Source organism: Manihot esculenta, chromosome 18 (assembly GCF_001659605.2).
Source record: "Manihot esculenta cultivar AM560-2 chromosome 18, M.esculenta_v8, whole genome shotgun sequence".
Classification (NCBI taxonomy): Eukaryota; Viridiplantae; Streptophyta; class Magnoliopsida; order Malpighiales; family Euphorbiaceae; genus Manihot; species Manihot esculenta.
This window is the reverse complement of record NC_035178.2, coordinates 25840404-25912492: the sequence shown is the minus strand read 5'-3', so window position 1 is coordinate 25912492 and position 72089 is coordinate 25840404. Positions and strand designations below refer to the sequence as shown.

The window sequence follows — 72089 nt, the reverse complement described above, 5'->3', positions numbered from 1 at the left end:
AGAACCTCTACCACTACCACTGCATTCAGTTTTGGACTGAAATGAACTGCCCCATCTCTTAGCTGGTCTCTCTCTGAACCCCTGTGAAACCTACATATGCTTTCTACTCATCTTCTGCTCATACTCTTTCTCTTCTTGCTTAACTTTTTTCAATATTCAAGGTTGCTTTCACCATCTCTCTAAAATTATTATCTCTGAACTAGGTCATAGATGATATGATATTGACATGTAGACCCTGTCTGAATCTGTCACATTTAGCTTCCTCAGAAGACAGTATATCTGAAACAAAGCAATAGAGGTCCTCAAACTTATCAATATACTCTCTTATTGAGAGGCTTCCTTGAAACAAGCTGAAAAAGGTATCATGTTTTACCTGCCTATAACTTTCTGACAAATACTCCTGGTAAAATTCATATATAAATAGATCCTAAGTCAATCTGACTCCATGTCTGCGATGTATGCCATCAAAACAACCATCAGCCTTACCTTGAAGCAATTCATGTACATTATTTACCTTATATGCATCTGTCAGCTTCATTAATTCAAACACTTTTATCACTTTCTTTAACAATTTATTTGCAATATCAGCATCAAAAGAACCCTCAAAATCATAAGCTCCCAAATGCCTAGCATGATGCACTATCTCCCACGGATCTCTAGGTTTAGCTGTAACAGCTGCTGTAACTACTTGTGCCACAAAAGCACCCAGGTCTGTATTTATCTGAAAAGGAAGAGCTAGTGCTACAGGTGGAACAAGAGGTGGAGCTGCAGATGTGATAGGATGTGCAACTACGGGTGCCGAGGGAGGCGGTGGTGCAGTCGGATATGCCCCTAATTCAACACCATGGGAAACAGAATCTCTATACCCTTCTCTGCTCTCAGGTAAAACATGATCTGCCACCCTTTCTAGAGGTGGAGGTGTAACTGTAGGATCCCTATGAGGTCGACCAATATCAATTACTCTAACTGTACGAACACCACGGTCTCGACTTCTATTACCTACTCTAGGTGGCATTGTCCTACAAACAAAAATACGAAAAGAATTATCAAAATATAATTAAGAATACTAACTCAAGAAAAGTCTACAAAATCTATAAACTTAGGCTCTGATACCAAAAATTGTTACACCCATTCTCTAACCTGTAGAGACGGATATGACTAGAAAAACTGATAGAATTTTCCCTGAATATATATATATATATACGTATAAACTGCTATAGTTTTAAAATATTAAAACATAAAAGAGAGGACTGATAGTTGGTCTGGTCAATTCATAATATATTTACACCAAACAAAATATATTCAACACTTGAACATATAATTTATATATTATCTTTCAAAATTACAAAAAGTTACAAAAAACTTAGAATTGACCTGACCTCCACTAGACTCTGAGCGGACGAAGTGGAAGAAAGGACAAAACTAGAAGATGTAGATTGCTAGGAGTGTATCACTAAAAAGAATCTGTAATATTAAAAGTATAAGGGGTGAGTATAATTTATTCAATGAGTGGATAAATAAATAACAAAGGGGAAAAGATAAAGTTTAGGTACTTAATAGTACAAAATATTTAGCTAAAATAGATCAGCTGAATAAATATAATTTAATTCAATTAATATAAATTAAGCTGGATACAAATTGCTAAGATATCACTGTTGAAATAATGAATCCAAAAATTATAAATGTGATAAATAAAATTTGCATACACTCATAACATGCTCCTGTAGATAATACTGGCATCTCAAGTGTGATAAAATAAAATAATGACAGTCTGAGAGCAATGCTGACATCTTAGACTCTATGATGTTAATATTGGCCCAAGAGCTAATAAAATACTGATTACACATATGTGCAGAGCTACCCCAAGAGGGTGACCACCTGACATAAGTCTCAAAGGCTGTGTGCATATCAAGCGTTGTCCCAAAAATAGTATAAATATATGCTAAGCTGGAAATAAATCACTTGTCATCAGGGTATTATCTGTTCAGTGTATATACAGAGTGTAATTGGCTATTTATTCAGCTGTATTTAAATTCAATTTTCATTAATTCAAAAATACAAATTCATTTTATCAATTCCATTTCAAATAAATAAAATAGCATATATATATGAATATATATTTAAAAAAAGTATCAATGTTATATATTTTTCCTCTCACCTTGTACCGAGGATAAAATAAGCTTAGATCACAGGAATACCCTTATTATCTATACTGGAAGCTGGATCCTTCCCTAAAATTAAGAAAAAAAATAATATATCAAGTGATAAATAAATATTTTAGGATGAAAATATAAAACATGAAATGCGAATTTTAAATATATATAAGAAAAATTAGGCAATATTTCGATATAACTAGACCTCTCAAAATTACACAGACTTAAAAAAATATACAATTAATTATAAATATTATTTGGATCAACTTATGAAAATTATTAATCCAAAAAAAAATAGAATCTCTTATTTCCTTTTAATTCTCAAATAACAAAACTCACTATTTAGTGGTATAGAAAATAAATTATATCGTAATAATCCGAATAAAAGGGATAAAATTCACTTATCTAAATATTGAAGTTTCTAAAAGAAATTATTGAATTTCTTATCGAAATTATTGAATTTCTGGTCAGGATATTGGTTTAAATAATAGTCTAGCTGAGAATTTTGGAAGTTTATGGATTGATTAGGTTGAGAAGGAGAAGATTTAGATTAAAAACGAATTTTTTTTTAATAAATAACTTTGCGGAACTGTTTTCTTGAGCAGGAAAAAAGGGCTCTGATTTCAGGAAGGATCCGAAACCAAAGCTCTTAATATTTTATTTTTACTATTTTTTAAATTTTTATTTATTTATTATTTATTTTAATTTTATTTTAATAATTTTTTTATATATATAAATTTATAGGCTTTTTTTTTTTTGCCGCGTATAATAGTTTCTATCCAATCCAAACACTCTTCCTAGTAGTATCTTCAAAGCCATATATTTCCCTATGTAGAATTTTCTTGAACCTAAGGAGGGATGCAACCTGAGTTTTGTTTAGAACAGTCTTTTGTTTGCCATTGAGGTGTTTAATCGTGGAGTTAGATAGAAAGTGGATGATGGATCTAGTATTTATGTTTAGAAGGATAATTGGATCCTAGATAAGGATAACTTATGTGTTCTTTCTCCTATGACTATTGGGGAGAGAAGGCTTACGTGTGCCGAATTTATTTGCCTCGGATGAAAGTGATAAAGGACTAATTAGACTCCGGCAAGAGTTTTAACTAATATCGTTTGGCTAAGACAAAATAAGAGAAAAGATAGGCTAAAAGACGAAAAGTCTTATTGAAATTCCTCAAAGATTGAAAAGTGTCTTTCTAATACCTAAGGGAGGCTATTTATAATAGAAACAAAACCCTAATATGCAAAATTATGAAAATACCCAAAATATTCAAAAAAACTAATTAAAATGCAAAAGTTAGCCCCGATCCAAGTTTGCTGTAAAATCCAAGGCTAGTTGCTCCATGTCATTCCCTTCCACTTGTAAAGAACTCATCCTCAAGTTGTCATCAGCAGGGTAGTACTAAAATAGATCTGCCACATTAAACGTCTTGCAAATTTTCATCTCATGTGGGAGGTCAAGAACATAGGCATTGTCATTGATCTTCTGAATGATCCGGAATGGACCAATCTTCTTGGCATCCAGCTTTTTTTGTCCTCCACCACGCTCCTTGCATAAATACACCATAACTTGGTCCACGACATTAAAGGACTTGAAATGCCTATGTTTATCAGCTGTAGCTTTATATTTGTTATTGGTTTCTATAAGGCATTGTTGTACCTGTTTGAAAATATCCATGTGCTGCTTTGCCAAGTTGCTTGCTGCAATACTGTTGTGAGAACCTGTGAGAAGGGCAATAAGATCAACTGTATGCGCTGGAACTTTTCTGTATACAACAGCAAACGGTGACATCTTTGCGGAGCTATGGACAACACTGTTGTGAGCAAATTCCACCTGGTCTTGGAGGATTTCACTCTCCTTTGGACTCATCTTGTAATGAGGCAGATTCAGTAGTTTTAATCCAGGAATGAGATCAATCTGATATTGGATATCCCGCAGAGGTGGAAGCTTGGATGATTCCTCTACTATCTTAGGAAACTCCTTCAACAGCTCTTTGACGGGTGGTGGTAAAGATGGTGCATCCTCCATTGTACCTTTTGCTCTCACCAATAAGGCCAGTGTGCCTCTATATTTCTCAACTGTGCCTGATAGCTTCTGTACTCCCGTGAAAACAGCAACAACATTCTTCCCTTTCACTTTAGAATGTTTCGCAGAATCGAAAGGCAAGATAGTAATCTTCTTTTGATTCCACGTGAACATGTATGAATTCTCCTTCCCCTTATGCAAGGCATCAACATTGAACTGCCAAGGGCGACCTAGCAAAATTCCACAGCAATCCATATCCACAACATCACAATTAACAGGTTCAGTATAAGATTTACCGATCGAGATAGGCACGCTGCAAATTCTGTTGACCTCAATTGTCGGACTTTCCTTAATCCATCCGAATTTGTATGGCGAAGGGTGTGGCTATGTAGGTAGCTGCAATTTCTCCACCCTTCGGTTTCCCTAAACACAGTCATGATACTGATTATACAAAACCTGAGCATGATCGCTAGGCAAGAACCGTTGTTCCATCATCTACTTCATCAACATCCAGTTTCATATGGGTTCCAGCCTCCTCCGATAGCGTTCGTTTTGAATCGAATTCCACCAGGCTGTTGCACCCCCTTTTAACTTAAAAGCCACAATTGGAACCTTGCGATCCTTTTCCACGTTCATAACTTCAAAGAAACGTTCAACCTCTGCCAGCCAATCAAGAACAGATTCCACATCTAACGAACCAGAAAAGTTTTGAAGGTCTACCTTGATCTTGTAACCATTCTGATAATTTTGTTGGGGATTTGTAGGCACAGGATTGGCGACCATAGGATAGGAGGCCACAGGATTGGCGACTGGCTGGGGGTGTGTGGCGGCGGGGGGTTTGTAATGACCCGGAAACCGGACCACTACCGGCGCTAGGATTCAGATCGACTTAAGGTCGCTGGAACCCGTAGCAAGCCTAACATACATCCTGTACACCTGATAAAATCCCATACATGATCATATATTTCCATAAAAACTTAAACTTTTCATATACCAAGCTTGACCTGTGCATGCACCATAACTTATACATACAAACCCCATACTAGAGCCCTCATCAAATGCTCTAGTTGGATCAATATCACATACATCAAGCTTGGTTCAACATACATCATTAAAACATTTACATAAAGATCATGCACAACAGGGATTGACCATATATTAGAGCCAAGCACAACACTAATCCTCATTACATTATCTTACATTACATCATTCTACATGTCATTACATCATTTTAAATATCATGTCCACTACTAAACTATTACATCATGCTATACCAGAACTCTGATGACTCTCCCATAGCTACCTGTGTTCCTGCAACCCTGGGTGTTAGGGGAAAGGGGTGAGCTACAAAAGCTCAGTGAGCAGAATAATAAAACAATTTATAAATATATGCTATCATGAAATGCATCACATCACAAATAATTCACATCACGGATGGACTTGTCACCAATAACCCTCTACATAGTCCAACTGTGCCAGGGGCGTAGAATGGGCCTCGCTGGTCTTTCTCTTAACATCACATAACATAACATATCCAATGTGCCAGGGGCGTAGAATAGGCCTCACTGGCCTTTCTCTCACATCGTGCTAGAGGCGTAAAATGGGCCTCACTAGACTTCCATACCGTATCATAACATATCATATCGAGGGCTAGTGGGTCATCCAATATCCATCCACATCAACATCATATTATGAAATGCACTATATTTGTGAATTCTAATGCAAATAGCCTAATACATATACATGGCATTCATGATGCATGAACATGCTAAAAATTTCATTTACTTTAAAATATAGTTCAGTTCTACTCACCTCTGGCTGACTCTGAAACAGCTAACACTGCTGGCCTCCTCGGTTCCTCGGGTCCGATCCTACACAGGTGGACTTAAATGAGGGACCAAACATACTCTAACAAGACTCTAAACATCTCCCCAAAAACCCCCTAAAACATCATAAAACGTGCATAGAAAACATGCAAAAGAAGGCTGGACAGGGGACTTTCGGCGGCAGGTTGGGCCACCGAAAGTCCCTACAAAGCCGAAAGTCAAGCACTTTCAGGGGCAGGGTTTGGCGGCCGAAAGTCCTTCCAGAGCCGAAAGTCACCATCCTTCGGGGGCAGGTTCGGCGGCTGAAACTCCCCTCTAGAGCCGAAAGTCCAAACTTTCGGGGGGCAAGTTTAGGCGGCCAAACTGCCTCCACAGGCAGGTTCAGCGGCCGAAACTGGCTTCAGCAGCCGAACCTGGGCTCTCCCAAAGGACAGAACCCGATTCTGCCTCTCACATCTAGCCCCCCAAAACTTCACAACATGCATTCAACTATTCTAAAACATGCATAAACACTTATTCCAGCATATAAGGGCATAAAACTAGCCTAAACCCTAACAAACATCAACATGGCATCACTTTAAGCATAAAGGGTACATAAACCCTAACATTTTACATCTACTCTAAACATGCATTAAACACCCTTAAAACCCCTCAAAACTTACTAAAAATATAAAAGAAGGTGAGGATCTACGCTTACCTCTTGAAGATCGAGAGGAGAGGTGATCCAAACTTGTAGATTGAGAGAAATTGAGCTCCAGGGGTCTCCAAGCTCCAAAACTTCGATCTTAGCTTAAAAACTTCAAAAAAAAGTAAAAACTTATCAAAACTTGAAGGGATTTGAAGGAAAATATAAAATCAACCAAAGGAGGGCGAAATCTCACCTATGCCCGAAAATAGAGAGAGGAAACTCGCCCATTTTCGGACAAGGGGCCTTTTATAGGCGGCTGGCCAGACCACCTTCGGAGGCCAAAAGAGCTCCCGCAAATGCACCATGTTCGGCGGCCGAACATGAGGTTCGGCGGCCGAACCTGGATTTTTCCTCCTTAGTCTTTTCTTTCAAAACTCAATTTCTTTCTTCATTAAAACCATAAAACATGTAAAAACATTTTAGAAAACCATTATTTTACCCTTCTAGAAGGCACCGACATCCGAGAAATTCCGGATTCCAACGGAGATCCCGCCGAAAGGTAGGAATTTTGATGCCGGGGTCTAGCCGGGTATTAAAGGGTTGGTGGATTCCCTACTGCAGGTTCAGTTGTTCGATCATCTCCCTCAATACTGCCAAAGATGCCTCAATCGCAGCAAGTCGCGCCTCTTGGTTATCTGCCATGGTTGAACTTTACTCTGATACCAATCTGATAAATGACTAATTAGACTCCGTCAAGAGTTTTAACCAATATCGTTTGGCTAAGACGAAATAAGAGAAAAGATAGGCTAAAAGACGAAAAGTCTTATTGAAATTTTTCAAAGATTGAAAAGTTTTTTTCTAATACCCAAGGGATGCTATTTATAATAGAAACAAAACCCTAATATGCAAAATTATGAAAATACCCAAAATATCCAAAAAAAATAATTAAAATGCAAAAGTTAGCTCCGGTCCAAGTTTACCGTAAAATCCAATGCTAGTTGCTCCATGTTAGCAAGGCAAGCAAGGCAATGGAAGGTCGACAAGATTCATAATTTGTTGCCTGCTGATGTGAACCGTGTCCTTAGTGTGCCTCTCAGTATGCCCAATTCCCATGATTCCAGAATTTGGCACTTCTCCAAAAGAGGCTTCTACTTAGTCAAATCTGCTTATCACTTAGCCATTGAATTATATATGAATATTCACTCCTATGAGTGCCAGGGGTACTAGAGTAAGCTATGGTAGACCAAAGTGGCCCCTAAGGTAAAAAGCTTTATATAGCGCTTACTACGACACCTTTTACCCATTACGGCTCGTCTTCAGTATAGGAACCAATTTGAACTCGTGCTATGCTTTCTATGACTAAGATAAAACTCTGGAGCATGTTTTCACAGGCTGTCCGCGTGCTGCATCTTACTGGAACCTATTGGGTTTCTCTTTTATATTTTGATTATGTTAACAATCTTTTTTCTTTTACAGTGACTAATTCTGATGGCAACTTGCAAGCAAAAGGTTGCATTCTCTTATGGAGTCTGTGGCAGCTCTGAAACAGATGGATTTGGAAGGAATTTTTTACGGACTCCCTTTCTATTATGCTCATGTTGATCTTTGTTGGTAGGAGACCAAAGAGTCTATAGTAGAGGGGGAGGAACGTTTCAGGTTACCAATTTGGCCAAAAGTGACTCTCTGCTGACTCTAGAGAAATATCATCCCCTACTCATGGTCATTTAAAAGCAAATGTGGATGCAACCATTTTCCCCAACGAGGTCAATATGGGTTTTGCTGTTGTTTTGTAGGATCGCAATGATAGTTTTATGTCTGCTCTATCTAAATAAATACATGGTAACTTTTAGGTTGTTTGTGTCGAAGCGATTGCCGTCCGGAAGCTACTCTCTTAGATTCATGATTTACGGCTCTCAGATGTTAATGTGGAGATAGATAACCAGGAAGTCTTCCATGCTTGCATCTCTTTTTTGAGCCCGATATCTCATATTTTGGTGGTTTGATTCATGATTGTAAGACCATTGTTGAGTCTATTTCGGGTCTCTCTTTCCTTTGGGTTCGTAGACAAATTAATTGTATTGCACATTTGTTGGCGAGAGGAGCTCTTGCTTTCAGTAGTCATGATTTATAAAACTCTATTTCCCCTTTCTTTTTAATGTTATTTCTTTTGATGTTGGTACAAAGAATTTTAGGACAAGCATATTAGGGAGACCTGATGGCCAGGGTTAGTTGTTGATTCCCTATTTTGTTGTGTTTTGATTGTTTGACAGAATATTCAATGAAATCTCTTTATTATTATTTTTTTTAAACTCACTATTATTGCTACCAAGTATTCTTTATTCTATATATACTTCTAAAATTAAATTTAATAAGATCATATTTGCAATGGATAATTTTTCTATATTATATAATTCAAGTTTTTTTTTTTTTTTTCTGTTATGCTCATTAGTTGATATTTTATTGTTTAAAGTAACAGATTTAACATTATTCATTAATAGAATTATTTTAATATAAATTATCAATGAAAAATAAGTGCAAAAATAAAATTCAAAATATATTTATTAACTATTAGAACTAAAATGTTTTATAAGATAATTTTTTATTTATTTAAATCCAATAGTGTTTTTAACGACGTAAAAATTTTATGTTTCATCTCTAAAAACAAAAAGTTTATCTTTAAAAATAGGAATTAGGAAAAGATTTTTGGATAAATTTTAATTTAATCCTGATAGTTTAGTGAAATCTCTACCTTAGCTCTATATTTTTAAAATCCACTTATTTAGTCCATAACATTTAAATAAACTTATAAATTAATCCCAGTCATTGGATTTACGCCTTCTTCTGGTCAGTATCATACGCCTGACCCACGTATGGTAACAATTCCAGGAACTTATCTGTATATGCATCAACGCTCATCTCCTCTGTCTGTCTTAACTGCTCAAACTCTACCACTTTCATCTCCCTGGAACTGTCAGGAAAAGCCCACCCAGCAAACTCTTTGGCGAACTCTTCCCATGACATGCTGTCTATTCTGGGGTCCACATAATTCTTGAACCATTCTCTGGCTTTCTTGCATTTTAATGTGAACCCTGCCATCTCAATGGCCCTGCTATCCTCTGCTCCCAACTCACTTGTTATCATTCTGACTGCACTGAGATACTCAAAGGGATCATCTCCCGTGTTAAATTTAGGAGCATCCAACTTTAAGTACTCCGTCATCTTCACTTTACTCCCCGTAGATGAACTAGGTTGTTGTGCTTCAACAATAGGGGCTACTGGTTCTGGTGGTGGAGGTACTGTTTCTCTAGGTTCAGGGTGTGCTGAACTTGGATGAAAAGAGGGGGGTGGATACATGTGATATGGTGGATAAAAGGAAGGATAAGGCATATAGGGTGGATATGGGGCAAAGCTGAAGAAATCCGACGTACCTCCCATCGGATACCCCGGGCCCTGTGGAAAGGGTGGATAGCCAAACCCCGAGGCCTGAGCGCCTCCCTGGGACTCCCCCATACCTTCTTCAGACCTTCCTATACCCATACTTTCATCTCCTCCTTGACCACGATCCATAGCCTCTCTTCCTTCTTCTGATCTTCCTCCCCTGTCTACTCCCCTTCTGCTCTCGTCAGAAGACCTTCTAGGGTCTCGTGACGTTCCCTCCCTGCTTGACCTGTGAGTCCTTGCCCTTGGCAATGCAGGAGGACGAGCAGCTGTACCCTCACTTTCTGGTGGGACTCCAGTCAATCTTGCGGATCGACGAGTTCCTCGCATCTTAACTCTCTGGACACCAGCACATAACATAGCATATCAGCAACAACATCACATATAATATAATGCACATGCATGAATCATGGCATTTCACATCATCATAGAGACAGGACTGACATCCTATCCTAGTGGACATGTTTGCCTATTGTGCTTGACCATCTATAACCTCTATGAGCCCGCCTCTATCTCTATAGGTCCGACCATATGAACCTAGGGCTCTGATACCAATCTGTAACAGCCCGGAACCCGAACTGCTACCGGCACTAGGATCCAGATCGACTTAAGGTCGCCGGGAGCCGTAGTAAGCCTGCTATACTGTCTGTGTACCTGTGAAATCCCATACATGATCCAACATGACTGCTGTAAAACTTAAAACTTTCCCTGTACCAAGGCTCAACCTGTGCATACTCAATCTCTGTACTGTAAAACCCCTGCTAGAACTCTCATCTTTGCTCTAGGCGAGTCAACTCAGATAATGTTAAGCTTGGTTTTTCATACATATACAATAAAAATCATTTTCATAACAGACCATGTATATACAAAAGGGATTACAACTCATATGGTCAAGCATCATCTATACAACATACACTATCTTTTACAATTACATGTCCACACTAGCTATTACATAACTCTTCTCTTTATCTGTACCCTGCTGACCTCTCTGGACTCTGAACCTGCAAGACTGGGATTAAGGGAGAGGGATGAGCTATACTAGCCCAGTGAGTAGAACATATAAAACATGTGATAAAACATGATCTCATGGAATGTATCACATCACAAGTAAATCACATCATCTCAGATGGACGGATCAAAACTCCCTCGAATCTGTGCCCGGCCCGCAAAGGAGCTCCTCAGGTCTTTACTGTACACTCAAATAGTACCAAAGTACTCTGTGCCCGGCCCCTCTCAGAGGCTCCTCAGGACTTTACTGTGCCCGGCCCTCGATGGGGCTCCTCAGGTCTTTACTGTGAGGGCTAATGTATCCAAAACTATGTCCGATCTGTCACATCATACAATGTACAAGGAGCAGTGCCAAGTACAAGGTGAATTGCAATGCAGCATATTCGTGTACACTAATGCAATCAAGCCTACTAGTCATCATGATGCATGAACCATGCTAAAAGCAGTTGATGCCTTATTAAACGTTTGAGTTAAGTTCCACTCACCTCTGGCTGACTCTGTACTGACTCTGCAGGTTCTGAAGCAGTGCTCACTGCTGACCTCCCTGATTCCTCTGGTCCGTTCCTACACAGGTAGACTCAAATGAGGGACCAAACTAACTCAAGAACAACTCTATAAAACTTCCCAAAAGCCCTCTAAGAGATCCTAAAACAATCACATAAAACATGCAAAAGAAGGCTGGACATGGCACTTTCGGCGGCAGGTTCGGCGGCCGAAACTCCCCTCCAGAGACGAAACTCATGCATGTTCGGCGGCACCTTCGGCAGCCGAAAGTCTCGTCCAGAGACGAAACTCAACCTTCGGCGGCCGAACCTTGCCTCCAAATAATGCAACACTCCTCCAATCCTTCACTCAACATGCACACACAACTCCTCAACAAGCATATACACATGTATATGCACATAGGGGTCTAAAACTATCCTAAAACCCCAACAAACATAACAAACAACACATAAGCCCACTTATGCACCAAAGATCATCAAAACTCAACTCAACCCTATCATGCATACTACCCATGAAACTTCCATAAAACCTTCACAAATCAAGAAAGGAAGTTCAGGATCTTCACTTACCTCTTCCAAACAAGAGATTAAACGATCCCTACGTGGAGATATGGGGAAATCCTCTCTCAAAATCTCCAAGCTTCCAAACTTTGCTCTTTTGCTCAAAAACTTCAAAACCACATGAAAAGCCATCAAAACCATGAAAGATTTGAGAAAACACATAAATCACTCAAGGAAGATCAAGTCTCACCTCAGCTCGTGCAAATGGAAAGAAAATCTTATCCATTTGACCGACCTAGGGCCTTTTATAGGTGGCTAGCCATACCACCTTCGGCGGCCAACGTGAAACCCGAAAGCCATGCAAGTTCGGCGGCCGAAAGTCACCTTCGGCGGCCGAACCTTGGCTTTTCTGCCTTGGTGCTTTTCTTTCAAAAACTCATTTCTTTAACACTTTAAAACATTCAAAACTCGTAAAAACAACATACCGAACCCTTCTAGGGCATTCCGACATCAGAAATCCACCGGACTACAGGAATTTCGATGCCAGACTGTAGCAGGGTATTACATTCTCCCCCCTTAAGAACATTCGTCCCCGAATGTTCCTCAAACATCTACACACATAAACACAAAGAAAAGGGGAAAACTAACCTCAAAACAGATAGGGATATTGCTGGAGCATAGACTCCCGTGTCTCCCAGGTGCACTCTTCTAGGTTATGGTGGTTCCACATGACTTTTACCATCGAAATCTCCTTGTTTCTCAAATTTCTGATCTGGGTGTCAAGGATCCGTACTGGCTGCTCTACATAAGTGAGATCTCCAAGGATCTCTACATCAGGCTCACTGAGAACCTTGCTCGGATCTGACACAAACTTCCGTAGCATAGAAACATGGAAAACCGGATGGATCCTTTCCATAGATGCAGGTAAATCCAGCTTATACGACACATTCCCAATTCTCTGCAGAATCTCAAAGGGACCAATGTATCGTGGAGCTAGCTTACCCTTTCTCCCAAAACGAACCACCCCTTTCATTGGAGACACCTTCAGCAATACCATATCCCCCTCCTGGAACTCTATCTGCTTCCTGCGGATATCTACATAGCTCTTCTGTCTGCTTACAGCTGTTCTGATCCTCTCTCTGATGCTAGGCACTAACCTGCTGGTAATCTCCACTAACTCTGGCCCTGCAAGAGCCTTCTCTCCTACTTCTTCCCAGCAAACAGGTTGATAAGCGGTTGTCGAAGCCGTCAAAAATAAACCTATTAAACAATCAACAATAAACTTGTAGATAGTGGCAATAGGGTCGAACCACAGGGAATTGACACTAATGATTTTCCTAATAATGACTAGGTCAAGTAAATAACAAGTAATTAAAAGAGGGGGGTTTGAGTTGATGGATTAACACTAAATAGCAAAAGAAAGCAATAATTTAAAGATGAGTAAATCAATGAGAGAAAAGCTTCTAGTTGAAGTATGGATCTATTTCAGATTGTTTAGAATTGATCATTGATTCTTTAATACTCCTATTTATCTCAATAAATTAGTTTAGGATGTGGAAGACGCTTCTCACAATCCAAATTCCTCCTTAGTTCTAGTTTGATTAGGAAACGTTCGCTAATCAAACACTAGTTAACAAGTTGCCAAGGAACGTCCTTGGGGCCTTTGGCATCGAACAACTGCTAACTGCATTAAGACTTAAAGAAACCTAATTCTAACCTTCCCAACCGCGTGGTCAAGTTTAGATTATGCAACTTGATTAAATGTGTGTTTAAATGATCTAAGCAATTACGGACCTAAACTATTCAAACAATTGTTACTCAAGCAATTAAAAGCAATAGGCCTAAATTGATTCTAAAAGCAAAGCAATAATTATAGAAAGATCAAATTGCATAAATATTGAAAATAAATAGAAGTTTAACAATGGAGATTTAAATCTCCCAATTCATCACAAATCTGAATTTTCCAACTTCAACTAGAAAAGAAAGTGTTTAGCCACTCATAGTGGACAAAATCACAAAAGAAAAGAAGAAAGAAGAGATTGCTGCGTTTCTGGAGAGTTTCTGAAGCTGAGAGATAATCAGAAGATGCCCTTGCTGGTTTGGAGGTTGCCCTTTTATAGCTGAAGAAATCTCTCCTTCTAGGGTTTTGAAATCCCTTTTTAATTTGGCTTGTGATTCCTCTTTTGATGTTGAATTTAATTGCAACTGGAATTCCTTAAGTGAGAGACTCTTTCGTGGCTCTTGGAATTGATTTGGTAGTGATTGAGTTGGATTTGGACTTCTGAAAACTCAAAATTCGGTTTCCAGCTGTTTTCCCGCCTCTGCTGTCAAGTTCTGCTGTCAAGGTGATTTGCCCAGTTTCTGCGAGTGATTTGGGCAAATCACTGGGCACATCGCTCTCTGGGATTCAGTCCAGTTTCTGTCTCTGTCGCTGCAAGTGATTTGCCCAGTTTCTTCGAGTGATTTGGGCAAATCACTGGGCAAATCATATTTGCTGTCATTTTCTGCACTTTTTCTCCAACTCTTCAATTTCTTCCTTTTCTACAAAAACATAACAAAAACACAATTTAAGCTAGAAAAATGTATAAATAAACAGTAAATAATATATTAAAAACATGGCTAAATTATGCTTGGTCACAGGTGTTCTGCACTTCCTCCCATACAGAGCTTCATAAGGGGCCATCCCTATGCTAGCATGATGGCTGTTATTGTAGGCAAACTCCACCAGAGGTAGATGCTGCCTCCAAGAACCGCCAAAGTCTAACACACACATTCTGAGCATGTCCTCTATGGTCTGGATGGTCCTTTCTGACTGGCCATCCGTCTGTGGATGGAAAGCAGTGCTGAAATCCAACCTTGTGCCCATAGCAGCTTGCAGACTCCGCCAAAACCTGGAGGTGAACTGAGGTCCTCTATCGGAGACTATCGACACAGGAACTCCATGCAGCCTTACAATCTCTTCTACATACACCTGTGCAAGTTTGTCCACAGAGTAGTTGCTCCTGACTGGAATGAAGTGAGCAGATTTAGTCAGTCTATCCATAATCACCCAGATGGAGTCTAGTCTGTTGGACGTCGCCGGTAACCCCACTACAAAATCCATCGCTATGTTCTCCCATTTCCACTCCGGAATCGGCAGTGGGTTAAGCATTCCAGCCGGCTTCTAGTGCTCTAGCTTCACCCTTTGACAAATCTCGCAGGCTGACACAAACTGTGCCACTTCTCGTTTCATCGCTGGCCACCAATACACTCTTCTCAGATCTTGATACATTTTGGTGGCTCCAGGGTGAACGCTATACCTAGCATTATGAGCTTCCCTCATAATGTCCTCCTTCAAACTGCTGTCATCTGGTACACATAACCTCTTCCCGTGACGAAGAATCCCCTCACTGTCAAATCTGAACTCTGCACTGTTGCCTGACTGAACAGTCCTGGCAATCTTCACTAACTCAGGGTCTTCGTGCTGTTTCCGAGCCACCTGCTCTAGAAACACGGGTGTAACTCTCATCTGTGCGATCAAGGCACCTGTACCAGATAACTCTAACTGTAACCCTTCATCCATAAGCCTGTAGAAATCCTTCACCACCGGCCTTCTCTCTGCTGTAATGTGGGATAAACTGCAAAGTGACTTCCAGCTTAAGGCATCAGCTACAACATTAGCCTTACCCGGATGATATTGGATCTTGCAATCATAATCACTGAGCAATTCTACCCACCGTCTTTGCCTCAAATTCAGCTCTCTCTGGCTCAAGATGTGTTGCAGGCTCTTATGATCCGTGAAGATCTCACACTTTACCCCATAGAGGTAATGCCTCCACATCTTGAGTGCAAAGATAACTGCTGCCATCTCCAGATCGTGTGTAGGATAGTTCAGCTCGTGCTTCTTCAGCTGTCTAGAAGCATAAGCTATCACTCTGTCATTCTGCATCAACACACAATCTAATCCCACTCGGGATGCATCACAGAACACTGTGAAGTCGTCATCACTGGTCGGCAGAGCTAACACCGGTGCTGAAGTTAATCGTCTCTTTAACTCCTCAAAACTCTCTTCACATTCGTCTGACCATATGAACTTCTGGTTCTTCCTGGTCAGTCTGGTCATAGGAGCAGCTATCTTCGAGAAGTCCTAAACGAACCTCCTATAGTAGCCTGCCAAACCCAGAAAACTCTTGATCTCTGTTACTGTGGTGGGTGTAGGCCAGTTGGCTACTGCCTCTACCTTCTTGGGGTCCACTTAGCCCTGTGCAATCGGTCGGTTCGGTTCCGAACCGAACCGAACCGATAAAACCGAAAACCGATTTGCTGAAATTTTAAAAATCGAAAAAACCGATTCTGGAGGTATAACCGAACCGAATCGAACCGATAAAAATCGGTTCGGTTCGGTTCGGTTCGGTTAAAACCGAAATCTGTTTTTTTTTTAATTTTTTATTTTTAATTTGGAACCTGTGCAATCGGTCGGTTCAGTTCCGAACCGAACCGAACCGAACCGATAAAACCGAAAACCGATTTGCTGAAATTTTTAAAACCAAAAAAACTGATTCGATTCGTCTCCTATCATCTTGCAACAACACCAGGAATATAATAAACGTTTTCCTAGTTGCTAAATTAGTCATGGTTAGGATACATAAAGATCAGACAAGAAAATAAACTGCCCTCGTAATTTTCCAAAAAGAGAAAAGAACTACAAGAATAAACGGGCAACTCTACAATACAAACTTCAGAAACAAGAAAACTTTACATTGTACATCAAAACAAGTAACCTCAAACATCAAAATCCAGACAGGGTCTTTGTCTCTGTAGACACCCAAAAAAAGGCAAATCACACAGAAAGCTCAACATATAATGGGAAAGAAAAAACTGTATAAAAAGAAAACTCAGGGTCAGTTCATTCTAAAATGAAAAGGCAATGCACATGGAACTCCATTTCCCAACAGTAGAGTTTTGATATGTTTGTTCCCAAACCTAAATTCTCCCGAATACATTAACAAACAAAATTCTACATTGTTGAATCAATCCTTATGCTTATTGTACAAAAATTAGAGACAAATTAGATTTTCTTTAAGAAAAAAATGTTCCTGCGATGAAAGAATTAAATAAGACTTTGCAGTTCAAGTATGCTTAATAACTCACAACGAGAAGAATATACATGAAAGAAAGTGGTAGTTTAAACTACATGGGCTCCTGCCCAAGTGTTCCATAACTCAGAACATTCTTCTTCCTCTTCCTTGCTGTTTTTCCCTCTCGCAGACAAGAAATCCCTAAATCATGTAATCACTGTTTCCTGCAAAGTACCAACCCGCTTGATTTTTTTTGTGAAAAAATCAGTATTATCCCATACAAACAAATCAAATTGGTAATGGCAAAGATTAAAAGTAAACCCAGTAAACCCATACCCAACCCAAGACAAACAAATTGAGGGGAAAAAAAGAGAGAAAACACAAGCATCTAACTGAGCCACAGTACAAAAAAGAGGTTGATGGTCAAGTACAAAAGAGAGAAAACACAAATTGCCAAAAGCGGTAGTACCTTTGCTCTCAAGAGATCAGTTCACAGTCGGCGGCGAAACTCACCAAATCGACGGGAAAGAGGTTGATGGTCGACGGTCGGCGGTCGGAGGTCGACGAGAAAAAGATTGACGATCGACGTGAAAGAGAAAGAGAGGCCAGGGGAAGGAATCGGGATTCGAGAGAGAGAATAGGGGTTCGGGGGGAATCGGGTTCGGGAGAGGAGATTGCAGAATGTGGAGAATGGGATGAACGAAGGGGTTCAGCGAAATCGATTGATGGGGTTGGGCTGCTGCCTGCTGGGTTGGGTTAACATGTTTAAACCGGTTTTTCGGTTTTTCGGTTTGATCGGTTATTTAACATGTTTAAACCGAACCGAACCGAAAACCGAATAATTTTAAATTTATAAACCGAACCAAACCGATCATACCGATTAACCGAACCAAAAAACCGAAATTAATCGGTTCGGTTCGGTTTTTCGGTTTAAACCGAAATCTGCATAGGCCTAGGTCCACTGCTATGCCTTCCTCTGAAACTACATGCCCCAAGAAAGAAATGCTCCTCAGCCAGAACTCGCACTTGGAGAACTTGGCATACAAGCCATGCTCTCTCAAAGTCTGTAAGACTATCCTCAGATGCTGGGCATGTTCTTCTGCATGCCTGGAGTACACCAAGATATCATCGATGAAGACAATAACAAAGTGATCCAGGTACTCCCTGAAAACCCTGTTCATGAGATCCATGAATGCTGCAGGGGCGTTAGTCAACCCGAACGGCATTACTAGGAACTCATAATGCCCATATCTGGTCCTGAAAGCGGTCTTTGGTACATCCTCTTCCCTGATTCTCAACTGGTGGTATCCGGATCTCAGATCTATCTTTGAAAAACAACCTACGCCTGACAGCTGGTCGAATAGATCATTGATCCTGGGTAGAGGATACTTGTTCTTGGTAGTGACTTTGTTCAACTGCCTGTAGTCGATACAAAGTCTCAGAGATCCATCCTTTTTCTTGACAAACAGTACTGGAGCACCCCAAGGTGAGGTACTCGGGCGGATGAAACCCTTGTCTACCAACTCCTATAACTACTCTTTCAACTCTCTCAGCTCTGCTGGTGCCATCCTATAGGGAGGAATAGAGATTGGTCTGGTACCAGGCATCAACTCTATCTCGAACTCTCTTTCCCTATCAGGTGGTAGTCCTGAAAGCTCTTCTGGAAACACATCTGGGAACTCTCTAACCACTGGTACTGCGGACGGTTCCCTAACCTGACTGTCTAGCTCTCTCACATGAGCTAGGAACCCCTGACAACCCCTCCTCAACAACCTACGAGCCTGAAGGGCTGATATCAAACCTCTAGGTGTCCCCCTCCTGTCTCCTCTGAAGACACACTCTGACCCATCCTGGTCTTAAAAACTGACTGCCTTGTCCCTGCAGTTCAAGGTAGCATTATACGTAGATAACCAATCCATCCCTAGAATGACCTCAAAATCTGTCAACTCTAGAACCACAAGGTCAGCTGGAAGGTATCTACTCTCTATGCACACTGGATTGAACCGACAGACTGACTCTGCCAAAGATGGATCACACTTGGGTCCACTGACCCAAAGAGGACACTCTAACTCAGAGACTATCAGACCCAATCTCTCTGCGGCTCTAGAAGCAATGAAAGAGTGAGAAGCACCGGGGTCCATCAAAGCATACACCTCTGAACACCCAATGATGAGATTACCTGACACCACTGTGTTCGACGTGTCTACCTCCTGCTGAGTCATGGTGCAAATTCGTGCTGGGGCTGACGGACCTGCACCTCTGGAACCCATCCCTGATGAAGAGGCTGACCCTCTTCCTCTTTCTCTGCCACTACTCGGAGGTATGATTGAAGCTGCTAACTGGACCACACTACCAGAGGTCATCTGCTGGGATGGTGCCACCAAAGTCGCCTGAGGACATTCTCGTGAGAAATGTCCCTCCTGCCCTCATCTATAGCAGGCTGTAGATCCCAACCGACAAGCTCCCCCGTGTGGTCTTCCACATCTTCTACACACTGTACTGCTTGTGCCAGAGCTTGAGCCACTACCCATTCCCAGACCTGATCTGATTCTGCTCCAGAACTTTCCTCTCTTGGACTTGAACTTCTCTCCCTTTTTGCTGCCAGAAACCGCTGTACTGGGGGCCTTAGAACCCGAAGACTGTGCCACCTGCTGCTTCACTGTTCCCTGTATGATGGCACTTGCCTCCATCTTTCTGGCTGCATCCACAATGGAGTGGAAACTCTCTTTTTATGCTGGAAGAATCAAGGAGAAATACCGAGGATGAAGCCTTGTGGCATATCTCCTTGCCTTCTTCTAGTCAGTATCATACGCCTGACCCACGTATGGTAACAATTCCAGGAACTTATTTGTATATGCATCAACGCTCATCTCCTCTGTCTGTATTAACTGCTCAAACTCTACCACTTTCATCTCCCTGGAACTGTCAGGAAAAGCCCACCTAGCAAACTCATTGGCGAACTCTTCCCATGACATGCTGTCTATTCTGGGGTCCACATAATTCTTGAACCATTCTCTGGCTTTCTTGCATTTTAATGTGAACCCTGCAATCTCAATGGCCCTGCTATCCTCTGCTCCCAACTCACTTGTTATCATTCTGACTGCACTGAGATACTCAAAGGGATCATCTCCCGTGTTAAATTTAGGAGCATCCAACTTCAAGTACTCCGTCATCTTCACTTTACTCCCCGTAGATGAACTAGGTTGCTGTGCTTCAACAACACGGGCTACTGGTTCTGGTGGTGGAGGTACTGTTTCTCTAGGTTCAGGGTGTGCTGGACTTGGATGAAAAGAGGGGGGTGGATACATGTGATATGGTGGATAAAAGGAAGGATAAGGCATATAGGGTGGATATGGGGCAAAGCTGGAGAAATCCGACGTACCTCCCATCGGATACCCCGGGCCCTGTGGAAAGGGTTATTAGCCAAACCCCGAGGCCTGAGCGCCTCCCTGGGACTCCCCCATACCTTCTTCAGACCTTCCTATACCCATACTTTTCATCTCCTCCTTGACCACCATGCATAGCCTCTCTTCCTTCTTCTGATCTTCCTCCCCTGTCTACTCCCCTTCTGCTCTCGTCAGAAGACCTTCTAGGGTCTCGTGACGTTCCCTCCCTGCTTGACCTGTGAGTCCTTGCCCTTGGCAATGCAGGAGGACGAGCAGCTGTACCCTCACTTTCTGATGGGACTCCAGTCAATCTTGCGGATCGACGAGTTCCTCGCATCTTAACTCTCTGGACACCAGCACATAACATAGCATATCAGCAACAACATCACATATAATATAATGCACATGCATGAATCATGGCATTTCACATCATCATAGAGACAGGACTGACATCCTATCCTAGTGGACATGTTTGCCTATTGTGCTTGACCATCTATAACCTCTATGAGCCCGCCTCTATCTCTATAGGTCCGACCATATGAACCTAGGGCTCTGATACCAATCTGTAACAGCCCGGAACCCGAACTGCTACCGGCACTAGGATCCAGATCGACTTAAGGTCGCCGAGACCCGTAGTAAGCCTGCTATACTGTCTGTGCACCTGTGAAATCCCATACATGATCCAACATGACTGCTGTAAAACTTAAAACTTTCCCTGTACCAAGGCTCAACCTGTGCATACTCAATCTCTGTACTGTAAAACCCCTGCTAGAGCTCTCATCTTTGCTCTAGGCGAGTCAACTCAGATAATGTTAAGCCTGATTTTTCATACATATACAATAAAAATCATTTTCATAACAGACCATGTATATACAAAAGGGATTACAACTCATACGGTCAAGCATCATCTATACAACATACACTATCTTTTACAATTACATGTCCACACTAGCTATTACATAACTCTTCTCTTTATCTGTACCCTGCTGACCTCTCTGGACTCTTAACCTGCAAGATTGGGATTAAGGGAGAGGGATGAGCTATACTAGCCCAGTGAGTAGAACATATAAAACATGTGATAAAACATGATCTCATGGAATGCATCACATCACAAGTAAATCACATCATCTCATATGGACGGATCAAAACTCCCTCGAATCTGTGCCCGGCCCGCAAAGGAGCTCCTTAGGTCTTTACTGTACACTCAAATAGTACCGAAGTACTCTGTGCCCGGCCCCTCTCAGAGGCTCCTCAGGACTTTACTGTGCCCGGCCCTCGATGGGGCTCCTCAGGTCTTTACTGTGAGGGCTAATGTATCCAAAACTATGTCCGATCTGTCACATCATACAATGTACAAGGAGCAGTGCCAAGTACAAGGTGAAATGCAATGCAGCATATTCGTGTACACTAATGCAATCAAGCCTACTAGTCATCATGATGCATGAACCATGCTAAAAGCAGTTGATGCCTTATTAAACGTTTGAGTTAAGTTCCACTCACCTCTGGCTGACTCTGTACTGACTCTGCAGGTTCTGAAGCAGTGCTCACTGCTGACCTCCCTGATTCCTCTAGTCCGTTCCTACACAGGTGGACTCAAATGAGGGACCAAACTAACTCAAGAACAACTCTATAAAACTTCCCAAAAGCCCTCTAAGAGATCCTAAAACAATCACATAAAACATGCAAAAGAAGGCTGGACAGGGCACTTTCGGCGGCAAGTTCGGCGGCCGAAACTCCCCTCCAGAGACAAAACTCATGCATGTTCGGCGGCACCTTCGGCAGCCGAAAGTCTCATCCAGAGATGAAACTCAACCTTCGGCGGCACTTTCGGCGGCCGAACCTTGCCTCCAAATCATGCAACACTCCTCCAATCCTTCACTCAACATGCACACACAACTCCTCAACAAGCATATACACATGTATATGCACAAAGGGGTCTAAAACTATCCTAAAACCCCAACAAACATAACAAACAACACATAAACCCACTTATGCCCCAAAGATCATCAAAACTCAACTCAACCCTATCATGCATACTACCCATGAAACTTCCATAAAACCTTCACAAATCAAGAAAGGAAGTTCAGGATCTTCACTTACCTCTTCCAAACAAGAGATTAAACGATCCCTATCTGGAGATATGGGGAAATCCTCTCTCAAAATCTCCAAGCTTCCAAACTTTGCTCTTTTGCTCAAAAACTTCAAAACCACATGAAAAGCCATCAAAACCATGAAAGATTTGAGAAAACACATAAATCACTCAAGGAAGATCAAGTCTCACCTCAGCTCGTGCAAATGGAAAGAAAATCTTATCCATTTGACCGACCTAGGGCCTTTTATAGCTGGCTGGCCAGACCACCTTCGGCGGCCAAACGTGAAATCCGAAAGCCATGCAAGTTCGGCGGCCGAAAGTCACCTTCGGCGGCCGAACCTTGGCTTTTCTGCCTTGGTGCTTTTCTTTCAAAAACTCATTTCTTTAACACTTTAAAACTTTCAAAACTCGTAAAAACAACATACCGAACCCTTCTAGGGCATTCCGACATCAGAAATCCACCGGACTACAGGAATTCCGATGCCGGACTCTAGCCGGGTATTACATTTAGAAGCTCTCATAATTTGTATATAAATTCTACTCATTATGAATGAAAGAAAAAAATAATTTTTCTAATCAATTAACATGGTAGCAGAGTAACAATTTTTTGAAGTTTCAATACTGTTCATCGGTATTATTCACGTTAATGTACATCAGTATTGTTCACGTTACTGTTCATCGATGTGTGTCTTTTTTCCACAATGTTTGATAGTCGCACTTGGTTCTTTCTATCACCTCTATCTTATGTTTGCAACCTTGAGTGCTGTTTTATTTTATTTTTGGCACCTTTGCCTTGGTGGTACTTTAGAGTTTTGGGGTTTATGGCTTACCGATCTACCTTAGGCGTTATTTTGTTTTTTTATCCTTTATTTAAGAAAATTAGTCGTTACTGGCTTTGATTCTAACTGCAATTCAATAAAAGATTTCTATCAGATTCTTTTCTCTTGCCAAATGGCAGTCACATCTAAGAAAACTATTTTAGTATCCGCAGAAGATTTTGCTCAGTTCTCTTAATATAAAGAGTTATTAAGGCTCACAAATTCTTTTGTCGCTATTATCAATAATTCAGGCATACCCACCTTTTTTCTTACCTCTACTTCTATATGAATTATTGATTTTAGTACTATAGATCATATAACAGGTAATTCTAGTCTCTTATCTAGTTTTTAATTTCATACAACCTTCTCTTTTGTTACTCTCACTAATGGATCTATCTCTTGTATTGTGGGTTCTAGTATTGCAAACGTACACCGTCTGTCTCTTTATTATTTGTTTTATGTTTGCTGCAATTTTCTTTTAATTTGCTTTCTATTAGTAAAATTACTCGAAACATGAATTTGTGTGCCTTATTTTTTCCTGATCATTGTGTTTTTTAGGATCTTATGATGAAGCATATGATTAATTGTGATCTTGAGTCTAGGGGTCTCTATGTTCTAGACCAATGGGTACTAAGGTCTCTCGTATGTTCTAGTATCTCAACTCCTTTTGCAATTCATTGTCAATTAGAACATCCTTCCTTATATCTTGAAGAAATTGTGTCTTCAATTTCAATCATTGTCAACTCTAGAATGTGAGTCTAGTTAGTTTGCTCAACACCACCGTTTACCTTCTGTTACTAGAATCAATAAATGAGTGCCATCTCCCTTTGAGCTAGTACATTATGATATTTGGGGTCTGTTCCGTATTATTTCTAAACCTAGATTTAAGTATTTTATCACCTTTATTGATGACTACTCTTGTGTTACCTAGTTGTATTTGATGAAGAGTCGATCATAGTTGTTTTTTATATTTTGTACCTTTTGTTCTAAAATTAAAAGTCAGCTCAAAATTTCTGTGTGAGTATTACGAAGTGACAATTTTAAAGAATATTTTTAGTAAATTTTTAGACTTTCATGTCACAAACTAGAATCTTCATCAATTTTCTTGTGTGGATACACTATCTTTCTTGTGTGGATACACTATCTCAAAATGGTGTTGCCAAAAGAAAAAATTGGCCTCTTTTTGAGCTCTTCTATTTCAAATGAAAGTTCCAAAATAATTCTGGACAAAAGTAGTTTCTATAGCTTATTTTTTTAATTAATTGGATGTCATCTTCTGTTATTCATAGTGATATTTCTCCTTCTATCTTATTTCCATCCAAATCTTTTGTAACGACCCGGAATCCGGACTGTTACCGGCGCTAGGATTCAAATCGACTTAAGGTCGCCAGAACCCGTAGCAAGCCTACTATACATCCTGTGTACCTGATAAAAATCTCATACATGATCATACATTTTCATAAAACTTAAACATTTCATGAACCAAGGCCTGACCTGTGCATGCATCATAAACTGTATACATAAAACCCACACTAGAGCCCTCATCAAATGTTTTAGTATGGTAACTATCACATGCCTCAAGCTTGGTTCAAACATAACTTATCATTAAAACTTTTACATAAAGATCATGAACAACAGGGATTTACAAAAAAATATATTCTAGGGTCAAGCATAATTCTAATCCATTAAATAATACATGTCCACAACTTTTCTATTACATTAAACTATATTGGCTACTATGCTGACTTCCCGAGCTATCTTCGACCCTGCAAACCTGGGGTTAGGGGAAAGGGATAAGCTACAAGAGCCTAGTGAGCATAACATAAAAACAGTTTAATAAACATATGCTCATATGAAATGCGTCACAACACAAACAATTCACATCAAGATGGACTTGTCACCAGTAACCCTCTACATAATCCAATGTGCCCAGCCCTCGACGGAGCTCCTCAGGATTTTCGCTTAAACATAACATGACATATCCATAAATGCCAGGGGCGTAGAATGGGCCTCGACCTGGACTTTTGTATCATATCATATCATATTGTATCGAGGGCTAGTGGGCCATCCAATATCCATCCACATCAACAGTAAATTATGCAATGCATCATATTCGTGAATTCTAATGCAAATCAACCTAATACATAAACATGAAATTCATGATGCATGAACATGCTTAAAAAGTTTGATTACTTTAAAACAATATATTAGTTTAGTTCTACTCACCTCTGGCTTACGCTTGCCTAACACTGTAGCAGCTGACTCACTGCTGGCCTCTACGGTCTCCTAGATCCGATCCTACACAGATGGACTCCAATGAGGGATCAAACATAGCTATTACAAGATTCTAAACAACTCCCCAAAAAACCCCCCTAAAACATAACAAAACATCACATAAAACAAGCAAAGGAAGGTTGGGTAGGAGACTTTCGACGGCAGGTTCGGCGACCGAAGGTCCTCCACAAATTCGAAAGTCAGGCACTTTCGGGGGCAGGTTCGGCGGCCGAAGGTCCTCCATAGATCCAAAAGTCAGGGACTTTCGGGGGCGGGTTCGGCAGCCGAAACCCCAACACAGATCCGAAAGTCATGCTTTTGGGGGCAGGTTAGGCGGCCAAAAGGCTGCCTCCCATTCAGGTTCGGCGGCCGAACCTGGGCTCTCCAGCTAGGCAGAACCCGCTTCTATCCTATGCATTCAGCCACCTAAAACTCTCAAATCCTCACACCCAATTCCTCAAAACATGCATACACACTCATCAAGCATAAGAGGCATAAAAACTAGCCTAAACCCCAACAAACAACCATAAAAACAACACAAGAGCAAACGTCCAATAACAACACAACTCAAACCCTATAGTATTATATCTAACCATTTCATGCATTTTTAACCCTTAACCCTTTCTTAAAACTTGATTTAAACATAGTAAAAGCAAAGATCTAGGCTTACCTCTTGGAGATCTAAAGGTGACAGCAATCCTAACGTGGAGATGAGGTAAAACGGTCTCTGGAGGTCTCCAAGGTTTCAAAACTTGGATTTAAGCTCAAATCTTCAAAACTAAGGAAAAACTCATGAGTATTTTGAAGGATTTGAAGGAAAAACAACAAAATCAACAATGGAAAGGCCAGAACTCACATTTGCCCGAAAATGGAGAGAGAAACTCTTCCATTTTCAGACTGGAGGCCTCTTATAGATGGCTGGCCAGACTACCTTCGGGGGCCGAAAGGGGAGCTCCCACGGCAGCACCATGTTCGGCAGCCGAACATGAAGGTTTGGCGGCCGAACCTGAATTTTTCCTTCCAAAACCATTTTCTTCAAAACTCTTTTCTCTCTTTCTTAAAACCTTAGAATTTTCAAAATTCATTTTATAAAAACCTTATTTTACCCTTCTAGGAGGATTCCAACTTCGGAAATTCCGGATTCCAACGGGGATTCCATCGGAAGGTTGGAATTCCGACGTCGGAGCTTAGCCGAGTATTACATCTTTATTTCTTGTCGCACCTCGTGTGTTTGGATGTACTTGCTTTGTGCGAGATTGTAACAGCCCGGAAACCGATACCCCTCTGTAACGGCCCGAACCGCCACCGGCGCTAGGATCCAGATCGGCTTAAGGCCGCCGGGACCCGTAGCAAGCCAAACATACATACTAATACCTGGTCAAATCCCATACATGATTAAAACTTAACCATAAAAACATTAAAACTGAACATCTGTTGAACCCAAACCTGACCTGTGCATGTATCCTGACATGAAACATACATCATAAAATCATAAAACCTCCACTGGAGTCCTCATCATATACTCCAATGGGGTAACATTACATGCCTCAAGTTTGGTTCTCAACTCAACATATAACATAAACATAACCATGCATTAACAGGGATTAACCAATCTATAGGGCCAAGCACACTCTAATCCATAAACATTAACTCTACAATCAGTTACATACATTATCTCAAATTACATTACATCAACTTATATTACATGTCCACTTCTAAAACTACTAAACTGATACATAAACATAAGCTGCCACATAAAACACACGTCTCTTAATCTTTACCCTGCTGACTTCTGAGCTCTGACTTAAACCTGCAACACTGGGGTTAGGGGAGAGGGGTGAGCTAAAAAGCCCAGTGAGTAGAAACAGAGAAAACAGTTCATTACTTATGATTTCATTTTAAACTAAAACCATTTGCTTTAATTCCTCCATTTTTAGGTATTTTATTATTCATTTTATTATTATTATCATTATTTATGCTTTCATGAAATGCGTCATAACACAGAGAAATCACATAATCATGTCCGTCTCGGGGCTTATGCAAGATGTATTCCCCACGGACCCTGGTTTCTGAGAGTCTGACTTTTTGCATGCATCTTTCCTCTCAGAGGATGGACATGACATCAAAAATCCCTCTGTCGGTGCCCGGCTCCCCCATAGGAGCTCACAAAGGCCTGCAACATACATGACATGGTGTCTGGTCCACAGAGAGCTCACATGGACTTTCCTACATGTACTTGTCCGGCTCTCAAAGGACTAAGACAAGACTCGTGACAGATATGGGCTATTGAAGTCGCCTCGGTCCACCCTACCTCAGCATCAACATGAAATAATGCAATGCAACATATTCGTGAACTAGTGCAATCAACCTACTATACATAATCATGATGCATGAACATGCTTTAGGCATTAGATTTTGTGCATAAAAGATTAAGTTTAGTTCTACTCACCTCCTGGCAGACGCCGACTGACTCTGCACCTGCTAGCACTAATGGCCTCCTCGGTCTCTCGGGTCCGATCCTACACAGGTGGACTCGAATGAGGTGCCAAACATACTCTAACAACTCATAAACATACCCCCAAAAACCCCTCTAAACATCACTTAAACATGCATGGAAAACACCCAAGAAACGGCTGGACAGGGCACTTTCGGCGGCACCTTCGGCGGCCGAAAGTCCCTTCAAGAGACGAAACTCGGGTAAGTTCGGCGGCAGGTTCGGCGGCCGAAACCCTCGGACAGAAACGAAAGTCCCTCCTTCGGGGGCACATTCGGCAGCCTAAAGACTGCCTCCCATGCAGGTTCGGCGGCCGAAACTCCTTTCGGCGGCCGAACCTGGTCCCCTCTGGACGACAGGTCCGATTCTGCCAAGCCAAAAACCAAACTCAAAACACCCCAAATCCTTACATACTCTCTCCCAATCATGCATACTCACTCCCACAAGCATAAAGGAGCATAAACTACCATAAACTCCTCAACACAAACATCACATAACATACATTGGGTATAAAACCCACATAAACCTTAAACATGCATTTCTACCCAAACTCAACCATCAAACTTTATAAAACTTACTTAAAACTTCATTAAACATAAGGAAAAGCAAGGATCTACACTAACCTCTTGGAGATCGAGGGTTGGTGTGACCCGAACCTTGGAGATGTGGAGGAAACCAAGCTCCAAAAGCTCCAAGCTCCCAAAACTCCTTTTAAGCTTTAAATCTTCAAACACAAGGGTAAAAATCATGAAAAACTTGAGAGATGGGTAGAGAAAACACGAGAACGACCAAAGGAAGGCATAAGCTCACCTGAGCTCGAGAATGGGGAGAAAACTCGCCCATTTCCGATCTGAGGGCCCTTTATAGGTGGCCTGGTCGAAGACCTTCGGCGGCCTAACGTGCCCCCCTAAACTCATGCACGTTCGGCGGCCGAACTTGACTTTCGGCGGCCGAACCTTGGCTCGTTCAAACAAGACTTTCGGAGGCCAAAGGCGCTCCCGAAGCCTTTCCATGTTCGGCGGCCGAACTTCACTTTCGGCGGCCGAACCTGGCAAACGCCTCCTTGGTCTTTTCTTTTCAAAACTCAATTCTCTTTCAATTAAAACCCTTAAAATCATTTGAAAATATTTTAGAAAACACATTCTACCCTTCTAGAGAGATCCAACACCCTAGATTCCGCCGGAAGGCAGGAATCCCGATGCCGGATTCTAGCCGGGTATTACATTCTTCCCCCCTTACAGAACATTCGTCCCCGAATGTTCCTCAACTACTCATGCATAAAAACATAACATAAGAACATATCACCGTACATACACATCAAGCAAGCAATCAAGCAGGCAAGACCTCTAAACTTCTCCTAAAACTCCTCCTGCTTCCACTGCGCTACTCTGATCTTCTCTTCAGATCCGCAAGGATCCATCCTTCTTTTCCACAAAAACCGGCACTAGAACACCCCAAGGAGAGTGACTAGGTCGGATGAAACTCTCATCTACTAACTCCTGCAGTTGCTCCTCCAACTCAAAACTCTGCAGGTGCCAACCTGTAGGGAAGGATAGAAATGGTTCTGGGTCCAGACACCACTCCTATTCCAAGCTCTAACTCCCTAACAGATGGTAAACCTGACAGCTCGTCTAGGCAGGCATCTAAGAACTCTCTAACTACTACTGGCACTGAGGCTGGTTCCCGACCCACTACTAACTTTCCAGCAAGAACTAGAACCCTCTGACAACCCCTCCTACGCACCCTATGAGCCTGACAGGCTGACATCAAACTTCTAGGCAACCTACACTGTCCCCTCAAAAGACTACCTCTGACCCATCCTGTCCTCTGAACCTGGCCACCTAGTCTCTACGGACCAAGGTAGCACCACAAGTAGAAACCCAATCCATTTCGAGAGTGACGTCTGAACATTCAAGTCCAAGACCTCAAAATCGGGTGGATGGATTCTACCCTCAGTTGACACCTGAACTGAACCGGCAGACTGACTCTGCCTCAGATGGATCACACTCGGGTCCACTGACCCAAAGAGAACACTCTAGCCCAGAAGCTATCAACCCAACCCCTCGACGACTCATTAGAGTAACTAAGGAAAGAGAAACACCAAGGTTCACAAAAGCATGCACATCAGAACATCAAAGTGAGCGTACCTGACACCACCGTGTTCGATGTGTCTGCCTCCTGCTGAGCCTGGACGAAGATCCGAGCCGGAGCTAACGGACCTCCTCTAAGGGAACCTGCTGAAGAAGAGGCTGCCCCTCTCCCTCTGCCTCGACTACTAACCCGAACCATGGTTGGAGCTACTGGCTGAGCTGTTCTACCTGGAGCTGCTTGCTGGGACGGAGCCAACCTGGGCGCAGTGGGACACTCACGTGCTATGTGCCCCTCCTGTCCGCACCTGAAACAAGCTGTAGTCCCCACTCGACAGACTCCTTTGTGCGGCCTTCCGCACCTCATGCATCTTGAACTGCCTGAGCCAGAGCTCGAACCACCAAAACCCAAACTAGCCTTCAAATTCTGCCAAAACTTCTTCTTCTTACCCCTAAGGGTTCTGCCCCACTTCACTCTTCTAGTGGCGGCTGTACTCAGAGTGGAGGGATCAATTCCTCCTAAACCCGAGATTCTAGAATCCCGAGTCTGAGCATCTTCCTGGGAATCTCCCATACCTTCTCCAAACATAGCCACATCCAAACTCATATCTCTCCTCTGAACATCCATCTCAGGCTCTCTCATACTAGCTGACATCTTTCTTGGAGCCATTGCTTCTCTGCTTACATCAAAAGACCGTCCAGGGTCCCTTGATGTTCCCCATCTGCTAACTCCCCACGACTGCGCTCTTGGCAGAGTAGGGGGAAAGGTGTCCATACCTTCCCTCTCAGATGGAACTCCAGTCGATTCCACAGATCGACGAGCACCTCGCATTCCGGCTCCTCTGAAGAACAACACACAGGCATACCATCAATCATTAGCATCAAATGGTTCATGTGGAAACACATGAACCTACATCATACATACATAGCATACATAACATGTCATACATCATAGCATTTATGCACATGCATGAAATCATGGCATATCACATCATCATAGCAAGACAGGACTCGACATCCTATCCTAGTGGACATGATTCTACTCTTGATCTTTCTTATTGTGCTTGCCCTTCTATGACCTCTAGGCTAACCTCTTTCCGATGTGGGATACCTTCATCCCTGAGCATCCTTGCTCAAAACACCGTACTCTTGAGGCCCTAAGCTCTGATACCATTCTGTAACAGCCCGGAAACCGATACCCCTCTGTAACGGCCCGAACCGCCACCGGCGCTAGGATCCAGATCGGCTTAAGGCCGCCGGGACCCGTAGCAAGCCAAACATACATACTAATACCTGGTCAAATCCCATACATGATTAAAACTTAACCATAAAAACATTAAAACTGAACATCTGTTGAACCCAAACCTGACCTGTGCATGTATCCTGACATGAAACATACATCATAAAATCATAAAACCTCCACTGGAGTCCTCATCATATACTCCAATGGGGTAACATTACATGCCTCAAGTTTGGTTCTCAACTCAACATATAACATAAACATAACCATGCATTAACAGGGATTAACCAATCTATAGGGCCAAGCACACTCTAATCCATAAACATTAACTCTACAATCAGTTACATACATTATCTCAAATTACATTACATCAACTTATATTACATGTCCACTTCTAAAACTACTAAACTGATACATAAACATAAGCTGCCACATAAAACACACGTCTCTTAATCTTTACCCTGCTGACTTCTGAGCTCTGACTTAAACCTGCAACACTGGGGTTAGGGGAGAGGGGTGAGCTAAAAAGCCCAGTGAGTAGAAACAGAGAAAACAGTTCATTACTTATGATTTCATTTTAAACTAAAACCATTTGCTTTAATTCCTCCATTTTTAGGTATTTTATTATTCATTTTATTATTATTATCATTATTTATGCTTTCATGAAATGCGTCATAACACAGAGAAATCACATAATCATGTCCGTCTCGGGGCTTATGCAAGATGTATTCCCCACGGACCCTGGTTTCTGAGAGTCTGACTTTTTGCATGCATCTTTCCTCTCAGAGGATGGACATGACATCAAAAATCCCTCTGTCGGTGCCCGGCTCCCCCATAGGAGCTCACAAAGGCCTGCAACATACATGACATGGTGTCTGGTCCACAGAGAGCTCACATGGACTTTCCTACATGTACTTGTCCGGCTCTCAAAGGACTAAGACAAGACTCGTGACAGATATGGGCTATTGAAGTCGCCTCGGTCCACCCTACCTCAGCATCAACATGAAATAATGCAATGCAACATATTCGTGAACTAGTGCAATCAACCTACTATACATAATCATGATGCATGAACATGCTTTAGGCATTAGATTTTGTGCATAAAAGATTAAGTTTAGTTCTACTCACCTCCTGGCAGACGCCGACTGACTCTGCACCTGCTAGCACTAATGGCCTCCTCGGTCTCTCGGGTCCGATCCTACACAGGTGGACTCGAATGAGGTGCCAAACATACTCTAACAACTCATAAACATACCCCCAAAAACCCCTCTAAACATCACTTAAACATGCATGGAAAACACCCAAGAAACGGCTGGACAGGGCACTTTCGGCGGCACCTTCGGCGGCCGAAAGTCCCTTCCAGAGACGAAACTCGGGTAAGTTCGGCGGCAGGTTCGGCGGCCGAAACCCTCGGACAGAAACGAAAGTCCCTCCTTCGGGGGCACATTCGGCAGCCTAAAGACTGCCTCCCATGCAGGTTCGGCGGCCGAAACTCCTTTCGGCGGCCGAACCTGGTCCCCTCTGGACGACAGGTCCGATTCTGCCAAGCCAAAAACCAAACTCAAAACACCCCAAATCCTTACATACTCTCTCCCAATCATGCATACTCACTCCCACAAGCATAAAGGAGCATAAACTACCATAAACTCCTCAACACAAACATCACATAACATACATTGGGTATAAAACCCACATAAACCTTAAACATGCATTTCTACCCAAACTCAACCATCAAACTTTATAAAACTTACTTAAAACTTCATTAAACATAAGGAAAAGCAAGGATCTACACTAACCTCTTGGAGATCGAGGGTTGGTGTGACCCGAACCTTAGAGATGTGGAGGAAACCAAGCTCCAAAAGCTCCAAGCTCCCAAAACTCCTTTTAAGCTTTAAATCTTCAAACACAAGGGTAAAAATCATGAAAAACTTGAGAGATGGGTAGAGAAAACACGAGAACGACCAAAGGAAGGCATAAGCTCACCTGAGCTCGAGAATGGGGAGAAAACTCGCCCATTTCCGATCTGAGGGCCCTTTATAGGTGGCCTGGTCGACGACCTTCGGCGGCCTAACGTGCCCCCCTAAACTCATGCACGTTCGGCGGCCGAACTTGACTTTCGGCGGCCGAACCTTGGCTCGTTCAAACAAGACTTTCGGAGGCCAAAGGCGCTCCCGAAGCCTTTCCATGTTCGGCGGCCGAACTTCACTTTCGGCGGCCGAACCTGGCAAACGCCTCCTTGGTCTTTTCTTTTCAAAACTCAATTCTCTTTCAATTAAAACCCTTAAAATCATTTGAAAATATTTTAGAAAACACATTCTACCCTTCTAGAGAGATCCAACACCCTAGATTCCGCCGGAAGGCAGGAATCCCGATGCCGGATTCTAGCCGGGTATTAGATATTCATCTATAGATCACTAAATTGGATTCCAACACTCCTTTGGTTATTCTAGACTTCAAAAAAGGTACAAATGTTTCTCTTCAAACCTTAATTGTTAACTTGTATAACCTTTTTTTCTCTTAGTCTCCCATTTATGAAAGTCAGGGGGAGGAAGATTTATTAATATATTATGTTAAACAAGTATCTATCCCTCAATCTCCTATAGGTTCGTCTATTCCAGCGACTGTTTGTCCTCCTATTGTTCATGTTTATTCTAGGAGATTGGAGACTCTTGACTTAGGCCATCGACTAGCAGCTTCTTCGTTGGAAGATCCGGCTGTCATTAGTGTTCTCGATTCTGACTTAGACCTTCCCATTGCCTTTCATAAATGTAAAAGTTATTTCACCTATCCTATCTCTTATTTTATTTTTTATGATCAGTTATCCTCTTATTCTCATTGTTTTGTCACTACTTAAAATTCTATTTCAACCCCTCAAACTGTGGGTGACGTATTATGTCATCCTAATCAGCGTGCTGTAATGGAGGAGGAAATGATTACTTTGGACACTAATGGTACTTGGGAATTGATTTCTTTGCCCTAAGGAAAGTAGGTAATTGGTTGTAAATGGACACTCGCGGTGAAGGTGAATCTTGATGGAACTGTTGCTCATCTCAAAACCTATTTAGTTGCCAAAGGTTATGCTTAAACTTATAGAGTTAACTATTCTAACACTTTCTCTCTAGTTGCCAAGTTGGCTTATATTTGACTATTTGTTCCTTTGGCAGCTACATATGGTTGGCTCCTACATCAGCTGAACATTAAAAATTCCTTTCTTCATGGTGATATTCAATAGGAAGTTTACGTTGAGCAATCACCTTGCTTTATTGCTCAGGAGGAGTCAGGCAATATTTGCAGACTTTGAAAATCTCAATATGGCTTAACACAGAGTCGGGCATGGTTGGCAGATTTAGTGAGGTAGTCCAGAAGTTGGGTATGCAGATGAGTAAGTGTGATCACTTAATATTTTATAGAAACTCTTATGGTGGATTAATTGTGTTAGTAGTATATATGGATGATATTGTTATCATAGGCAATGATGTTGTAGGTATTACATCTCTAAAGAGTTTCTCAAGTCACAATTTCATACAAAAGATTTGGGCTCTTTGAAATATTTTCTAGGCATTAACATTACAAGATGTAAGAAAGGTATTTTCTTATCCCAAAGAAAATATATTCTTGATTTATTGGCAGAAATAGGAAAGTTGGGTGCTAAGCGTTACAATGCATCAATTATTTTGAATCTCCAACTCACTGCAGAAGATAGTAAGGCCTTTGTAGATCCTGAAAAGTATAGGAGATTAGTGGGCAAACTAAACTATTTGATGGTAACTCGTCCATATATTGCATATTCAGTTAGTGTTGTGATCCAGTTTATGTTCTTTCCTACCACTTTATTGGGAAGCATTAGGATAGATTCTTTGTTACTTGAAAGAAGCTCTAGGCAATAATCTCTTATATAGTATATAATCATGGGCATTCCAACATTAAATATTTTTTTTTATTCCAACTAGGAAAGATCAAAGATTGATAGGAGGTCGACAATAGGGTATTGTGTTTTTATGAGAGAAAATCTAGTGCCATAGAGAAGTAAGAAAAAAACTGTGGTCTTTCGATCTAGTGTTGAATCAGAATATCGAGTTATGACACAAACTGTATATGAGGTTTTATGGGTACATCAACTGCTAGAAGAAGTTGGTTTCAATAACTTATTGTCTGCAAAAATATGGTGTGATAATCAAGCGGCTATCTAATTGCTTCTAATGTTTTGTTTCATGAGCAAACAAAGCACATAGAGATTAACGGTCACTTTGTTCATAAAAAGATCCAACAAAAGAGAATCTCAACAGGACATGTCAAAATTAAAGAACAATTAGGGAATATTTTTACTAAAACTCTATACAGAATCGAATTGATTAGTGACAAGTTGGGCAGGAGAGTATTATGGAAACTAGATATATATTTAATTGTAAATAGGACTCTTACTATAAGTTAGGAGTATATAGTATTAGTATTGTTTTAGAAGTCTTATTTTAGAATTTATATTTTATATTGACTAGAAAAACTCTCATAACTTGAATATAAATTCTACTCATTATAAATGAAAGAAAAAAAAATTTCCAATCAATTATAAAAAATTTTCAAATTGATCCCTCATATTATACTTATTTATCAATAAGCTTTATATTTTACAAATTAATTACATTTACTTATAAATAATCCTACTATTTTATAAAATAGTCCCTAAATATATTTATGTATGACTAGTTCTATTTTTTACAATTGAATTCCTAAATACTATAATTATTTATAAATACGCTTGATATTTTACAAATTAATCCCTACTGTTGTAATTATTTATAAATAAACCCTTATATATTAGAAGTTAATACATAAATATTATAATATACTTATAAATCAATCCATATAATTTAAAAATAAATTTTGGGAGAATTACTACTAAGTTCTTGAGTTTTTAGAATATTCATAAGTGCATCCTTATTTCAAAATTATTCGATTAAAACGTCCCTATATTTTATAAAGTTTAACCCTTTAGTCCTTCTGATAAAAAAAATTGTTAATCAACTTGTTTTAACCTCTTTCAAAAGGAATAAATAATATTAATATTGAAAATTATGGGGGCTAAATAATATATATATTTAAAATTATAAGACCTAAACAATGTAAATATTTAAGATTAAATTTTTAAAAGAATGCTTATTTTTAATTAAATATATTTAGGGATAATTTTATAAAATATAAGGGCTTATTTGTAAATAAATATAATCTTTAGCTATCAATATGTAATACTCTAAGTGCTTATTTGTAATTAACTATAATATTAAAGAAATAATTTGCAAAATCATTAGACTTAATTGTGAAAAAAAATTAAATGAGGAGACGAAACTATAAATTTTATTAAACTTAAAGGATTAGTTGTTTTATATCAAAAATATAATAAAAGCATTTTAGTCATTTTTCTAAAATTAACACTAATTTAATGGTAAGAAGTAATTTGTAGGTTTATTGAAGTGTCAAGGACTAAATGGATGGGATTTAAAAATAGAGAAACTAAAATGGATATTTTACTAAATTATAGAGATTAAATTGTAATTTATTCAAGATTTTTGAAATAAATTCTCGTGAATTTATCAAAATAAGAAATAAGAAAAAAACTTAACTAACCATAAACTATATAAATACATGTAACTTCAAGCAATAAAAACTAATGTATATATAAAAAAATACAATCAAATATTGTTAAATGTTAACAAACTAAAGATATAAATCGTTAATAAATGTAAATTAATTTTAATTAGTTAACAAAATACTAATCTAAGTATTATAACAAAAAATAAATGTAATTAATTAATATTAAAATTAATATATTGTAATAATAATATTAATATAATATATAAAAATTTAAATAATGTACTATCCACGTTGAATAAAATTAGTACATATAAGAATCAGAAGGGAGGGGACATTAAAGTTGTCAAAAATATCTTTACATAGCTTTGGTAACTATAAATTTCTTTTATTTTAATTTTTTTTTTTAAATTTTAACTTGATTATTAAAATATATTAGTTCTTTATGTAAATTGACTGAATTTTTTTTAGTAGAAACAGGAGAAAACTTAAAATTTAGCTTTCTTTCTTCTTTTTAAGGATAATTAGATCTGTTTAGAGGATATTATCATGGTCTACAAAGAGCAGCTGAATGTGAGATTTCATGAAAGAGCATTCATACTACTGAAGGTTGCATCTGGCTTGACTATAATGCCTGTTCAGTGTTGCGATCCTTGGGTCTTCATGAAGGTGCCATCATACTACTTGGCACTGAGAGCTGCAACCAACCTGACTATAATGACTTTTTAGTATTGCGGCTCTAAGATGAGGGGTTGGATTATGCAGGGTTGATTTTGATAGCAAGGCCAAGAAAGTAGTTGGAGAGATAGTTCTTCACATGGCCTGTCAAATGGTGTCTTCTTATAGGATAACATGGAGTTTCTGCTAATATGAACGTGGTCTTCTCTGCATTCTCGGTATCCATCATGATTTGGTGGTATCTTGAGATGGCATTAAGGAAAGAAAGAGACCACCGCATAACCTGAGGTCGAATCCACTAATCTGTTGATGGACGACAATGGGTAATAATCTTTTAGATATGCTTTATTTAGGTTAGTGAAATCAATGCACATTCTTCACTTTCCGTTAGCTTTCTTCACTGGGACTACATTGGTCAGCCACATGGGATACTATACTTCATCATTTAAGCCCGCGCTCAAAAGCTTATCAATTTCTTGTTTGATCACTTGCTGCCTTTCTGGTGTGAACTTTCTTTTCTTTTGTTGGATTGATTTGAATTTTTGTCAATATATAGCTATGGGTGATAAGAGTCGAGTCTACGCTTGTTACATCCTTTTGGGACCAATCAAAAGTTGACACTCAGCTCTTTAGCAAATCTACTAAATGAGCCCTTATTTTGCCAATTAGTGCAGTGTCAAACTGTACCTTTTACTCCTTCCCAATATGGATCTCCTCTACTGGGTTTGCTGGTTCTGGTTTTACATGAGATTTCAGCTTTTTCAGTAAATAAATGGGCATGGTTACTTTCCTGAGGCTTTTTGCTAGGTGCTTGTAACTTTATTTGGCTAACCTTGGATTGCATCATACCACTGCTATTCCCCCTAGAGCTGGAATCTTAAGACACATAGCACCCCTGTTAATGACGATACCGTGGTAGTTTAAGACTAGATGGACATTGTACATAAATGGGATATCTACCACTACAAATTCTGCATACAATTTCGTCTATATTTCTCTTCGTCCATGTAATACCCGGCTAGACTCCGGTATCGGAATCCCTACCGTCCGGTGGGACCTCGGATGTCGGAAACCTCTAGAAGGGTAAAACCATGATTTTATGAAATGTTTTCATGTATTTCATGTTTTTAAATAAGAATTAAATGAGTTTTTGCATGAAAAATCTTTGGAGGAAAACCCAGGTTCGGCCGCCGAACTTTGAGGTTCGGCCGCCGAACATGCATGCTTTCGGAGGGACTTTAGGCGCCCGAAAGTTTTGAGTGAGGGAAATGCAGGTTCGGCCGCCGAACTCCAAGTTCGGCCGCCGAACCTTGCATGCATGCGGAGGCACCTTCGGCCCCCGAACGTGGCCTGGCCAGTCACTATAAAAGGGACCCTTAGCCGAAATGGGCGAGGTTTTCTCCCATTTTCGGCCACAACAAGCTTCCGATCTCCCTCTCCTCAAATCTTGTGTTCTTTCACTAGATCTCCTCCATCTTTCTTGAGTTTTAAACCCACATTGCAAGTTTTAAGCTTTAAAGGCAAGTTTTGGAGCTTTGGAAACTCAGGAGCTCTCGTGCTTGGATCTCCGAGTTGAGTCGTCTCTTTCTCGATCTTCAAGAGGTAAGAGCCGATCTTAAGCTCAATGTATGTTTTAAATGAGTTTCATGAAGTTTTAAGGGGTAGAGAAGCATGTTAGAGTTAGTTGAGCATATGTTAGGTTTATGTGATTTTTGAACAATGTGGCTTGCTTGATGTGTGTTTGAAGTGTTGTAGATGGGGTATGTGTTTGTTTGAGGCCCCTAGGACTGGTATGATGTGTATGCATGAGTAGAATCAAGTTTATGCAGGTTTTGAGATGTTTTGGAGGCTGTGGACACAAGGGAGCCAAGTTTCTGCCCTTCGGCAGAAACTCAGGTTCGGCCGCCGAAAGTGACTTTCGGCCGCCGAACCCCCTTGTGGAGGCAGTTTCGGCTGCCGAAGCCTGCCCCCGAAACTCAAGGTTCGTCTCTGTCTGGGAGGTTCGGCCGCCGAAAGTGCCGCCGAACCTGCATGACTTTCGGCTGCAGAGGGACTTTCGGCCGCCGAACCTGCCGCCGAAAGTGCCCTGTTCAGCCATTTCTTGCATGTTTTCATGTGATGTTTTCAGGATGTTTTAGGGGGTTTTTGGGGAGCTTTTCAGAGTCACGTCCATGTATGTTTGGTGCCTCATTTGAGTCCACCTGTGTAGGTTCGGACCCGAGGAACCGAGACCCCCGGTTGTGAGATAGTTGTTCAGAGTTCGTTGTCAAGCTTCAGGTACCAGGTGAGTGGAACAACCTCTTAAGCTTTAAAGTGAATGAATAAATAAATAAATGAATGAATCATAAAGCATTGCCCATGCATCATTATGCCATGCAATATTAGGTTGCTTGCATTAGAATGCACGAATATGTTGCATTGCATAATTTGTTGTTGATGTGGATGAACATTGAATGATCCATTAGCCCTCGTATGACATGATAGCCTATGTGAGTCCAGGTGTGCCTGCTACGGCTCTACGCCCCTGGCACTATGATTGATGATGGAAGTCCGGGTGTGCCTGCTACGGCTCTACGCCCCCGGCATGTATAAATAAGAAGGATAGGGGCTTAATGGTGACAAGTTCATCCTTGTTGTGAAATGTTTGTGTTATGACGCATACATGAAAGCATGAATAAGATAAAGAAAGAAAATAAAAGTTATTTGATAATAAATAAAATGAATAATAATGTACCTAAAAATGGAGGAATTAAAACAAATGTTTTTAGTTTCTGCTCACTGGGCTTTTAGCTCACCCCACTCCCCTTATCCCCAAAGTTGCAGGTACAGGAGAGATCAAGAAGTCGGCTAGAGTGAAGTCAAGTTATATGTATGTAATAGCTAGAGTATGTGGACATGACATGTGATAAGAATGTAATGTAAAGTTTGAACAGCTATGTTATGTAACTATGTTATTGAGGATAGAGTTGTGCTTGACCATAGTATGTGTTAATCCCTTGGTATGTACATGATCTTTTTTTTATGATGTATATGTGAACCAACTCAACACAGATTATATATTGCCATTGAGGCTTTGATGAAATCCCACAGAGGGACTAATGTTTATGTATATGATGAATACAGTGCATGCACAGGTTGAGTTTGGTGTATGAAGGAAAAGAAAAGTTTTTATTCTTATGTATGTTTGTTGATCATGTATGGGATTAAACAGGTACACAGGATGTATGTAGGCTTGCTACGGGTCCCGGCGGCCTTAAGCCGATCTGGATCCTAGCGCCGGTAACGGGTCGGATTTCCGGGTCGTTACAGAGTGGTATCAGAGCCCTAGGTTCATATGGTCGGACCTAGAGTGTCGGGCTCATAGATGTTATAGAAGGTCAAGCACAATAGGCAAAAATCATGTCCACTAGGATAGGATGTAGAGTCCTATCTTGCTATGATTGTATGATATGCCATGATGATATGCTATGTGTGTAATGTAGCTGTGAGGTTCATGCTTGCCGACATGAACCAGTTAATGCTGATGTTTATGTGATGTTTACTGTTTCTCAGAAAACAGGATGAGAGGAACCCGTCGATCTGCACGATTGACTGGAATACCACCTCAGGACGAGGGCACTGATGCCCGTCCTTCAGCTTTGCCTAGGGCAATGTCCAGTAGGTCCAACAGAGACAGAGTAGCTAGAGACCCTAGAAGGTCTTTGGATCTGGGTAGAAGCAGATCAGTAAGGGGAACAGTGCAGGGAGGAATGTCTGAGGATATGGAGGTAGATCAGAGGAGGGATGGCAGTCTTGGTGTGAGCATGCCGGAAGAGGGCATGGGAGAATCAGAAGGAGGCACTCAGGCCTCGAGTTATGTCCAGCCACATCACTACCCACCCTATTCACACCATCCAGGGTATTCGATGGGAGGTACATCGGATTACCCCAGTTTTAGCCCTTATCCTCCACATATGCCATACCCACCTTACTACCCACCATACTCTCAGTACCCCATGTACCCACCTCCACCTCCCTTTACCAGTACAGCAAACCCTACCCCAGGGGATGTTGTACCTCCACCACCACCAGTATCTACTGTCCCGGAAACACAAGTACCCAAACCTACCTCATCTGGAGGGAGCAAGGTCAAGATGACCGATTATATGAAGCTGGGTGCTCCCCAGTTTGAGACTGGTGATGATCCGTTCGTGTATTTGGAGCGGGTCAAGGCAATTACAGATGAGATAGGGGCTGATGACAGTAGAGCCATTCAGATGGCCGGGTTCACGTTTAAGTGCAAGAAGGCACGGGAGTGGTTCAAGAACTATGTGAACCCGAGAGTGGACAACATGAATTGGGAAGAGTTTGCAAACGAGTTTGCAGGATGGGCTTTCCCTGATAGTTCAAGGGAATTGAAGATGATAGAATTCGAGCAGTTGAGGCAAACTGATGACATGAGTGTAGACGAGTACACAGACAGGTTCCTGGAGTTGTTGCCATATGCTGGGCTGAATTTGGACACAGATCAAAAGAAGTCAAGGAGATATATTATGAGGCTGCACTCCAGGTATTCCTCTTTGGTACAGTCAGCAGAGAGAGAGAGTTTCCATGCCATAGTGGATATGGCTAGGAGAATGGAGGCTAGTGCTATCGTTGAGGGGAAGGTAAAACAGTCAGTGGCACAGTCTTCTGGTTCCAAGACCCCAGGTGGGGAAAGGGTAGACTCTTCTTCTCTAAGTGCAGCAGTTGCAGGCAGTAAGAAGTGGGACAGAGGCCACAGAAAATCTAAGAAGAATAAGTTCTGGAGCAAGATCAAGTCAGGTCTGGGTTTAGGCAGTGGCTCAAGCTCTGGCGCAGAGATTACAGCATGTATGAGATGTGGGAGACCACACAAGGGAGTATGTCTGGCAGGGACAAACACATGTTTCAGATGCGGACAGGCGGGTCATTTGGCTCGAGACTGTCCTAGAGGAGCCTTTACAGCACCGTCTCAGCAGACAACCTCCGGCAGTGTGGTGCAGCCAGTAGCTCCAGCCGCAACACAGGCCAGTGGCAGAGGCAGAGGGAGAGGGTCAGCCTCTTCATCAGCAGGATACAGAGGTGAAGGTCCATCAGCTCCGGCACGGATCTTCACTATGACTCAGCAGGAGGCCAACACATCCAACACCGTGGTGGCAGGTAATCTCATCATTGGGTGTTCTGATGTGTATGCCTTAATGGACCCGGGTGCATCTCATTCTTTTGTTGCTCCGAGAGTCGTGGAGAGGGTAGGATTGATGGTCTCTGGGTTAGAGTGTCCCCTATGGGTCAGTGGACCCAAGTGTGACCCGTCAGTGGCAGAGGCAGTCTGCCAATGTAGTCCAGTTTTCATAGAGGGAAGATGCCTTTCCGCCGACCTTGTGGTTCTAGATTTGACAGATTTTGACGTCATTCTAGGGATGGATTGGTTATCGACCCATGGTGCTACCTTGGACTGTAGAGACAAGGTAGTCAGATTCAGAGATCAGGATGGGTCAGAGGTCGTCTTCAGAGGAGACAAGAGGGGTACACCTAGAGGTCTGATCTCAGCTCTTCAGGCTCGTAGGTTGCTTAGGAGGGGATGTCAGGGGTTTCTAGCTCATGTGAGGGAGTTAGATAGTCATGTCAGAGAGCCCGCCTCAGTGCCTGTGGTGAGTGAGTTCTTAGATGTTTTCCCAGACGAGCTTCCAGGACTACCACCTGCAAGGGAGATAGAGTTTGAAATAGAGCTGATGCCTGGAACTAGGCCTATCTCTATCCCTCCCTACAGGATGGCGCCAGCAGAGTTGAAAGAGCTAAAGGAACAGTTGCAAGAACTGGTGGACAAGGGTTTCATCCGACCGAGTACCTCACCTTGGGGTGCTCCAGTGCTCTTTGTAAAGAAAAAGGATGGATCCCTTAGGCTTTGTATCGACTACAGACAGTTGAACAAAGCCACCATCAAGAACAAGTACCCTTTGCCGAGGATCGACGATCTATTCGACCAGCTAGCAGGAGCAGGTTGTTTCTCCAAAATAGATCTGAGATCAGGGTACCATCAGTTGAGGATAAGGAATGAAGATGTACCGAAGACAGCTTTCAGGACCAGGTATGGGCACTATGAGTTCCTTGTGATGCCGTTTGGGTTGACCAACGCCCCTGCAGCATTCATGGACCTCATGAACAGAGTATTCAGTCAGTATCTGGATCACTTCGTTATTGTCTTCATAGATGATATCTTAGTGTATTCCAGAAATGCAGAGGAGCATGCCCATCACCTGAGGATAGTTTTGCAGACCTTGAGAGAGCATGGCTTGTATGCCAAGTTCTCCAAGTGTGAGTTTTGGCTTAGGAGCATTTCATTCTTGGGGCACATTGTGTCAGAACAGGGTATTGAAGTAGACCCCAAGAAAGTAGAGGCTGTAGCTAACTGGCCTAGACCCACCACAGTGACCGAGATCAAGAGTTTTCTGGGTTTAGCAGGTTACTACAGGAGGTTCGTTCAGGACTTCTCAAAGATTGCTGCTCCTATGACCAAATTGACAAAGAAGAATCAGAAGTTTATATGGACCGATCAGTGTGAGGAAAGCTTTGAGGAGCTTAAGAGGAGGTTGACTTCAGCACCGGTGTTAGCTCTGCCAAAAGGTGATGATGACTTCTCAGTATATTGTGATGCGTCCCGTGTGGGACTGGGTTGTGTGCTAATGCAAAATGAGAGGGTGATCGCTTATGCTTCTAGGCAGCTGAAGAAGCATGAGCTGAATTACCCCACACATGACCTGGAGATGGCGGCAGTGATCTTTGCACTCAAGATGTGGAGGCATTACCTTTATGGGGTAAAGTGTGAGATCTTCACAGATCATAAGAGCCTGCAGTACATCCTGAGTCAGAGAGAACTGAACTTGAGGCAGAGGAGATGGGTAGAGCTGTTGAGTGACTATGATTGCAAGATTCAGTACCATCCGGGTAAGGCGAATGTTGTGGCAGACGCCCTAAGCCGGAAATCACTCGGCAGTCTATCCCACATTTCAGCAGAGAGGAGGCCGGTGGTGAAGGAGTTCCACAGACTTATGAGTGAGGGATTACAGTTGGAGTTGTCTGGCACAGGTGCTTTGATTGCACAGATGAAGGTAACACCAGTGTTTCTGGAGCAGGTGGCTCAGAAACAACATGAGGACCCAGAGTTAGTGAAGATTGCCAGGACTGTTCAGTCAGGCAAAAATAGTGAGTTCAGATTTGATGATAAGGGGATCCTCCGCTACAGGAACAGATTATGTGTGCCAGATAACATTGGTCTGAAGGGAGATATTATGGGGGAAGCCCATAATACCAGGTATAGTGTTCACCCTGGAGCCACCAAGATGTATCAGGATCTGAAGAGAGTGTATTGGTGGCCAGCTATGAAGAAGGACGTGGCACTGTTCGTGTCAGCCTGCGATGTGTGTCAGAGGGTGAAACTAGAGCATCAGAAGCCGGCTGGAATGCTTAACCCGCTACCTATTCCAGAATGGAAATGGGAGAACATAGCTATGGATTTCGTAGTGGGGTTACCGGCAACATCCAACAGACTAGACTCCATATGGGTGATTGTGGACAGACTCACCAAATCTGCTCACTTCATTCCAGTTAGGAGCAACTACTCTGTGGATAAGTTAGCGCAGGTTTATGTGGATGAAGTCGTCAGACTGCATGGGGTCCCGGTATCTATAGTGTCAGATAGAGGGCCCCAGTTCACCTCCAGGTTTTGGCGGAGTCTGCAGAGTGCTATGGGTACCAGGTTAGATTTCAGTACTGCCTTCCACCCCCAGACTGATGGACAGTCAGAGAGGACCATCCAGACCGTAGAGGATATGCTCAGAATGTGCGTGCTAGATTTTGGCGGTTCTTGGAAGCAACATCTACCTTTGGTGGAGTTTGCCTACAATAACAGCTATCATGCTAGCATAGGGATGGCTCCATATGAAGCTTTATATGGGAGGAAGTGCAGGTCACCCGTTTGCTGGGAAGAGGTAGGAGAGAGGTCCTTAGCAGGGCCTGAGCTTGTAGAGATTACCAGCAGGGTGGTGCCCATGATCAGAGAAAGGATAAAGACTGCCACCAGCAGGCAGAAGAGTTATGCAGACATCCGCAGGAAACAGCTAGAGTTTCAGGAGGGGGATTTGGTTCTGCTCAAGGTGTCTCCTATGAAAGGAGTGGTTCGGTTCGGGAAGAAGGGTAAGTTAGCTCCACGGTACATCGGTCCTTTCGAGGTGCTTCAGAGGGTCGGTAATGTGTCGTACAAGCTGGACTTGCCTGCTTCGATGGGGAGAATCCATCCGGTTTTCCATGTTTCTCTGATACGGAAGTACGTGTCGGATCCTGGAAAGGTTCTTAGTGAGCCTGATATGGAGATCCATGAGGATCTCACCTATGTAGAACAGCCAGTGCGGATCCTAGACACTCAGATCAGAAAGTTGAGGAACAAGGAAATCCCGATGGTAAAGGTCCTTTGGAACCACCACAACTTAGAGGAATGCACCTGGGAGACACGGGAGTCCATGCTCCAGCAGTACCCCCATCTGTTTTGAGGTGAGTGTTAGTTGTTCTATGTGTTGCATGTATGATATGTTGTATGTTATGATCGATGCCATGCTTTGTATGTTAGTTGAGGAACATTCGGGGACGAATGTTCTTAAGGGGGGGAGAATGTAATACCCGGCTAGACTCCGGTATCGGAATCCCTACCGTCCGGTGGGACCTCGGATGTCGGAAACCTCTAGAAGGGTAAAACCATGATTTTATGAAATGTTTTCATGTATTTCATGTTTTTAAATAAGAATTAAATGAGTTTTTGCATGAAAAATCTTTGGAGGAAAACCCAGGTTCGGCCGCCGAACTTTGAGGTTCGGCCGCCGAACATGCATGCTTTCGGAGGGACTTTAGGCGCCCGAAAGTTTTGAGTGAGGGAAATGCAGGTTCGGCCGCCGAACTCCAAGTTCGGCCGCCGAACCTTGCATGCATGCGGAGGCACCTTCGGCCCCCGAACGTGGCCTGGCCAGTCACTATAAAAGGGACCCTTAGCCGAAATGGGCGAGGTTTTCTCCCATTTTCGGCCACAACAAGCTTCCGATCTCCCTCTCCTCAAATCTTGTGTTCTTTCACTAGATCTCCTCCATCTTTCTTGAGTTTTAAACCCACATTGCAAGTTTTAAGCTTTAAAGGCAAGTTTTGGAGCTTTGGAAACTCAGGAGCTCTCGTGCTTGGATCTCCGAGTTGAGTCGTCTCTTTCTCGATCTTCAAGAGGTAAGAGCCGATCTTAAGCTCAATGTATGTTTTAAATGAGTTTCATGAAGTTTTAAGGGGTAGAGAAGCATGTTAGAGTTAGTTGAGCATATGTTAGGTTTATGTGATTTTTGAACAATGTGGCTTGCTTGATGTGTGTTTGAAGTGTTGTAGATGGGGTATGTGTTTGTTTGAGGCCCCTAGGACTGGTATGATGTGTATGCATGAGTAGAATCAAGTTTATGCAGGTTTTGAGATGTTTTGGAGGCTGTGGACACAAGGGAGCCAAGTTTCTGCCCTTCGGCAGAAACTCAGGTTCGGCCGCCGAAAGTGACTTTCGGCCGCCGAACCCCCTTGTGGAGGCAGTTTCGGCTGCCGAAGCCTGCCCCCGAAACTCAAGGTTCGTCTCTGTCTGGGAGGTTCGGCCGCCGAAAGTGCCGCCGAACCTGCATGACTTTCGGCTGCAGAGGGACTTTCGGCCGCCGAACCTGCCGCCGAAAGTGCCCTGTTCAGCCATTTCTTGCATGTTTTCATGTGATGTTTTCAGGATGTTTTAGGGGGTTTTTGGGGAGCTTTTCAGAGTCACGTCCATGTATGTTTGGTGCCTCATTTGAGTCCACCTGTGTAGGTTCGGACCCGAGGAACCGAGACCCCCGGTTGTGAGATAGTTGTTCAGAGTTCGTTGTCAAGCTTCAGGTACCAGGTGAGTGGAACAACCTCTTAAGCTTTAAAGTGAATGAATAAATAAATAAATGAATGAATCATAAAGCATTGCCCATGCATCATTATGCCATGCAATATTAGGTTGCTTGCATTAGAATGCACGAATATGTTGCATTGCATAATTTGTTGTTGATGTGGATGAACATTGAATGATCCATTAGCCCTCGTATGACATGATAGCCTATGTGAGTCCAGGTGTGCCTGCTACGGCTCTACGCCCCTGGCACTATGATTGATGATGGAAGTCCGGGTGTGCCTGCTACGGCTCTACGCCCCCGGCATGTATAAATAAGAAGGATAGGGGCTTAATGGTGACAAGTTCATCCTTGTTGTGAAATGTTTGTGTTATGACGCATACATGAAAGCATGAATAAGATAAAGAAAGAAAATAAAAGTTATTTGATAATAAATAAAATGAATAATAATGTACCTAAAAATGGAGGAATTAAAACAAATGTTTTTAGTTTCTGCTCACTGGGCTTTTAGCTCACCCCACTCCCCTTATCCCCAAAGTTGCAGGTACAGGAGAGATCAAGAAGTCGGCTAGAGTGAAGTCAAGTTATATGTATGTAATAGCTAGAGTATGTGGACATGACATGTGATAAGAATGTAATGTAAAGTTTGAACAGCTATGTTATGTAACTATGTTATTGAGGATAGAGTTGTGCTTGACCATAGTATGTGTTAATCCCTTGGTATGTACATGATCTTTTTTTTATGATGTATATGTGAACCAACTCAACACAGATTATATATTGCCATTGAGGCTTTGATGAAATCCCACAGAGGGACTAATGTTTATGTATATGATGAATACAGTGCATGCACAGGTTGAGTTTGGTGTATGAAGGAAAAGAAAAGTTTTTATTCTTATGTATGTTTGTTGATCATGTATGGGATTAAACAGGTACACAGGATGTATGTAGGCTTGCTACGGGTCCCGGCGGCCTTAAGCCGATCTGGATCCTAGCGCCGGTAACGGGTCGGATTTCCGGGTCGTTACAGTCCAATACCAGGGGAAAGTTGATGGTACCCAGTACTGCCACAGTCTTATCTCCTAATCCTACTAAAGGATAGAAAACTCTGACAAGGCCATTTTTATCTAAGCCTAACTTGTTAAAGACATTTAAGATAAGGAAATTAACAAAACTACTTATATCTACAAGTACTTGTCTTACCTCGTGTCGATTCAAGAGGATCTTAACAACCAGCAAGTCATTTTGAAAGAATCTGACCGCTTTATCATCAGGATCGAACCTTACCTCTTACTTGGTTCATGGTTCTTGATGGACGGACAAGACATCCTCTGCCATGCGCTTACTTTTCCCTTTGCTCTTGTTAGGCTCTCTCGTAATAACGTGTACAATTCCGACCATTTTGAGAGATTAAAGAGAAAAGGCTCCTTTTCTAGAAGGAAAAGGAATAAGAGACCGATTTAAATCCAAATGATCAGATAAAGTTCAATGGATTCCCAGCAATGGAACCAAATGATATTCCTGGGATTAGATTGATGACGTGACTGAAAGGGAGCTGAGCTATGACTGGATAGAACATGCAAGGGAGGAAACGTGAGGTGGTGGTGGGCGTCCATAACAGCCACTCCGATGCTCAAGTCAGTATACTGAAAAATAGAAAGAATGTAATGAACTGCTTAGAGTTTGAGTAGTATTAGAGAATAGCATACATTTGCTTTTGTAATCTCTCCTTTTATATTATAAAAAGGTGGTGATGAATATAGATTTTCCGATAATCTAGCAATGATATGACCGACTATTTGATAAAAAATATCATCAGCTAATAAGTTGGCAATTTTGTAATTACAGGTGAAATAGATGTACGTTGAACTGTATCTGTTAATAGTAACTTAGTGTCGAGACTCACCCGTTCGAATGAAGGGTGAGTCTTAATGGTGCGCCCAATATTATGGTGTCCGGATTTTTTTTTTCGAGATGGACTGCATTTCCAACTCACCTGATCCTTGTCACGTGAACTTACTGCATTTCCAACTCATCTGATTCTTCTCACGTGAACTTATTTTGTGATGACAACTCGATATTTACTTTGATCGATTATTATATAGGATTAAAAACCTAATGATAATTTTTCTTACTTTATATAAAATTACTTAAATATCTCTAAAAAATTAAAGGTTTTGAAGGCCCGTAGCCCTTTACCCTTAAACCCTCTTGGCCCTTACTTGGCTCTGCCAATAGGAGCTCTCCAATTGTCGTGCCCAAGATGATTTTAAAGACAGTAGGCGCAGCGAGAATTTTGATATTTTTAAGGACGAAAAAGTAATTTTATCTTCTTGAAAAAAAGTCTGATAGCGTGACAATTCTTATTTTTCTTTTGAATTTTTTTTCCTTTAAATTTTAGCAAGTGGAGTTTTAAACAACGTGCTTCTGGGGGCAACTGTACACAACATTTCCAAACGCTGAACGGTCAACAAAAAGGCATCATGGATCCCACTGCCCCCTTCCAAGCTGGAGCTTTTGAACCAATCGCAATAAATTGGACATGAATCAACCAATAAAAGGAGGATAAGGTTCCACGTAGTTTAAAATGAAAATGGTAAATATTTATTTAAAAAAAAAAAAAATCCATCACAGCCTTCATCCACCCACCCAATACCCATATCCTCTCTATTATATAATAATTCAAAATTTTTCCAATATCCAAAGAATGAAATAGAGTGCTAAGAAATGAGGTACGATTCCTTATCCTTAAAAACACCAAAAAATGAAGAGCAAGAGGTACCAGCAGAGAGCATCGTTGATGATTCTGACAATGGAGCCTTTGGTATTATGGATGAATTCAATGGCATCTTGGGTATTGAAGCTGAAGAAAAGTCTTCAAATGATGATAATACATACGGGTTACTGAGTTTTGATTGCATGGATTGGGAGGAACCACCAAATGACGATCATAGAGAAGAAGAAGAAGAAGAAGAAGAAGATAGCCTTTTTTATAGCATAAAGAGAGAGATCACTGCCGTTGGATTATTGGACGGTGACGATGATCATAACAGAGTCTCTCTGAACTTGAACTTGAATTATCAAGAGGTTTTGGATGCATGGTCTGATCGAGGTCCTCTTTGGGCTAATCACTCTTCTCTTTCTTCCTTTCCAAACAATGCCTGTTATGTTAGTGTATATTTGTTCAACTCACTTTATCAGTCCCTTTACAATTTTTTTCCTCTTACTTTAATTTTCCAATTTAATTTATAATTTGAAAGTGATAATTAGTTTACAGTTGTTCAGATGGGAGAGGTGGCAGTGATCGAAGAAGAGAAAACAAGAAGAGAAGCAAGTGTTATGAGGTACAAAGAGAAGCGACAGACTAGATTGTTCTCTAAGAAGATAAGGTATCAAGTTCGCAAACTCAATGCAGATAAAAGACCTAGACTCAAGGTTTGTATAGCAAAATTCATGTCCACACTAGATATGATTAAGTGTTACATGCATTAGGACATCGCAAATTGCCATATAAACCATGATTAGAGTGATTAGTGAGTAATTTTAAATTATACGATAATGTTTTATAAAGGTATTGATTAAATGTACTACCTTAATTTAATGAGATAATATATTGAATGTATCTAATAATTTTATTTTTAAATAAATACACTCATCCAATCGAAAAATATTCTTATAAAAATATATTAGTGACTTTGGATTAATTAAATATAAAAGCATTTTGGTGTGAATAAAAATTTTTCTATTTAGCATATTATCTCGAATAAAAATATTTATATCTGTCTTATAAATCTAAATAAATAAATTCAATATAAGCTAAATAATTAGTAGAGGACACACTAAGAGATAATTCTCTTCCATTTTCACTATAGATTGAATAATTTCATAATAATAAATGAAACGATTTAAAATTGAGAAACCGCCGCTTTTTACTCTAATCGGCATGTATTGAAAATATTTGCACATAGAGAAAATTAGAATGCTAATTAAAGAATTAATTTTCTATTTTTGGGTTGCAGGGTAGATTTGTGAAGAGAATTTGTTGAAAGGATACATGAAGTGGGGATAAAATATCTGGAGAAATATCTTAGAAAATATCTAAGAGAAGATTGGAAGATAGGAAAATATCTTTCCACAGGAAACTTACGACAGTTTCTGGGTAGCTGTTATGTAGCTTTCTAGTGTGGACCAAATGAGCTCTATGACATATCAAAACTAACTGTTTAGTGTAAATGGTTAGATGTGGAATTGAGCGTCATGCTGATGTGCTTGGACCCTCAAATTCTATTATATTTTCCTTTCCCTATATATATATATGAGAAATTAACTAATTACTATTTACGTTTTTTTAGCAAAATTAATTATTTTGATATATTTAGTTGGATGTAATTAATGGTTTATAGACATTCAAACAGTTAAAGTGAGTGTTTTATCTACCTTTTCTTTCAGTTGATAGCTCATTAGTTTCTAAACAGCTAATTTATGTGTTTAATAATTTTTTTAAAAAGATAGTTGATAGCTTATAGATATATTATCCCCTACTGTTTTAATTGGCTCTAATTTTAGAGATTTTTTTATTAGTTTTATCTTTTATTTAAACTATATTATCTTTTTTAATATTTAATCATTATAATTTTTTTTATATAAACGTAAATTTTAATAGATATTAGAGTTGTTCAATTCCGATTCTAGTATAGTTCTAGTTAAAAAAACAGAATTGAAATTAAATCTCTAGTTCTTTTATTTTTGGAATCATACTTAAAATTAAATTTCAATACGATTTCAGTACAATTCTAAGCAATTTCGATACGATTTCGATTTAATTTCGATTTTTATTTTAATTTTTTAACTTCGTTTAAATCTTATTTTTTATAAATAAAATTATAATATTATTACATTTATTTTAAACTAGTAAATAACTAATATTGAAATAATAATATTAATACTTAAACAATAATAATATAAATATTAATATATATTTTATATAATTCTCAATAAAAATATTATATTCTTTTATATATAATTATTAATTATATATTTTTAATGTAAAAATAAAATGTATAGTTAATATATAAAGATATATTATATTATTAATATGTGATTCAACTCCATAATATAATTAAAAACTATAAAAACTATAAAGTGGTTATATATTTATAATTAAAATAACAAATATATATATATATAGATAAAATAAAGTAGGATTAACTAATTAAATCATTTAAATTATATTAGAAATTTTTAATAAATAATTAGATTATATCATTATTTTATAATATTTTTAATAATTATTTAATAGTTAAGAGAGACTGAGTTTTATTTAAATTATATGAATAATTTAATTTATAAAAATAATTAAGTAGCATTAAATATAAAAATAATATGGAGAGTATATATATACACATAAGAAACTAATTTTTTATTAATTTTGAAATAACTTTAAAATAACTATTTTGTTTATGCTTTTATTTACTTATATTGCTAGAACTAATATTATGATGTGTTCGATTCGAAATTGTGTTTTGATTGATTAGACATGTAAAGAAAGAGAAAGAGAGGTACGGCAGCCACTTCAATATTTAAGTCAGTTTAGAGAAAAGAATTGTTTAGAATTTAGAATATTGTTGTAAATAGTTTTATAACATATTATACAAGTAATTTTCATCACTTTATTTTTAACTCCAGAAAATAGATTATATTTAATTTATTAAATAATCTTTATTTTAATTAAATGAGCTTTTATTATCGCTCAGAAATATAAAATTATAACAAATTATTATTATTACTTATGGCTCTAAAAAACATATTTCTAATACTTTGAAAAAATAATGGTTTCACTTGATTCCTAAATATTTCTTTTTGAAGGTTCTATTTGACATTGCACTTGTTCATTTAACCTTTTTGGACATTCAGTTCTTTCCTATCTCCTTCCTTATTGTGGACAAACTAAAATTACAGTGCCTTTTATTCATTCTCTTTCCTTCTTGAAAGTTGAAGAATAACGTTAATTGCAGTATCAAGAGTAGTTTTAGCATTCTGTTGAGTATTTAACTCTTAAAGCTAAATTCACTCTATGTTTAATATAGTTTATTTTATAAGAAAAAAATTTAAATGAATATGATATGACACAACAATTGCCCAAAGTAGTAAATTATGAACTGACACCATAAAACAGGGTCATGTGGCTAAGGTTCTGATAAGTCAATACGCAGTCCCACTCGTGGAAAGGAAAACTCGGATACGTAGCACTCGATTCTTCATCAAGTCTCGCTTTCTCTTAAATAGGTCGAGTCTTCACATAGAGTTGCTGTTAGCAGGTACAATCCAGTAAATCTCTATCAATTAACATATAATCATAGGATCTCCAATCAATTAATCGGTATCAATCGGATTTTTAGAAAATACGATAATTAACTCCATCTTCTTACAATATAAAAGCTAATGATCGCAAAGATCAAGGTACACTTTCTTACACAACTACTCTTAAGTTCTAAACAATTCATTACATTCGCTCTTTTCTTCAGTTTCTTGACTTGAGCGTCAGAGTGGCTGCCGTAGGCATCAACCACCTCACGTTCTTTTTCTTGCAGGTTCACCAATCGCAGCACAGCTTCGTTTCGGCCACATTATTTGCTTTTGTTGCTGGAAATTCCATTCAATTTTCTCTATTTATTTGGATTACAATCGATCTCTTATTCCCTTTCTCTTAAAAATAAATCATTCTTTTCTGTCTCTCGAAATGACCGGCAGTTCGTGAGATGCTGCTAAGTTTGCTACCAATGAGGGCACTGTCATTTCTTCTACTCCTGGCAGTGGATAAAACACACTCTCTATGGTCAACGAAGCAAATCTCAACAATGAGCAAATGCTCCAATACATCAAAAGGTTGCGGGCTACTCTCGAGCAATACAAAACTCGGGGGGAGGCATCATTCATGGCTCCTAGGGGAACAGAAGAAGCCTTCATTGATACTCCAAGGACTCGAACAGAGGCAATCCAGGCGCAGTCCAAAGGGAAGGCCAAGTTTGAGGAAGAAGAGTCATCAGATGATGCTCTGAAGGACATTAACTGAAAGTTAGTACAAGCTGCTCAAAGGTACCAGAAGGAGTAAGAAGAGGAATATGGCCTGGACAATGTCTCATCCCTATCAGAAGACATCTTAGCAGAAACTTTTCCAACCAAGTTCAAGCTGCCAAGTTTGGATAAATATGATGGAACAACAGATCCCATAAGTCACCTAGCGATCTTTAGGACAATTATGAAGCTTCGGAATGTCAACGACTTCGTGTTGTGCCAAGTGCTTCCGTCAACACTCATAGGTTTGACTAAAAAATGGTACCGACATCTGAGCCTAGGTTTAATTCAGAACTTTTCGCAATTCGCTATATTATTTAAATCCAGGTTTATTACTTGTATGCCTCCTAAAAAACTCTCCTCTAACTTGCAGAAGATCTGCCAAGGAGAAGGCAAGTCTTTGAGGAGATTTATCTCACGGTTTAATGCAGAAGCTGTAATATCCGGCTAGACTCTAGTATCGGAATTCCAATCTTCCGACGGAATCTCAAAGCTGGAATCTCCTTAGGAAGGGTAAAATGAGGTTTTTATAAAATGATTTTGAAGATTTTAAGGTTTTAAGTTAAAAGAAAGAAAGAAAATAGTTTTGAAGGAAAACCCAGGTTCGGCTGCCAAACCTTCAAGTTCGGCCGCCGAAGGGGGTGCCGCCACGGGACCTCCTCTTTCGATCCTCTGTAATACCCGGCTAGATCCCGGCATCGGAATCTCGACTTTCCGACGGAATCTCCTTTGGAATCTGGAATTTCTGGAGATGCCAGAGTCTTCTAGGGGGTTAAAATGTGTTTTCTAAAATGTTTTCACTTGATTTTATGGTTTTAAATGGAAAGGAAATTGAGTTTTGAAAAGATTAGGCTAAGGAGGCATTTGCCAGGTTCGGCCGCCGAAAGTCAAGTTTGGCCGCCGAACATGGGGCTGTTTCGGGAGTGCTTTAGGCTTCCGAAAGTGTGAGGGCAGAAACCAGGTTCGGCCACCGAACCTCAAGTTCGGCCGCCGAACATGCATGAGTTTAGGAGGCATGTTAGGCTGCCGAAGGTCGTCGACCAGGCCACCTATAAAAGGCCCTCAGACTGAAAATGGGTGAGTTTTCTCCCCATTCTCGAGCTTAGGTGTGTTCATGTCCTCCTCTAGTCATTTTTATATTTTTTCTTCAATCCTTCACGTTTTTATAAGTTTCATGGTTGTTTTGAAGAGTTTTGAGTTCAAAGATCAAGTTTGGAGCTTGGAGAACCAAGGGGTTTGTTTCCTCCCATCTCCAAGTTAGAGATCACACCAACCCTCGATCTTCAAGAGGTAAGTGTAGATCTATGCTTTCCTTTATGTTTTAATGAAGTTTTAAGGAGTTTTAATGCTTGAGTATGGGTAGATATGCATGTTAGGGTTTATGTGGGTTTTGTGCCCAATATGTGTTTATGTGATGTTATGTTGAAGGTTTAAGCTAGGTTATGCATGTGGGAGAGTGTATGCATGATTGGGAAAGAGCAAGTGAGATTATGGGTTGTTTTGATGGTTTTGGCCTATGTGGGTCATAAACTATCTATGTATGCTTTGGATGTTGTTTTTGGAGTTTAATCTAGTTGTTAAGCTCCTTTATGCATGACTAAGGGTTTATGCTTGGTTTTGAGAAGTTTATGCATGTTTTATGAGGTTGGATGCTTGTTTTGGGGGGGTTGGGAGGCTTGTATGCACAAGGGCTGAGTTCTGGAAGAACTCAGATTCGGCCGCCAAAGGTGGTTTCGGCCACCGAACCTGCCTATGGATGCATGGATTGGGCGCCAAACCTTGCCCCCGAAAGTTGTGTTTCGGAGCTGGAGCAGACTTTCGGCCGCCAAAAGTGCCTGACTTTCATCTCTGGAGAGAGGGTTCGGCCACCGAAAGTGCCCCCAAACCTGCATGACTTTCGTCTCTGGAAGGGACCTTCGGCCGCCGAAAGTGCCGCCGAAAGTGCCCTGTCCAGCCCTTTCATGGGTGTTTTCTATAATTGTTTTAAGGATGTTTTAGGGGGTTTTCGGGTAGTTGTTTGTGAAGTTGTTTAGAGTATGTTTGGCACCTCACTGGAGTCCACCTGTGTAGGATCGGACCCGAGGAACCGAGGTGTTTAGCAGTGTTAGCTGCTTCAGAGTCGGTCCTGAGCTAGTCAAGGTGAGTAGAACATAACTCTTTTTAATATTAAAGAAATTAAATGTTCTAAGCATGTTCATGCATCACGGATACCATGATTATGAAATAGGTTGTTTGCATTAGAGTTCACGAATATGTTGCATTGCATAATACGGTGATGATGATATGGATGAATATTGGATGATCCATTAGCCCTCAGTATGATGTGTTATGATATAACATGATATGACATGATAGGACATGTATGGCATGATATGAGATGGAAAGACCAGGTGTGGCCGTATCGCCCCTGGCATAGAGATGGAAAGAAGTCCAGGTGTGGCCGTATCGCTCCTGGCATAGAGTTATGTGAAGTCCAGGCGTGGCTGTATCGCCCCTGGCATAGAGCATTGTTGGACTTGTTATGAGATGAGATCTAGATGTAGAGGGCTAATGGTGACGAATTCATCCTTGATGTGTATTGTTTGTGATGTGATGCATGTCATGAAAGCATATATTATAATAAACTATTTTCTCTATAGTTCTGCTCACTGGGCTTTATAGCTCACTCCTCTCCCCTAACCCCTGGTTTGCAGGGTCAGAGATAGTCAGGAGATCAGCAGGTTATGTCTATGGTCATGTTTATGTAATAGATTAGTAGTGGACATGATGTAAGGTAAAGATATATAATGAAATCTAAAATGTTATAATGTAATGTAATGGTTAGAGTTGTGTTTTGCCCTAGAAGTGTGGTTAATCCCTTTGTACATGGTCCTTATGTATGTTTTATTATGAGGCATGATAGCCAAGCTTAGTGTATGTTGCCCCACGTGAGTGGTCGATGAGAACTCTAGTGTTGGGGTTTATGGTTATGCATTGTGCATGCACAGGTTAAGCTTGGTGTTTGAAAGAAAGAAAAAGTTTACACTTTTATGTTTTAAAGTTTTATGTTTATGTTTGATCATGTATGGGATTATACCAGATGTACAGGATGTATGTTAGGCTTGCTACGGGTCCCAGCGACCTTATGTCGATCCGGATCCTAGCGCCGGTAGCGGTCCGATTTTTGGGCTGTTACAGAATGGTATCAGAGCCCTAGGTTCATATGGTCGGACCTATAGTGTGTCGGGCTCATAGAGGTTATAGAAGGGCAAGCACAATAGGAGAGATCATGTCCACTAGGATAGGATGTGGAGTCCTGTCTTGTATGATGATGTGAAATGGCATGATAATATGCATGTGCATTAATGTTATGCTATGTATGTGAGGTAGGTTCATGTGTTTCCACATGAACCGTATGATGCTAATGTTTATGTGATATGTTATGCTTTCAGAAGTCAAGATGAGAGGAACTCGTCGATCTGCTAGATTGACTGGAGCTCCGCCAGAGAATGAGGGCATGGACGCCCATCCCCCTGCTCTGCAGAGGGCAAGATCTTGTAGAACAAGCAGAGAAGGTACATCAAGGGACCCTAGAAGGTCTTTTGAGGCAAGTCAGAGGAGATCAGTTCACGGTGGTATGTCAGCAGATGTGATGGGAGCAGAGGAGGATAACTAGAGAATAGATAGCAGTTTGGGCGTGAGTAGGTCAGAAGAGGATATGGGAGAGTCCCAAGGAGGCACTCAGGCCTCGGGCTTTGTTCCACCACAGTATACACCCTATCCTTAGGGGCCTGGGTATCCGATGGGAAGCACGTCGGATTTCTCTAGCTATAACCCATACCCCACCTTTATGCCCTACCCTCCCTTTTACCCATCATACCCACAGTACCCCATGTCTCCACCCTCACCCTTTTATTCAGGTCCAGCAAACCCTAACCCAGGGAATGTTGCACCTCCTCCTCCACCAGCAGAGCCGTTTCACTACAAAAAAACAGTGATTTAGCGACCAAAATTTTGGTCGCTAAAAGGTAGAATTTGGTCGTTATTATGAAATAGCGACTATTTAGCGACCAAAATGAAATGGTCGGTGTTTGGCCAGTCGCTAAATTTTTGGCGACAATCTGAAAATTGGTCGCTAAAATAGCGACCAATCAGCGACCATTTTTTGGTCGCTAATTTGGTGTCATGCAAATTAAATATTACAAAATAGCGACCAATCAGCGACCATTTTTTTGGTCGCTAATTTGGTGTCATAACAAATTAAATATTACAAAATAGCGACCAATTTTTTGGTCGCTAATTTGATGTCATGGTAAATTAAGTATTACAAAATAGCGACCAATCAGAGACCATTTTTTGATCGCTAAATTTTGATCGCGAAATAATTGTTGCTTTGATCGCTATTTCATTGTTATTTGATCGCCTCAGGGAAAAGCATTTGGTCATTATTTCGTTGCAAATTAATAGTAAAATCAAAAAAATATTTGTTATTTAATTTGCTTTTGTGGCTGATTAATCACTAATATTGACCCAAACTTCCCATTGAAAGTTTCAATAATACTATTGACCAAAAAAATTTCACAGCTTGACTTTTTTTTTGTCGAATTCACAGCTTGATTAAATTCCACAACAATAAGATAGTTAATAAAACAGTACAAATGGACCTTAATCAGTTCTCTGAGAGGGCCAATAAAAAAAACCCTAACTCTATTGCTTAATGTTGACTAGATCCTAAGGTATCATCATGTCCTGAACCAACCAATCAAATCCCTCAAGCAGCCCCTCCCCTGTGTATGCGCTACAGCCCACGATTTTCCAATACCTGGTTTTGTCCATATTCTCCAGGTTTAGTACCTGCAGAAGTTTTGCAAACTCCATTTTAGAATTTCAAAAGACGAAAGCAAGGCTATAAATCAGACATAATAACTTTGGAAGAAAAGAAAAGGGAAACTAAAAAATTATATATATATATATACATATATATAGTAGCTTTAACCTGATTATGTTGGAAGTCTAAGGTCAAGATATTAGGGCATGCTTAACCATTTTAAAAATATATGCATATCAAGTCACTTCCGTAATCATTAAACAATGAAATATTCTTTGCCCCGTTCTGATCAAATATAATAGGATTTAAAGTAGAATAGGAAGAAACAGAATACACGTGCCTAACATAATTAATAGCTGCTGAAACAAACACACCTGATGACATAATTGAGAAAGCAAGATTCACAAGCTGACACATATGCTCAAATATCAAATTAAAATTCACAACTACATCGGGAGAGTGAATATTCCAGGACAATGAGCAACACAGTTTCAAATTAAACAAACACATCTGAAATCACAATTTCAAAATACTTGGACAAAACAAATCATACAACTCAACATATCAAATTTTACATTGATGACCACTTAAATGCCTGCAATATGGACTATATTAGTCATAGATAGGCTACAGTAAGGATGACGTAAATCAGATTGATTATGCAGGTCAGATTGATCATCAGGAAGTTAAGATAATATTGCGCCTCACCCTATATGCAAACAAAAAGATCTGATTAATCAATAAAAGAATCAAATTTAGCAATACAGATTATTCGAATACCTTAAAATAGCTGAAACAGTTCTCAGCAGTGTAATTGTACTTTATAAGCTGTAATACCCGGCTAGACTCCGGTATCGGAATTCCTACCGTCCGGTGGAATCCCGGATGTCGGAAACCTCTAGAAGGGTAAAAGTATGTTTTTATGATATGTTTTCATGTTTTTAATAATTTTAAGTATGTTTTTAAATGAGTTTTTGCATGAAAAGTCCTTGGAGGAAAACCCAGGTTCGGCCGCCGAAAGTCAAGTTCGGCCGCCGAACATGCATGCGTTTTGGAGGCACGTTAGGCCCCGAAAGCATGAGTGAGGGCAGTCCAGGTTCGGCCGCCGAATCTCAAGTTCGGCCGCCGAACATGGCATGCATGCGGAGGCAAGTTCGGCCCCCGAACGTGGTCTGGCCAGCCACTATAAAAGGGTCACTTAGCCGAAATGGGCGAGCTTTCTCCCATTTTCGGCCACAGCTAGCTTCCGACCTCCCTCTTCCGAATCTTGTGTTCTTTCTCCAAATCTCTTCCATTTTTCTTGAGTTTTAAACTCACATTTCAAGTTTTGAGCATTTAAACCAAGTTTTGGAGCTTTGGGAACTCAGGAGCTCATTTTCGTGGATTTCCAAGTTTAGGTCGTCTCCCTCTCGATCTTCAAGAGGTAAGAGCCGATCTTAAGCTCCTTATATGTTTCAAGTAAGTTTTAAGTTGTTTTATGGGTAGAAATGCATGTTAGGCTTTAAGTTGAGTTTATGGGTTTTGTTGATGATTTGAACAATGTATGTTGATTTTTGTGTGTTTGAAGTGTTGTAGTTGGGGTATTTGATAGTTTGAGACCCCTAGGTGTGATTTATGGTATGTATGCATGTTTTAGAACAAGTTTATGCATGATTGGTGAGTTTGGAGGCAAAAATGCATAAGGGAGCCAAGTTTCTGCCCTTTGGCAGAAACCAGGTTCGGCAGCCGAAGGAGCTTTCGGCCGCCGAACATGGCTGGGGAGGCAGGCCTTTCGGCTGCCGAAGTTGCCCTCGAAAAGAGACTTTCGTCTCTGTCTGGGAGTTTCGGCCGCCGAAGGTGCCGCCGAACCTGCCTGACTTTCGGCTCTGGAGGGACTTTCGGCCGCCGAACCTGCCGCCGAAAGTGCCCTGTTCAGCCATTTCTTGCATGTTTTTATGTGATGTTTTCATGATGTTTTAGGGGGTTTTTGGGGAGTATATTAGAGTTATGTTTATGTATGTTTGGTCCCTCATTGGAGTCCACCTGTGTAGGTTCGGACCCGAGGAACCGAGGACCCCAGCAGTGAGCCAGCTGCTACAGAGTTTGTCAGACCTAGCTAGAGGTGAGTGGAATAAACTTTAAGTTTTAAAAATAAATGAAATATGAATTTGGGGCATGACCCATGCATCATGAATGCCATGAGATATAGTAGGTTGCTTGCATTAGTATTCACGAATATGTTGCATTGCATTTATGATGTTGATGTGGATTGGTTATTGGATGACCCTTTAGTCCTCATATGATATGATGATGCTACGGCATGAGATATGGTATGGAAGTCCAGGTTGTACACATTCTACGTCCCTAGCACGATGTAAGAGGAAGTCCAGGTTGTACCCATTCTACGTCCCTGGCACAATTGGACTGTATGATATGTTATGTTAAGAGAAAGACCGGTTGTACCCATTCTACGTCCCGGCACAGTTGGACTATGTAGAGGACTATTGGTGACAATACCATCCGAGATGTGATTTGTTGTGATGTGTTGCATTACATAATGGCATGAAATTTTAATATATGTTTTCTCTATTCTGCTCACTGGGCTTTGTAGCTCACCCCTCTCCCCTAACCCCAGATGTGCAGGTACAGGGTAGACCAGGAGGTTAGCCAGAGATATGAAGTGTGTATGTAATAGTTAGTAGTGGACATGACAGTTGTATTATGATGTAATGTAAGAGATTTCAGTATATTATAGTTATGTTATGTGTAATGATATTGAGGATTAGATATTGTGCTTGACATTATGTATTGAAGTATCCCTTTTATTACATGATCAAAATGTTTTATAATGTTATGGAAGCCAACTCATCTCATGATGTATTTGCCCATTGAGGCATTGTTGAGGTCCCACAGAGGGATCATAATTATGATTATGACTATGTACAGTATATGTTCAGGTTGAGTTGGATGTTTGAAAGAAAGGTTTTAAATTTTTATGTATTTTCTTGATCATGTATGGGATTAAACAGGTTTACAGGTTATATGTCAGGCTTGCTACGGGTCCCGGCGGCCTTAAGTCGACCCGGATCCTAGCGCCGGTAGCGGTCCGATTTTCGGGTCGTTACATAAGCAGTGGTTGAAGGCATAGTGAAGCACAATTATTCAATCAAGTAAATACACAATCTGTCAGTCTTGTCCCTTGATATACTCTATTATAAAAACACTACAGTAATATACTACCATACAAAATTTCAGTTTGGTAACATACCAACAAATTTAAGCGGTGAGTTTATTCAAATATCTACGGAAATTAGAGTTTACCAGTAACTGAAATTCAAATATCTACGGAAACAAAATGGATAGTCTCATTTACCTTTATGCTCAGTTGAACAATTTTCCTTATTCTCCCAACTCGACCCAATGAAAGCAGAAAATTGCAGTGAAAACAATGCAGCTCTGCATCTGAAATTATCTTGCAATCTGTAATAAATAGTAATATTATCAGAAATCTACATTCAAGGATTTTAAATGATCCCCATTAGTGTTCCTAATCAGGACTAACTTTTCTTCTTTTCTTCTATTTGTTTTAGATATTACTGATTTTCAAATCCAAATTATTAAAGCATAGTTGAAAACGATTTTATATCACTCAATAACAATAGTCTCCAGCTGCATAAAGTACCTCATGCAGTATAATGTGCAGGACGAAACCTAACTTGTGAAGAAAATCACCAAGAGAGAGCGAGTCAAACAAAGAACAAAGGCAAATTAAGGAAATTGCATTATTTCCTTTAATTGTCATAATCTAAAACTGCTAAATAGCAGAAAATTTGCCCTATTTATAGAGCTTAAGGACCTAATCAAATTAGGAATAGAATTACATCTAATTATAAATATTAAATAAATTAAAATTAGGAAATAAAAATAATAAATAAATAAAAGTTAAAAATAAGACAGGCTGCTAAATTTCAAAATTAATCTCAGCAACTCAGTGTCTTCAACACACTAAATGCTGACCAACTGGCAGTAGACTTCTATGCCCCACATGATAGGAAACAAATAAAGCAATTGCATCGTCATTGACTATTTTGCAGGAAGAAACCATAAAGATGTAATGAGATAAACGAATAAATAAAAGAGTGATCAATAAATAAAAGATTGATCTCATGTAATAAATAAATTACAAGTCATTTGGGTTTTAATGCACATTGCAGGAACTTCATACATAGAGGTAAACTAATCTTTTGATTTTATGATAATAGGTTTTGAACCAATTCCTTCCTTAGCAAGTTTGTGACAGGAAGTCAAACTAGAAACAAATATGTTTGAACCGTTAACATATAATCATATTTGGTGAAGCAACAAAGAGTCTTGGTAATATCCTGAAAGAAAGCAGAAGAACTAGAGGCAATTAATATAAAACTCCTGTTTTGTTATTGAACATAGAATGCGGAATATCTGAACACATAATCTATCGAGGAATAAAAGGACAAGTTTTGAGGATCACATGATAGTTGAAAGGGAGCAAAATGAAAAACTACTATTAGATTGACTAAAATTCAAGAAACATGATATTTTTATAACTGCTCGTATGCAATCTAACCATGAAACACAAGAAATAAATAAATGATAGATAAATCTATTTGATTTCCGATCAGGCCATCCCAATGATAATATAATAAAGAAAAAATGAAGCAAAGTAGGTAAAGAAAAAGCTAACCTCCCAAACAATCATGGCATCCTGATTGGTCCCTTTCTTGCCTTGTTGTGTAAACAGTGAAGCAATATTGCTGGACCCATTTAAGAACAATCTCCCAGGAATCCTATGAAGTGGCTCCTCCCTTCTATAATCAAAAGAAGAATTCCGAGACCCTGGTCGCTTCTTCGAATTCCTCTTCTTGATCCCAAAAGCAGGAGAGGAAGGCGAACCAGGGCGAGGGCTCCTGCTTTCTGCAGACAAGCAGGACCCCATTCTGAGGGCCCTGATAATATCTAATATGCACTCCAGACCAACCAAACGATAGCTCCCACTATTTTCAGAAGATGGATCCGTAAGAACTGACTGGTTAAGAACCCAAAAGTCCTTTGAGGTCACAGACCAATGATGGTATCAACAAACCTAATCAACCTTATATTGATCAAATAACAATCGATCAGAACACACAGCTTATAACTCAATCTATGGAATAAGAATTAGAAATCCAATATAGAAAAACTCTTTTGAATTGACAGCCTAGGTATTGGACTGCTTCAATGATTAGGCATCAAATTCTTAAACATCAATCAATGAGCAGATTGCAACATACCCTTTTGAACTCACTGCCTGAAAATCAAACTGTAGCTTAGATTTGCCTTAGCCACATCGAAAAGCTTGAATCACGCAATCCACCGAGAAGCAAAAACGAAATGAAATTGCCAGAGCCTTTTACTTGCTAAAGAAGAAAAAAAAAACAATTTTAATGACCCTTTTTTGGTGTTCATGCAGAGAAAATGGATAAGAATCTCAACTGCTTCTTTTCCATTTTTTTATTCACAAATTCATAATAAAAAGTTTAAAAAGCATATATACCCTAAAGACCAGATCTATCAAACAAAAAAACACTTTTCAAATCTTAACATGCAATAAATCCTTCAAAAACAAAATCCCTTCCAACAGACGAAATCAAAAGGCATTTATTGACGATTGTTGCCCACCAACCTCAATCCAAATCCCAAAACCATCACCAAATACAATAACAAATTGAGCTCCAAATCTTCACTGGAGCACCCAAAACAGCAGTCCTTGTCCAGATCAAGCTTGAGGATTAAACAAATCTCGCGATGGGGTGATGGACGATGACGCAGATGCAACAATGGCAGTAGCAGTATCTCGATTCCCGGCGGCAGTGGACTGGGAAGCAGACAAATCTCGCGAATCCATGACCAGATCCAAGAAATCAGAAGGCGAGAATTTTGGAACACCACTATCGAGCATCCGAAATGTATCAAAATTAAACTAACACATCTGAAATCACAATTTCAAAATATACATCCAAATCTGCAGTGACTGAGGACGCGGCGAGGAGCAGCACCGGACGGCAAGACTGGAGCAGAGGAAGCGGCGGAGAAGAGCAAAGAAGTAAGCAGACCAGCGGACGCAGGAACCGGATGCAGAACGACGTGACAGCGTGGAGCAGAGGAATGATCGGCGGGAGGCGCACGGCTGTACCAGACGAGTGACGGAGAGGCCGAATGGGGGAGGGGAGGGCGGCAGTAGACTTGAGAGTGATTGAAGGGTTCTTTTGATAGCTTTCAATTAAGATTTTACTTTTATAGTTTATATTATTTAAAATGTTTTATACTATATTTATTAATTTTGTCTTTAATGGTATAATTTTTGTAAAAATAAATAATATAATTTTATTGTATTAAAATATTATATTATATTAATTTATAATAATAATATTTTAAATTATTTTTTAAAATAAATTGTCTTAAAAATAAGAATATACATAAAATTATAAAAAAAATATTTTAACAGTATATTTAATCTTAATTTAAAATTTTAAATAAAATAAAATTTAATTAAAAATTAAATAAAATTTTAAAAATAAAATGGTCGCTGATTGGTCGCTGTTTAGTCGCTGTTTAGCGACTAAACTAATTGGTCGCTAAATATGGTCGCAAAATATTCCCGCCCAACAAGTAGTCGCAATTTTGTCGCAAATATGATCGCAAATATTTCGCGCCACTTATTTCCGCTAAATTTAGCGACGGTTTGAAATTTGGTCGCTAAATAGCGACCAAATAACGACCAATTTTTGGTCGTTGAGCTTTTTGTTAAATAAAAATATTATTTCATTCGTGTAGTAGCAGAATGGTCGCTGATTGGTTGCTATATAGCGACCAAAAATTTTGGTCGCTAATTTTGGTCGCAATTTCACAGTTTTTTTGTAGTGAATTTGTCCCTGATGCCCAAACAACCAAACCTAGCTCATCAGTTGGGGGTAAGGAAAAAATGACAGACTATCTAAAGTTGGATGCCCCCAAGTTTGAAACAGGTGATGACCCTTTTGAATACCTCAGATCGGTGAAGATGATAACTGATGAGTTGGGAGCAAATGACAGTAGAGCCATTCAGATGGCAGGGTTCACATTGAAATGCAAGAAGGCAAGGGAATGGTTCAAAGACTATGTGGACCTAAGGTTGGAAAGCTTATCCTGGGAACAGTTTGCCAATGAGTTTACAGGATGGGCTTTTCCAGATAGTTCCAGAGAACTAAAGATGATTGAGTTTGAGCAACTAAGACAGACGGAAGAGATGAGTGTAGATGAGTTTACAGACAGGTTCCTGGAGTCGCTGTCATTTGCAGGACAAGGTCTTGACACAGACCTGAAGAAGTCTAGGAGATATGTTATGAAGCTTCACTCCAGGTACTCCTCGTTGATTCAATCAGTACAAAGGGAGAGCTTCCATGCTATAGTAGATATGGCACGGAGAATGGAGGCTAGTGCCATTATCCGAGGGACAGTTAAGCAGTCAGTGGCATAGTCTTCGGGTCTCAAAATCTCGGGGACAAGTGATGCTAATCTCCCCTCTCTGGGCGAGGATGTCACGAAAGGTAAGAAGGGAGACAGAGGTCTTAGAAGATCAAAGAAGAACAAGTTCTGGAATTGGATAAAGTCTGGTCTGGGATTAGGAGGAGGCTCGAGCTCAGGCACAGAGGTTGCAGAGTGTGCAAGGTGCGGTAGGCCGCACAAGGGAGTCTGTCGGTTTGGGACTACAGCATGTTACAGATGCGGCCAGGAGGGACACATAGCTCGGGAGTGTCCTAAGGCAGCTTTTATGGCACCGTCCCATCAGACAACTCTAGGTAGTATGGCACAGCCATCAGCTCCAGCCATGTTTCAGGGTAGTGGTCGAGGCAGAGAAAGGGGGACGGCCCCTCCTTCAGCAGGTTCCCTAGGTGAAGGTCCATCAGTTCCAGCTCGGATCTTCTCCATGACGCAGCAAGAAGCTAACACACCAGACATGATAGTGACAGGTAATCTCACTCTCTTATGTTTGATGTGTATGCTTTTGTGAACCCTGATGTGTTTCTCTTTCCTTGTGGCTTCGAGAGCCGTAGATAGGTCGGATTGATAGCTTATGGGTTATGGTATTCCCTTTGGGTCAGTGGACCCAAGTGTGATCCATCAGTGGCAGAGTCAGTCTGCCGGTAGAGTAGATGCCTTCCAGCTAGCCTAGCGGTTCTAGATTTGACTGTTTGACGTCATTCTAGAGTTGGATTGGTTCTTCTACTAGTGGTGCTACCTGAGTCCGCAGAGACAAGGTAGTCAGGTTCTGAGGTTAGGATGGATCAGAGTTAGTCCTCAGAGGGGGACGAAGTAGGGATACCTAGAGGTTCGATATCAGCCCTGCAGGCTCATAGGTTGGCCAGGAGAGGTTGTCAGGAGTTTCTAGGTCGTGCAGGAGAGTTCAGTAGTCATGTTAGGGAGTTGCCTCGGTACCAGTAGTGAGTTCTTAGGTGTTTTTCCCAGACGAGCTGCTAGGTGTACCATCTGTTAGGGAGATAGAATTTGAAATGAAAGTGATGATAGGGACCAGCTCGTCTCTACCCCTCCCTACAGGATGGCACTTACAGAATTAAAGTAGTAGGAAGAGCATGTTGTAAGAGTAGGTAGTTAAGGGTTTTCATCCGACTGAGCACTTCGCCTTGGGGTGTTCCAGAGTTGTTATGAGGATGAAGGATGGATCCCTAGGACTTTGTATCGACTACAAGTCGTTGAACAAAGTCACTACCCAGAATAAGTATTTGTTACCTTGGCTCGACGATCTATTTTAAACCAGCTAGCAGGAGCTGGTTGCCCCTCCAAGATAGATCTGAAGTCCAGGTACCATCAGTTAAGATCAAGGAAGAAGATATACAGAGAGCAGTGTTTAGAACCAGATATGGGCACTATGAGCTTCTAGGAATGTCGTTCGGGTTAAGGAATGCCCCTACAACATTCATGGATCTCATAAACAGAGTTTTAGTCGGTTTCTGGATCACTCCGTTATTGTCTTCATTGACAGTACCTCGGTGAGTCCCAGAAATGCGGAAGAGTATGCCCATTATCTGAAATCCGGGTTGCAGACCTTGAGGGAACATGGCTTGGATGCCCAGTTCTCCAAGTGTGAGTCCTGGTTGAGGAGCATTGCATTCTTGGGAAACGTTGTATCAGGAAGTGGAATTGAAGTATGCCCCAAGAAGGTAGAGACTGTAGTTACCTAGCTTAGACCCACCAATGCAAGGATCAAAGGTTTTGGGGTTTGGCGGGTTACTACAGGAGATCCGTCCTGGACATCTCTAGAAGTTGCCGCTCCTGTAACCAGACTGACCAAGAAGGACCAGAGGTTGTATGGTCTGTTTAGAGAGAAGAAAGTTTTGAAAGCTAAGGAAAATGTTGATGTCAGCACCAGTGGTAGCTCTGTCCGCAAAAAAAAAAAAAAAAAAAAAAGAAGATTTCACAGTGTCCTGTGATGCGTTCCGGGTGGAACTAGATTGTGTGTAAGTGTGAAGTGGCAGGATGATTGCTTATGCTTCTAGGTAGCTAAAGAAGCATGAGTTGAATCATCTTAAACCTGATCTAGAGATGGCGATGGTAATCTCTGCACTCAAGATGTGGAGGCGATACCTGTATAAGGTATGATGACAGATCCTTACAGATCGAAAGAGCTTGCGATACATCTTGAGTCAAGGGAGGAGAATCTGAGGCAGAGAAAATGGGTAAGAACTGCATGGTCAGAAAAAGAGGAATCAGAACTGCTGTGAGTCAGTAGGAGAGTTATGAAAATGGTCCGCAAGAGGTATGTAGAGTTTCAGAAGAGAGAAGAGTTTTATCAAAGTGCGCTGAGTGAGCTTGATGAGGTTCTCGAGAAAGTTGTGGTTTGCTAGAGGTGTCTCCTAAAGAGAGGGTGATTCGTTATGGGCAGAAAGGTAAATTAGCTCCCAAATACATTGGACCCTTTGAAATCCTGCAGAGGATTTGGGGAATGTATCTCATGAGTTAGATTTGCCCACTTCAATGGAAGAGATCCATCCGTTTTTCCATGTTTCCACGGTATACGAATTCGTGTCGGGTCCGAGTGAGGTTCTTGAACGAACCAGAGGTGGAGATCGTAGAGGATCTCACCTATGTGGAGCAGCTTGTACGGACCGCAGACACACAAGTTAGAACAGGTGGAAACAAGGAAATCCCGATGGTGAAAGTCCCTTAGAATCACCTTAAGATGAAAAGTGCGCCAGGGAGACCGAGGGTTCATACTCCAGTGATACCGTGTTTCTTTATAGATTAGAGCTTATGTGTTGTTATGATTGTGCTTATGTTATTTTTATGCATGTGCCTGTTTGTTTGAACATTCGGGGACGAATGTTCTTAAAGGGGGGAAGAATGTAATATCCGGCTAGATCCCGGCATCGGAATCCCGACTTTCCGGCGGAATCTCCGTTGGAATCTGGAATTTCTGGAGATGCCAGAGTCTTCTAGGGGGTTAAAATGTGTTTTCTAAAATGTTTTCACTTGATTTTATGGTTTTAAATGGAAAGGAAATTGAGTTTTGAAAATATTAGGCTAAGGAGGCATTTGCCAGGTTCGGCCGCCGAAAGTCAAGTTCGGCCGCCAAACATGGGGCTGTTTCGGGAGTGCTTTAGGCTTCCAAAAGTGTGAGGCCAGAAACCAGGTTCGGCCACCGAACCTCAAGTTCGGCCGCCGAACATGCATGAGTTTAGGAGGCACGTTAGGCTGCCGAAGGTCGTCGACCAGGCCACCTATAAAAGGCCCTCAGACCGAAAATGGGTGAGTTTTCTCCCCATTCTCGAGCTTAGGTGTGTTCATGTCCTCCTCTAGTCATTTTTATGCTTTTTCTTCAATCCTTCACGTTTTTATAAGTTTCATGGTTGTTTTGAAGAGTTTTGAGTTCAAAGATCAAGTTTGGAGCTTGGAGAACCAAGGGGTTTGTTTCCTCCCATCTCCAAGTTAGAGATCACACCAACCCTCGATCTTCAAGAGGTAAGTGTAGATCTATGCTTTCCTTTATGTTTTAATGAAGTTTTAAGGAGTTTTAATGCTTGAGTATGGGTAGATATGCATGTTAGGGTTTATGTGGATTTTGTGCCCAATATGTGTTTATGTGATGTTATGTTGAAGGTTTAAGCTAGGTTATGCATGTGGGAGAGTGTATGCATGATTGGGAAAGAGCAAGTGAGATTATGGGTTGTTTTGATGGTTTTGGCGTATGTGGGTCATAAACTATCTATGTATGCTTTGGATGTTGTTTTTGGAGTTTAATCTAGTTGTTAAGCTCCTTTATGCATGACTAAGGGTTTATGCTTGGTTTTGAGAAGTTTATGCATGTTTTATGAGGTTGGATGCTTGTTTTGGGGGGGGGGGGGGGGTTGGGAGGCTTGTATGCACAAGGGCTGAGTTCTGGAAGAACTCAGGTTCGGCAGCCGAACCTGCCTATGGATGCATGGATTGGCCGCCAAACCTTGCCCCCGAAAGTTGTCTTTCGGAGCTGGAGCAGACTTTTGGCCGCCGAAGGTAATGTTCGGCCGCTGAAAGTGCCTGACTTTCGTCTCTGGAGAGAGGGTTCGGCCGCCGAAAGTGCCCCTGAACCTGCATGACTTTCGTCTCTGGAAGGGACCTTCGGCCGCCGAAAGTGCCGCCGAAAGTGCCCTGTCCAGCCCTTTCATGGGTGTTTTCTATGATTGTTTTAAGGATGTTTTAGGGGGTTTTTGGGTAGTTGTTTGTGAAGTTGTTTAGAGTATGTTTGGCACCTCACTGGAGTCCACCTGTGTAGGATCGGACCCGAGGAACCGAGGTGTTTAGCAGTGTTAGCTGCTTCAGAGTCAGTCCTGAGCTAGTCAATGTGAGTAGAACATAACTCTTTTTAATATTAAAGAAATTAAATGTTCTAAGCATATTCATGCATCACGGATACCATGATTATGAAATAGGTTGTTTGCATTAGAGTTCACGAATATGTTGCATTGCATAATACGGTGATGATGATATGGATGAATATTGGATGATCCATTAGCCCTCAGTATGATGTGTTATGATATAACATGATATGACATGATAGGACTTGTATGGCATGATATGAGATGGAAAGACCAGGTGTGGCCGTATCGCCCTTGGCATAGAGTTATGTGAAGTCCAGGCGTGGCCGTATCGCCCGTGGCATAGAGCATTGTTGGACTTGTTATGAGATGAGATCTAGATGTAGAGGGCTAATGGTGACGAATTCATCCTTGATGTGTATTGTTTGTGATGTGATGCATGTCATGAAAGCATATATTATAATAAACTGTTTTCTCTATAGTTCTGCTCACTGGGTTTTATAGCTCACTCCTCTCCCCTAACCCCAGGTTTGCAGGGTCAGAGATAGTCAGGAGATCAGCAGGTTATGTCTATGGTCATGTTTATGTAATAGATTAGTAGTGGACATGATGTAAGGTAAAGATATGTAATG

At 40.7% G+C, this 72089-nt stretch overlaps 1 protein-coding gene and 2 long non-coding RNA genes across 6 annotated transcripts; 1 reads left to right on the top strand and 2 right to left on the bottom strand.

Moving 5' to 3' along the window:
- The first annotated feature begins 50407 nt into the window (after window positions 1–50407).
- Window positions 50408–52090, top strand: LOC110626052 (zinc finger protein CONSTANS-LIKE 6). Of its 4 annotated transcripts, none has more exons than XM_021771789.2 (3): window positions 50413–50845; window positions 51011–51168; window positions 51753–52090. In XM_021771789.2, the coding sequence occupies exons 1-3, from the start codon at window positions 50461–50463 to the stop codon at window positions 51777–51779; spliced, it is 570 nt and encodes a 189-aa protein (XP_021627481.1). In that variant the 5' UTR covers window positions 50413–50460; the 3' UTR covers window positions 51780–52090. The 4 variants fall into 4 exon arrangements, with proteins under 4 accessions (XP_043808788.1, XP_021627481.1, XP_021627480.1 ...); XM_021771788.2 differs by having other exon boundaries at window positions 50415–50901; window positions 51019–51168; XM_021771787.2 differs by having other exon boundaries at window positions 50415–50907; window positions 51019–51168.
- Window positions 52091–59602: 7512 nt separating this feature from the next.
- Window positions 59603–63703, bottom strand: LOC122722347. Its single transcript, XR_006349313.1, has 2 exons — window positions 62967–63703; window positions 59603–59640 (listed from the first exon to the last, which is right to left on the bottom strand). It is a non-coding gene; the product is annotated as an uncharacterized LOC122722347 (long non-coding RNA).
- A 238-nt stretch (window positions 63704–63941) lies between these two features.
- Window positions 63942–65408, bottom strand: LOC110625999. Its single transcript, XR_006349314.1, has 4 exons — window positions 65292–65408; window positions 64900–65025; window positions 64314–64712; window positions 63942–63975 (listed from the first exon to the last, which is right to left on the bottom strand). It is a non-coding gene; the product is annotated as an uncharacterized LOC110625999 (long non-coding RNA).
- Between the last annotated feature and the right edge of the window lie 6681 nt (window positions 65409–72089).

Coding starts and splice junctions, on each gene's coding strand:
- LOC110626052 (XM_021771787.2), top strand. CDS start 50,461: ATGAGGTACGATTCCTTATCCTTAAAAACACCAAAAAATGAAGAGCAA. Junction 50,908..51,018: donor ACAATGCCTGTTATGTTAGT/GTATATTTGTTC, acceptor ACAGTTGTTCAG/ATGGGAGAGGTGGCAGTGAT. Junction 51,169..51,752: donor ATAAAAGACCTAGACTCAAG/GTTTGTATAGCA, acceptor TTTGGGTTGCAG/GGTAGATTTGTGAAGAGAAT.